The 72,089-nt window shown below is 37.8% G+C and overlaps 1 protein-coding gene across 2 annotated transcripts; it reads right to left on the reverse strand.

Moving 5' to 3' along the window:
- Positions 1–38,336: 38,336 nt before the first annotated feature.
- On the reverse strand, positions 38,337–56,338 carry LOC140799866 (uncharacterized). 2 transcript variants are annotated; one of them, XR_012111086.1, is made up of 3 exons: positions 54,899–56,332; positions 53,807–53,854; positions 38,337–38,725 (listed from the first exon to the last, which is right to left on the reverse strand). XR_012111086.1 is itself a non-coding variant. In XM_073154372.1 (2 exons), the coding sequence occupies exon 1, from the start codon at positions 56,202–56,204 to the stop codon at positions 54,912–54,914; it is 1,293 nt and encodes a 430-aa protein (XP_073010473.1). In that variant the 5' UTR covers positions 56,205–56,338; the 3' UTR covers positions 38,337–38,725; positions 54,899–54,911. The 2 variants fall into 2 exon arrangements, 1 of the variants encoding a protein (XP_073010473.1); XM_073154372.1 differs by lacking the exon at positions 53,807–53,854 and having other exon boundaries at positions 54,899–56,338.
- Positions 56,339–72,089: the final 15,751 nt, after the last annotated feature.

Consider the following 72,089-nt stretch of genomic DNA (forward strand, 5'->3'; position numbering starts at 1 on the left):
GCGAAATAGAAGGACATGACCCACTCTTGGCACTAGGTAAGTTGTCCTATATAACTAATAACTAAATATGTTAATTAATTACTGCTAAGTTTTTATTTTTAGATTTAATTACACTTAGACGTCCTGAATTATAACTCTTTTCCACACACCTCTTCTAAATTTTTTTTTTCTGTTTGCAAAACATAGACAACTATTGAAAATGTCTCAAACCCCTTTCTCATTAGATTTTTCGTTATTATTTTGTTCATAAGTTCCCATGTGAACAGTATGATATATATATTTATATTTGGGGGGACGAAGATGGAAAAATTTTAGTTTACCAAAATATTATTTCCTTCTCAAGGAGTATTTTAATCCTTCTCAGTTTTTCAACTATGATGTCGGGGTTCTAAGTGCTATTTGTTGGATCGTGGGATTTATTTCAGAAGCCCACATATATAATATTGTTAGTATGCGAGATAATTGTTAATTAATCCACTTATCCTTTTAGTTTCCTACTAACCCGCGTTCATTGAATTTGATCGATTTGAGTTAGTTGCAGTTTTCTAATCTATTGAGAATATTTTTATCTGGTTAAGAAATTCCTACGTATTCGTGATGGGGTAGGATATGATAAAGATAAAGAGTTATGATGATAAGGAGATCAATTTAGCCACTCCTTCACCTATAAATATAGAGGTCATATCACGTTAGTGGTGACACGTATCGGGTCAGATCGGATCGTATTATGAGGCATTGGGCTCAATAGATTGAGCTTATTTATCTTATGTAAGCCCTTATAACAAGTCTAGTTAAGTTATATAAACCACTAAGAAAGTTCAATTAAGTTATGTAAGCCACTAAGGTAAGTTTAATTAAGTTATGTAAGACACTAAGACAAGTTCAATTAAGTCATGTAAGCATCTAAAGCAAGTGCTAGTTCGAGTCGTATAAGCCTTTAAGGCTAAATCCCAGTATGACTTATTGTACCTAACCTCTATATATAGAGGAGCATGGCTTATTTGTTTAATAATCTAAGTATCCAAGCATTGAGAAATTATTTTAGTCTTGAGTTTATCTTAGGAATAAGAGTAAGATAATTTAAGAGTAGAAGTAGGTTAATCATAACTATTTATCTTTCTAGGAGTAGATCTAAGTTAAAAACTCAAATTTTACCTCCAACCCATAATCACCATCATCTTCAGTAGCCATCTTATTCTACGGTCGTCCACCACTACCCTTGGTCGTCCGCCACCCTCCGACAACTGCCGCAACGTCGGATATTTACTATTCTACCCTATTCAAACCTTGCTCTACTATTTTAATTATATCTTTTCATCTAGATACCCGATTGACGTGAAACTAGAGCCATTAGAACCCTATCTCATGAGGCTACCATCATTTTCATAATTTTCTTACGTCCGGATCGGTCCAAATCTAGTTCGTAACATTGGTATTAGAGCCGACCCTTCGACTTTCATCCACTATTCTGATAATATCTTCTAATCTAGCCATCCAACTTGCAAAAAATTAGATTCATTAAAAAACTATTTTCTAGAGCTACAACCGTAGAATAGTTTCAATATGAAATTTTGATCCAACAACCATATCTACCAAAAACTCTCTTGAAAATTCTGTATAAATTTCTGTCCAGAAACTAATTTGAATCGGGTCAAGCCGGTTCGTATCAAGTGGTCATCGCATCCGTTGAGATAAGTGAGAAGGTGGAAGCTTGACAATCCCTCATGTGTGGAGATCCAAGATGTGTAAATGATTACTTTTGCATATGGAGTTAGTATGAATAGACATCCTTATCTACCATGTCGACATGTAAGTCTCAGATTCCGATTAAAGTATTTTATCTAATAATTAGTATCAGAGCAAGATCTTTGAATTCTCAATCTCTTGTAAATAGATTTTGGGATTTCAATCTATATTGTCTAGATACTTAGTTTCTTCAATTCATCCATACAAAAAATTGGATTTCCTTGCGATATAATTTATGCCATTTCCTCCATCTCGTTAGCATAGAGTTATCACAAGCAGGAATTCTTAATTTTATTTCAATCTATTATGTATAGATTAAATTTATTTATTTGGATTCTCCTTTTCTACTACCGTATAGATCTTCTTTGCTTAGAATTGTTACAAAGAATAATTCCTCTATACTGCTTTAGGCAAGATTAATTTTCTTAATCTTAACTTTTCTCTTAAACTAATATTAAAAATCTTAACTTTTTATTCTTGGATTTTTTTTTTCATTCATCCAATCAAGAGACTCGTAAATAAATTCCTATTTTGGGCAAAAGGAGGAGCTTGATCTTCAAAATAGGCTTCAAAATAGGCTCCAAATTAATTTTGAGCAAACTTGATCATAATATATGTATTTTATTATTTTAAATATTATATTATATATTTTTTTATTTTTTAAAATATATTTAAGTGGATTATTATGTACTTTGATACGATAGAGTTTATTTCTGAATTTTATCCTATCATATATTTTTTAAATACATGGATATTTTTATTAATTTATATTTTTAAATTTTGCCTTATTTTAAGCTTGAGTCAAGTCTAAATCAAGCTTAATTTAATTCAAGTTTGATCAAAGTTAAAATTTAGCTTGAATTGATTAAGGCTTAAAATTAGTTATTTATCTACTCGATTACATATTTTTTTTTTTTTATGTTTCGAGATGAGTTTGAATTTGTTCTATTTGTCTTTTGACCCATGACATAATAGCTTTATGGATTTTAATGCATTATTAAGTTAATTATTGATTATGTAATTAAATTAATGCATGTGCACATGGACTGTTTTATAGATTAATTAGACAGTAATATTGTGTAAAAGAACATGTTACATGTTCTATTTGCACTAAAATATCTTATGCATGTAAATTTTGTTATGATATACTATAAGATATAACATATAAGATTATGTCATCATGCTAAACATGATATTAAAGAAATCATCTAACTTCCGGTATCGTGCATACATAAGGAAATTATTTCAAACATAAAATTTTATTTGTTAATATAAATTATTGGCATTCGTATATTTGATATGATTGTAATTTTGAGTATTGTTTATAATACAAATAACCATATGCATGTATATATAATTTGATAGCTAATGGTGAAAACAAGCATACATAGAGAATTATTTATAAACACAAAGTTACTTGTTTCCATCTAAATTACATGCAATTTTATATGTCAAATAGATTTTAATTTTCCATATCTAGTAAAGATGTAAAATCATTACCATTGCCTCAAGTTGATTTTAATTCATAATTTAAGATTAGCGTGTGGATTAAAATGACTTCAAGTGTCGGAATATATAATTATATCAAATAAGAATGGCATTGATAATTTAGGCTTAGTGTAGAGTATGATACTAGAAGTTTTATATTCTTTGTCCTAAGAAGATTAGGTGATCCAAATGTGTCATTATCTTTAGCTAAAGATTTGGGATTTACTTCTAGTCTTTATAAGTGGAATCATACAACCAAGTTGAGGTTGAGTAGGCTTAATATTGGTTGTAACTCAGTCTCAAAGGAGTATACAATGTCGTCATCTAGCTACTCGCGAAAAATAAAATTTTCTTTTATATATTTGGACTCCATTGGAATGTTTGTTAACACATGACCTAAAATTTTAGAATGAATGAATACATATGTGGCTAATTATAGTTAATAACGATTACTATATTTTCCCTTTCAGCTTTTTCTCCTAATACTAATTGTGATATTCCTAATGTTAATAGCTCAAATTACACTGAACCTAAAGTGACATTAAGAGATCATACAATCAATAGATTCCTTTATTGTGAACTAATTATGGTATATGTTCCATATTACCCTTGGTGGATTGATTCATGAGCAAAATTCTATGTTTCTATAGCTATGCAAGGATTTCTATCCAAAAAGCTCTAACAGAAAGTCAATGATGTATTACATTTGAAAATAGAAAGCGTTCGAATGTGAAATTTGTATGGATATTTAGTCTTATTTTGGACACTACCTTTCATTTAGATCTTGAATTTCTTTTAATATTCCCAAATCTAGGAACCTAATTTCTATTATCAAATTGGACTAAGTTGGTTATTCATTTAATTTCAATAACTATACTTTTACCCTCGGTTTTGATTCCCGACTTGTTAGTTCTAGAATTTTGATTGATGACCTTTGTAGATTGCATCTTACCCTGCATAGAAATGCTAAGCGTAGAAGAAAAAAAAGAGACTATGATAAAGAAGGCTACGACATATAATGCAGTAATTAATCAAAGAGAGAATTTCACATTCTCTCGACTTCTCTGATTTTGAGACATGTATGGACTGCATAAAGGGAAAGCAGCTCAGAGCCTTTTAAAAAAGTATGAAACAGAGTAATAGAATATGACAATTGATTCATACAAATATTTATGATTTATTTTCTCATTGTATAAGTGGAGAAAGATATTTCATCACATTTACTGATTGACTACTCCAAATATAGTTACATGTATTTGCTCTCTGGAAAACTAGAGGCTATTTATTAGAGCCTTTAATGTTTTCAAAGAGAGTGCTAAAAACCAACTAGATTAGAGGATAATGGACATAGTCAAAAGTATGATAAGTAATTGTTCACTTCTTTTGTATTTATAGAGCGAATCCTTAAAAGACTGCTATTTATTTGTTAAATAGGATTCCTTCTAAGACTGTACCTAAAACTCCTTATGTGTTATGGACAGGATGGAAACCTAGTTTTGAATTATTTTCACACATGGGAGTATCTCGCAGAGGCTAAATTGTATAGTCTACATATGAAGTTGGACCCTAGGACAGGAAGTGCATATTTTATTGAATATTTAGAGAAATCCAAATGGTATGTATTTTATTATTCTTCACCCATGATCCAAATTGCAGAAACTGATATAGCTATATCTATTGAGAATGACTTAGATAGTAGGAATATTGAATCTCGAAATATAACTTATTTAGAAAATTTTAGAATAAATAGTACCTTTTGATAATTTAATAGTTTCACATATAGATATTCAACTCCTAATACATGAATAACTTGTCTTAGCTAATTCTGATCAAGAAGTTACTGATCTGACTCCCCTTAATTTGCATGAAGATGCAATGACATTTAGAGATCATGTAGTCATTTATCCAACTTCTAGTCACGACGAAGGTCAAATGATATTAAGAAGATCTTCAAGAGACAAGGCCTGCTATATCAAGTGAATACTTAGTGTATCTACATGAGGGCCGCAAATTAGAAGATCCCTTAACTTTTTCACAAGCCATGAATAGTAGAAATTTCTATGAGTGGTATAATGTCATGTTAGAAGAGATGAATTCTATGCAAAAGAACAATGTCTTGAAACTTGTTGAATTGCCTGAAGATGTTAAACCCATAGGATGCAAATGGTCTATAAGACTAGAAGAGACTTTAAAGGTAATATAGAGAGACATAAAACCAAACTTGTAGCAAAAGTATTCACTCAAATAGAAGGTATTATATACAATGAGACCATCTCTCTAATATCTCAAAAGGACTCATTTAGAATAATCATGACATTAGTAGATCATTTTGACTTAGAGCTATGCCTGATGGATGTAAAAATAGCTTTTCTCAATAGTGATCTTGATAAAGAAATTTATATGAATCAACATAAAGGGTTCTCACATAAAGATAAAAAAACATATAGTATGCAAATTAAAAAAATCGATATGAACTTAAACAAGCATTCTTGACAATGGTATCTCATGACCTTTGGTTTAAAAATATTGTTGATCAATATATACAGTTAAAAGGTCAGTGGGATTTGATTCATAATTTTAGTTTTGTATGTTGATAGTAAAAATTGGCTTTTACATGGCGCCAAATTATTTCTTGATAAGAACTTTGAGATAAAAGGATATGGGTGAAACCTCCTATATCACAAGCATAGAGATTCATAGAGACAAGTCTAAGCATATATGCTTGGTCTATCTCAGTAGACTTACATCTCTGTGGATCAAAGTCAAGTATTATGTTGTTAAAGAGAGGATAAATAAAGATTACATGCCAATTTTTCTCGATGATACTTGCAGACTCTATGACTAAAGGGCTAGCACCTGGGTTATATAACAAACATGTCGGGAACATAGGTTTGATTTTAGATTGGTATATTTGATGTGATATTTAGATATTGACATCATATTTCAGTTTTATTGTTAAATATACCATTAATTATATTTCTTTTATGTATTCATTAAAGTCTCCTCACAAGCAATAAAGTAAATGCAAAAAAGAAAAGAAAAAGAAAGACATTATGATTGATAGCCTTTTTTTTAATAGACATAGAGATAATGTCTACTAATGAGCATAAGATATAAATGCTCATACAATGACATCACATAAAGATACTTAAAGATACTTAGCCTAGATAGATTAGTGATAACTAATTATGAAAGGAACTACGAAAATGAACTGCAGTATGAGTGTTATAGTTCTTACCATTGGTTTATCTAAGTTGAGTTAAAAGAATTTGGCTCATGGTTTTCTAAAATTGTGCATGTATTCTATTTTTAAAATAAATGAGGTTCAATGAATAAAGTTTATCTTTAAATATATGTATACAAAATCGATATTAATATTTTAAAAATTTACACAATGTGTGATTATAGGCCAAGTGGGAGAATCTTGGACATGGATATTCTTTTTGTTGTGAGACAAGTGAGATTTATTTGAGAAACTAACATATATAATATTTTTAATTAAATGATTCTCATCTGGTTGTTACGAACCGGCCTAATTCGATCTGCAACGGTTCTGAAACTTAGATCCTAGTTTAATAGCCCTCCAATGACATGATGGATGCTAGGGTTAGATCTTGGTGTGAAGGGGGAGAAGTTGTTATGGAAGAGGGAGGTGAGAGGCTGGAAGAAGCCGACCAAAGACTTGGGCGATGGAAGAAGGGAGGTGGGAGAGGGCCCCAATGGCTAGAATCAAGAGAGAAGGAGATGAGGCTAAAGCTAATTTATTATGGACCAGATCTGGAACGATCCGTCTGTAGAATGATTATAAAAATTTAGGTGGAGGTAGACTCGTGATTAGGGTTCTAATGGCTCTAGTTTCACGTAAATCGAAGATCAGGATGAAAAGAAAAAAAAATAAAATAGTGGAGATAGGTCAGAGAGAGCAGAACAATAATTTTCGACATTGTGGTGGTCGTCGGAGGGTGGCGGACAGCCAAGGGTGGTGGTAGACGGCCATATTATAGGGTGGCTGCTGGAGGTAGGAGGTGGCTAAGGTTTGGATGCTTGAATGGGATCTACGGTTATGATTTACTCTTATAAAAATAAAGACAATATAACGGCTAATGAAAAAAAGATAAGGACAAGAATTATAATTATCAATACATGTCCACTCCTATTTATAGGAGTAAAAATCTATGGCGGATCAGATCCACATGCGGATTATCCGATTTATTTGAAATTTAAACAACAAGATAAAGCTACCTAACTAACTAAATCAGCCTTTTTATCTTTCTCAGATTAATCCTTCATTTCATCATAGATATATTCTGATTTTGAAGAAGTATTGAATACCAAAGTTGTAGATATGGAGGTTAGTGATCTTATCCCCTAGTTTAATATAATTCGGACATCTATAGAATATTCTGCGAATATTTTCCCGAAACGAGCTGGATTTAGCTAATTAAATAAAATCCTAACCTTCTAACTAAACCAAATAAGCAAATAAGATAACTAGACTCAATCCATTGAGTCTAATCTCCCCTTGATGTGATCCGATCTGACCTGATTCGCATCACAATTTCAATCTAGATAAAATCTCAATTAGGGTTTCCTCTACATATATATAGAGGCTCACCCTAAGAACTCCATAATGAACAAAAAATATACCCCTAACAACCCTAACAATCCCTAACTTAATCCACACTTTTGCCGCAGTGCATTCGAACGCGCCCAATTGCATTCGAATACAGAATTTTCGTTCTTTGTCGATGCAAACGTGATGTAGGCATTCGAATGTCCGCGTTCAAACGCGCCCGTTTCCGTTCGAACACACTAATTTCGTTCTTTGTCGATGAGAATGTGATGTAGGCATTCGAACAACCCCGTTCGAACGCAGTCCTTGCGTTCGAACGTACCCTAGCAAATATAGATTTTTATAGATTCTACTTACTCAACTAGATAAATAGGCTCATTCCCATGAACCCAATGTCACCCATAGAGCCAATATGGATCGAATCGTATCACTCCACCACGCTTCCATGCACCTTGCCCTCAAGGTGTTAGCTTCGGGTAACGGTCCATGAAGTCAGCTTCCGGTATCCATGTCGCCTCCTCCACTGGGCGTCCTTGCTACTCCACCAAAATCTCAGTCATCCACTCGTCCTAAACTCGAGTGCGTCGGCGAGCTAGGATCCGAACTGGAGTAGGGGTACTTGGTTTAGATTTAGACACTTCGGCCTCCATCATCGTTGGTCTGGGTGGAACACCTCCGATGGGCTCGGTAGGGGGAACTCGAGCCTTGAGATTTGAAACATGAAATACTCGGTGTATCCACGCCTCCACTTGTAAGTCAAGGCGATGGGCTACTGATCCAATCCTCTCGATTACCTCGTATGGTCCATAAAATTTTGGAGCTAACTTCTGATTGAGAATTGGTCTAACCGAGCTTTGCCGATATGGTTAGAGCTTGATGAAGACCCAATCTGTAACGCCCCCGCCCGGCACAAGCACGTCTACGCCCATGTGCCTACACGGCACGCGTGGCGCACGCGACAGGACGGGCGAGGCCCGTCACGCATAGATACACTCCTGTGCACATACAATCATGATATCATAAAATACTACATGCTAATATATCCATGCTCACATAATCCAACACTAAATAAATCATACTATCAACCCAATAAACATGTTAACATATGAATATGCAAGTCCACAATAATATACACTCGACCACTACATAATCTGACAGACCCACACAAGCCCACGACAAACTATTAAGATACAACTAAATAACTGATAAACGAGTGCACTATAATTTGACATGTATTATACAAATCATCGTCTGATATAATAAAATATAAATATAACAAACAATGATACAACTCAATATCGGGTTAAACTATTTTCTATACCATTTCACGTCTATAGCTCACCTCATCTTTGCTCTAAAATATCTCATTAGGATATCTCAAGTCGGTATCACGTACCATAATATCTATGGAGGTTAGAAAATAAATAAAGAGAGTTATGAGCAAAAGGCTCAGTGAATAGACTTTACTCCGAATCAATGATGCCAAACAGAGAGTAAATCATGTACTGGATAATATGAATTAAAAAGAGTATCATGTCATGAATGAGTATATGAATTTATCCTCAATAATATATAAATAAAAAGTAGATAATATGTCATAATTGATAAAAGTATATAATCCTTGACAATGAGTAAACAGATTTCCCTATTATACTATCATCACAACTCTCTCTCAAATATGACACATGATGCATGCCAACCATGACCATGCTATGATATCAAATGCAACCATATATGATGTATATTGACCACTCGATAATCAGGTAATCTGATGATAATGAAATCATATGCATTTCTCAACGTCTTAGTTATCAATGTCAGCTCTATATGTCATCATTATACTATACCACTATGCGTGGTCAACACTCGTACCCAGTCTCAACGTCATGCCCGAAGGCTCAGAGTATACTCTGCCATCCGCAAAAAGTATCTCAAATATAACCATACCTTGCCATCCGCTAAGGATATCGACATCCGTCCAGATTGGGCAGCCTTCTAGTTGATAGAAATCTCGCGAGGATAACTCGCCACATATGCCCTAACGAACGACATGTGTTTGAATGTCTGATGTGCAACAGACTAACGACCTTAGACATAAGGCCAACAGAATCGCGACTATGTCGAGCGATCAATCATCCACCAAGCGCGTCCTAACCCTCGCGCCCACTCGGGTATCCTCACGCTTTCTATCAACTATCCTATCAATCATATTTTATTCTTTCTTTCAAAATAACAGATTATATGCATATATCCAGTACGATAACAAGTCAATACATAATAGGAATTTAGATGGAACAGGAATCAAGAGAAAAATGATACAATATAGTCTCCAACCATGTAGTCAACACATGCATACTCATGTTAATCTATTACAAACATACTCATGATAGAGATCATCTCGACATAAAACCATAATAGTATAATCATCTTCAATCATCTCTATATATCACCAATGTACTCATATTCCTGATCAGCCTAATCAAATGCATGATAAAATATGCTCGACTGAAATCATCTCTAAATAAAGTCATATAATCATGTTGGAGGCCAAAATATGCATATACATAATTATATAATATATCCTGATTTAAAAAAGGTGTCTAGGGGATAAGACAACTCACATCTGATCAGAAGACCCGAGCCACGTATCTCTCATATTAGTTAATCAAACGTCAACTCATCGATAGGGTCTACGGGGTCTCAAATAAAGGGGTTCGGAATATGAAAATATTTAAGTAGCATGAAGTTAGTCGTTTATCTAATTAGAATTAATTCAAGTAAAATATAACAGTTTTTTAGGTTTAGAATCACTTCTTTTTATTTTTGATTACATAATTAGATCTACATTATAGGTACGATTCAAACGCTATAATTATATTATTATCATAAAATGCTAGTTATAACATAAGGAGAAATGTTTGTTTCTTTTTATTTAAAATATTCTAAATATGTAATTATAACATAAAAGCTAAATAATTATAAATAAGATATATGTATAGACAAGATCTATTTTATGATAAATTTTATAATTCTTACTCTATTTTGATTAATCAGAAGTTATATAGTATTTCCTTAATTATGCAAAATAATTAATTAATTAATAAGACTATTATCTTATTCTACACACGATAGTATATAATAAATTGTTAAGATTACTTAAAATGCATATATTATGAATATCAGTACATAAGTCTAATAATTATAATAGAAATAAATATAAATATTACCTATATAATAGAAATATAAATACATAATTAAATAAATATAAGTATTACCTATATTTATGCATAATAGTTTATAACCTAGTTAATCATTAATTATACTAATTATAATTAATAATCATCATGTTGAAGAATATACATTATTATTAAAATAATTAATGTGTAAATAAGTTATCTACATTAATTAAGAAAGCAATACCTAACTAAATAAATAAACAAAATTAAAATAAAACAAAAAAAAAAAATAAATAATGCCACCAATGCTTTGCTACAGTGTTAGGCCGAGCCCAGCACTGTGCAGAAAGAGGAGGAGGAGAGCTAAGGGAGAAGAAAGGAGAAAGGAAGAAGAAATAAGAAGAAGAAGAGGAGGAAGAGAAGAAAGAGAGAAGGTGAGGGAGGGGGGTTGCGGACCCGGGTCGGCAGGGAGAGCACCGGCCGCTGGTGGCCATCCAGCGGCCATCTTCTCGCCGGTGGCTCGGCTCTTGCGAGCCTAAGCCCATGGGCAAGAGAAAGAGAGCTAGATAAAGAGAGAGAGAGAGAGAGAGAGAGAGAGAGAGAGAGAGAGAGAGAGAGAGAGAGAGAGAGAGGGAAAGAGAGAAACTTACCCCGATGGCGGCAGGCTGGCGGCAGCACGAGGTAAAAAAGAGAGAAAGTTTGAGAGAGAGAGAGTTTGAGGGAAGTAGGAGAGAGAGAGAGAGAGACCGAAAGAGAGAGTGGGGAGACAAGAAAGATAGAGAGAGAGGCAGTGGGGAGGGAGGCTCTGGCGGCGGCGGTGGGGCCCACTACGCCAGCTGGATTGGCCAGGTTGGCTGGGCCGGCAGTTGGGGCATGTGGCGCCCTCCCTCCTACCACTGCATGGCACGAAGCCGGCCACACTGTGGTCGGCCATGTCGTGCCGTGCAATAGATTTTTTTTAAGGTTGGGTTGTTACACAATCCCTAATCGAGAAGGACCTTTCTTTGTGCCTCTAGTCGTAAACTTGCTTTATCTTATTTTGGCCAGTCGCTAAGTGTATTTTGAGTCTCCTCAACACCTCATCATAGTCTCTCAAAACAATATCTACCTCGGTTTGCTATGTTTAGGCTGATGGCAAGTATGTCTGCAAGGTAGGAGGCGGTTGTCCATAAACGGCCTCAAACAGAGTCATGCCAATTATAATAACCCAATAAATAAATAAATAAATAAATAAAATAATAATAATAACCCAGAGAAAAAAAAATAATAATGTATTTACATATAAAAAAAAGAGACAAAAAGAAAGAAAAAAATAAAAATAAAATTTTTGGTGTTGCATGGTAGCCGCGCCAGCTTCCTACGGCGGCCCGGCCAACCGTAAAAACAACCGCCGGCCCAACCAACCAAGTCGGGCCAGCTGCCTACGGCGGGCCCCGCCGCCCTTCCCCTTCTTACCGCCTCTCTCTCTCCCTTCTCTTTCGTCTCTCGCTCTCACTTACTCTCTCTCTCTCTCTCTCTCTCTCGTCAACATCGGCCTACTGCCGCCATCGCTGCCACCACCGCCGCACCCCCCCTCATCCCTCTCTCTCTCCCTCTTTATAGGTCTCTCTCCAACTCTCTCTAACTCTCTCTCACTCTCTCTCTTACCCTCCTCTCTCTCTCTCAACCACCTCTCTCTCTCTTCCTCTCTTTCTCTTATCGATGCCGGCCTACCGTTGTCGTCGTCGTCACCGTCGCCGTCGCCGCCGCTACCGCCGAGGTGAGCCTCCATCTCTTCCCTTTTCTTCTTCTTCTTCTTCTTCTTCTTCTTCTTCTTCTTCTTCTTCTTCTTCTTCTTCTTCTTCTTCTTCTTCTTCTTCTTCTTCTTCTTCTTCTTCTTCTTCCTGTCTTCATTTTACCTTCTCTGGCAATAAAAGACATGTCTAAATCACTTATGTTATTTAGTTAATCTAAATTAGATTTTTAGTTTAATTTTTCAAGAATAGATATATTTAGTAACATTGTTATTAGATAAGTGTAATCAGTGTAATTTTAGTTAATTATAATTATAAATATTTGTACATAAATATATTTTCAACTTCATATATTTTTATTAGATCAATATATGTCTTTATAATTAGGTATATATATATACGTACAACTTATTATACATTATTATGTATGTAATATACTAGTAGGCTTACTTAATGTTTATATTACATGATTAAGTAAAGATTATTTTATATGCAACTCTTAATTTGTTTAGTAAGGGTAGTAGTGACAAAATAATTAAAGTATAATTATATAATATTATATAATATAGGTGCTTGTATTTTAAATTATATTATTGTACATGTAGCTTTTTTACATTTAGTTTTTCATCAAAAGAGATTGACTATTATATACTTAATATATAATTAGCAAACTATGGTTTTATAAATAAATCTCCAATTAGAATAATAACATATTAATATTATTATAATTAAATATATGATATAGATTAAATTATTTAATAAAAACAAAAGAAGAAATTTTAAACCTAATAGATCATCATATGTTACACAAACGGATCCCAATTGGATAAATAACTAACTTTACATTACTTAAACATTTTCAGATTCCAACCCCCTTATTTGAGACCCCGTGGACCTTGCTAGCGATGAGTGTTACTCGGTTAATTGGCGAATATAAGGGATACGTAGTTTGCGTCTTCTGATCAAGGTGAGTAGTCTTATCCCCTCGACGTCTTTCTTAAATTAGGTTATATTATATATTATGTACATGCATGTTTTGGCCTCCAGCATGATTATATGACTTTATCTAGAGATTATTACAGTCGAGCATATTTTTATCATGCATAGAATTATGCTGATTTTGGATATGAGTATGATGATGATAAATAGAGATGATTAGAGATAATTGTATTGTTATGACTTTGTGTCGGAGTGATTTCTAGTATGAGTGTGCATGTGATAGACTAGCAGGAGTATGCATGTGTTAGATACATGGTTGGAGTCGGCATTGCATTATTTTTTTTCTTGATTCCTATTCCACCTAAATTCTTATTATGCATTGACTCATTATCGTACTGGATATATGCATGTGATTTGATATTTAAAAAGAAAACATTAAATGTGATTGATAGGATAGTTGATAGAAAGCGTGAGGATACCCGAGTAGGCACCAGAGTTAGGGGTGCCTAGAGTGATGATTATGGTTGTTGATATGCGATATCTCGTGGCCCATGTCCGAGGTCAGTTGAGTCTCTACGCACAGAAAATCAGACACATGTCGTTCGCTAGGACATATGTGGCGAGTTATCCTCACGAAGTTTTTATCAACTATATGGGTACCCGGTCTGGATGGATGTTGATACCCTAGCGGGTGGCAGAGTATGATTATATTTGAGATACTCTTGCGGGTCGCGGAGTATGCTTTGAGCCTTCGGACATGATATTGAGACCGGGTACTAGGTGTTGACTATGCACAATGGTCTAGTATGATGATATTATACCGAAATGTTGGTGATAATTGTGATGTTGAGAAATGTATATAATTTCATTATCATCTGGTTACTTGATTATCGAGTGATCAATATACATCATATATGATTGCATTTGATATCACAGCATGGTCATGATCGACATGCATCATGTGTCATATTTGAGAGAGAGTTGTGATGATAGTATAACATGAAAATCTATTTACTCATTGTCGAGGATTATATATTTTTATCAGTTATGATATATTATCTACTTTTTATTTATATATTATTGAGAATACATTCATATACTCATTCATGACATGATGCTCTTGCTGATTCATATTCTCCAGTACATGATTTACTTTTTGTTTGTCATCACTGATTCGGGGTAAGGTCTATTCACTAAGCCTTTTGCTCATGACTCTCTTTATTTCTTTCTTTTTAACTCCCAGAGATATTATGGTACGTGATACCGCCTTGAGATACCTTGATGAGATATTTTAGAGCAAAGATGAGGTAAGCTATAGATGCGAGATGGTATAGATGATAGTTTATATAGAAATTGAGTTGTACTAGTATTTGATATTTGTACTATTTTGTATTAGACGATGATCTGTATGATACAGGTCAAATCATGGTGTACTCTTGTATTAGTTGTTTTAGTTGTATCTTGATGGTTTGTTGTGGCCTGTGTGGATCTTACTAGATTATGTAGTGGTTTAATGTATATTATTGTGGACTGGGATATTCATATGTTAACAGGTTTATTTGGTTAATAGTATGATTTATCTAATAATGGATTATGTGATCATGGATAGGTTAGCATGTTTTATTTGGTGATGTCAAAATTATATGTGCACATGAGAGTATTTGTGCGTGACGGGCCCCGTCCGACTTGTCACGTGCGCTGCGCGTGCCGTGTGGGCGCGTGGGCATGCACGTGCCCGTGTCGGGCGGGGACATTACACCAATGGCCGAACAAAAAAGCTGTATTGTACGATCATTCCGCCCACAAAATACCTCAAATACTACTCTAAGCGACGGTTCAGCACTTCGGATTGCTCGTTCGTTTGTGGATGATAGGCTAAACTCATTCGTTAGGTAGTCCCTTGGAGTGCAAAGAATTCCTGCCAAAATTGACTCACAAATATAGGATCACGATCTGAAACAATTGATTTTGGCATACCATGCATCTTGGCCACGTCGTGCACATAGACCTCAGCCACCCTTTTCGCCGTGTAAGGATGCGCTAAGGTTTAAAAATGTGCATACTTGCTGAGGCGATCTACCACCACCAATATAACAAAATATCCCTTGGCCTTGGATAGGCTATCAATGAAATGCATGGCGACATCCTCCCAAACCTTGGTCGGAATGAGAAATGGTTGAAGCAATCCAGCATGTTTGGCCGACTCCGTCTTTGTCCTTTGGCACACTTCACAAGCCTTCACATAGGCCTGCACATCCTTCTTCATCCCATCCTATATGCAACTCTGACTCAACCTTTTGTAGTGGCGCATCAACTCCAAGCGCAATTGATGGTCAGTTGGAACAATGATCTTCCCCTTGTCTAACAAGAGTCCGTCCCTCATCAACACCCCTTATTTACAATTAGGATCTGTAGCAAAGTCGTCCATCATCTTCTTAGATTCTGGATCATTCTTGCAGACCTCCCGCAACTATTGGAAAAAGAGAAAAATCGGTGCTCAAATGGCTGCCAACTCGACTGGGTTCGGGCATCTGGATAAGGCGTCGGCGGTGCTATTTTTAGTCTCCCTTTTGTACACGATCTCATAGTCATATCCGAGTAGCTTAGACACCCACTTTTGTTAGGCTGGTGTGTGGATGCACTGCCTAAGAAAATATAGTAAACTCCTTTGATTCGTGCGGATCATAAAGTGCCGCCCGATGAGTTAAGGCCACCATTTGGTGATAGTATGGATGATGGCGAGCATCTCTCTTTCATAGGTTGATAGCAGTTATGAACGCTCGGAAAGAGCCTTGCTCATGTAGGCTACAGGCCTTCCTTCTTGCATTAAAACTGCCCCCACATTGACTCGAGATGCATCGTACTCAATGGTGAACGGTTTGGTAAAATCTGCTAAGGCAAGGACCAAGGCTAAGATCATTGCCTTCTTCAAGGCTTCAAATGCTTTCCTGAATTTGTCCGTCCATGAGAATGTCCCCTTTCATAGCAAGGCCATGAGGGGAGCTGCCACCTTATCGTAGTTCGCTACAAACCGGTGATAGTAGCCGGTTAAACCAAGGAAACCACATAGTTCCTTGGTAGTCTTTGGCAACGGCCAATCCACCATGCTTTGGATCTTCTTAGGGTCTGCTTCCACTCCATCTTTTGATATGATGTGACCCAGGTAGTCGACCTTTTGCTGCCTCTATGAACACTTAGAGTCCTTATCCTTTAGCTCGTGCTGTCAAAGTAGTCCAAGAACCGTCCTAAGATGTTCCAAATGTTCCTCCCATGTGCGACTGTATACCAATATATCATCAAAGAATATCAGCACATATTGCCTTAGGTGAGGCCTAAAGATATCATTCACTCTGGAAAGGTGCTCAGGTGTTGGTAAGACCAAAAGGCATGACCAAGAACTCATAGTGTCCATCATGAGTTCTAAACGTCGTCTTGTGCACGTCGGATGGCTCGACTCTGATTTGATGGAATCCATCCCTCAAATCCAACTTTGAAAAATAACATGCACCAGCTAGTTTATCCAAGAACTCTTCAATCACTAGAATGGGGTACCGATCAGTCCACATAGAACCGTCATGACCCGTCCTTCTTCCGCACAAGTAAGACCGGTGAAGAATAAGAGCCTTTACTTGGCCTTATCACCCCGCTGGACAACATCTCCTGGATCATCTTTGATATAGCCTCCTTTTGGATGAATGGGTATCGGTATGGCCTCACATTGGCTGGACCCGCCCATGGCAACATCTCGATGCGATAGTCTTGCGCTCTAGGTGGTGGCAGTCCATGGGGTTGCTGGAACACATCTTTGAATTCCTGCAAAACAACCTTTAAGTCAGCGGGTAAGAGTGTTGAATCCTCCATGTTTTGGGTCCCCTCGATGAGTTGTATGAGGAACCCGTGGCACCCGGGTTTTGGCAACCCTTTTAGGGATTGTAGTGCTCCAAAAGGTTCCTTGTTTGATGCTGCCGTTAATTGGATCAGGTTGCCTTCGTATCTAAACTCCATCGCCATGGTGGTGAAATTGAAGGTGATCGGTCTAAGATTCTGTAGCCATTGCACCCTAAGCACCATGTCGGCCCCTCAAAGAGCCAACAAGTAGAAGTCAATTCAGAAGGTGTGGCCTTGAATTTGCAGCTGTACCTTGCGGCATATTCCCTCAGTCCTCAACACGGTGCCGTCTCCGATGATCACATCAAAGCCATTAGAAGGCTCTAATTCTAAACCCAACCGCCTAACCATCCGTAGATCCACAAAGTTGTGGGTGGTTCCTGAGTCAATAAGAATTAGCACTTTTTTCTTCTTAATCATACCTTCGACCCGAAGGGTTTTCGGAGTCGACTCGCCGGCAATCGAATGGAGGGAGAGTTCGGCTTGAACTTCTAGCGAGTTGTCTTCCTCGGTGTGATTCATTTTTTCCACTTGCTGCTCTTCAAGATCTTCAATAGGATCTTTCTCAATCATCTCTTCCATGAGCATGATGGCTGCAGGCTGTTTGGCACATTTGTGGCTTGGTGTGAAGCGCTCGTCATAATAGAAGCATAAGCCCTTCGAACGCCAATCTTCAACCTCTGCTGGTGTGAGGCGTCGCCCTGTCACCCTTGGCTATCCCCGAGAGTTGGGGCCTGTACGTGGAGGGTTTGGCCGATTAAGGTTTGGCCTAGCCCACCCTAAACGTGCCATTCCTGAAACCAACATTTGGTGTTAACATGTGGGTCCGCAATTCTCCAATTGGGGCGGTGAGTAGCCTTCAATTCTTTTATCTTTTCTTCCATTATTTGAACCGCTGAGAAGGCCTCTAGTAAAGATGTAGGCCGGGTAGCCTTGACTTCCGCTTGGATATCACTACGAAGCCCGGAGATGAAAGTACTTTTAAGGGCCAAGTCCGACCACCCATGTACTCTATTGCTGATCCTTTCAAACTCCTCTTGGTAGGCTCTTACAGAAGTCTTTTCGGTTTGCTTTGTCAAGGTGGATTGGAAGTCTTCATAGTTCGATAGTCCAAAACACACACAAAGCGCATCAGCGAACTCCTCCCAAGCGATGAAGGGACGAGCTCGATGTGTTGCTTGATACCACCTCACCGCTACATCTTCAAGGTGGAATGAGGCCAATAACACCTTTTGATGATTAGGTGTCCCTTGATATGTGAAGAATTGTTCCACTCTATAAATCCAATCCAACGGGTCCCCACCTCTGAATTTAGGGAAATCGATTTGAACGGTGCGGGGTTGTAGCATTTGGTCGCGCCCGTTCTCACATCCTCGACAAAGAAGCTCTTGTTGTTGGGCCCTTGGCTGATGAGGGAGTTCCTCCCACTCATCCCAAGGCTCCTCCTTTGGATGTGGGGCCATAGGTTCCCTCGGATAAAAGGGAGGTAAGTCGATGCGGTGCCTGTGTGGCTCGTCACGTTGTCTCCATGGTGCCTCTAGGAGCAGTCCTCGTCGGTTCCCCTCTCTAGGTAAGGGGGATTCTTCATGTCTTCGATGACGCTAAGTGTACGCCTCGAAGGGTATTCATTCCTATCCGCTAGGGTGGCTTTGATCTCCAACATTGTTTGTGCCATGAGCGTTAGGGTTTGCGCTAGATCAGGCGGGCTTTCTATTCGTCCTCGAGAACTCTAGGGGGAAGGAGATCTTGACATAGCCATGCGGTCAGTCTCCACGCCTTAATCACTGACTTGCTTAGCAGTCTTGATCTTGTTGTAGCCATAGTGGTCCAAGGAAGGTTGGCTCTGATACCAGTTGTTACGAACCGGCCTAGTTCGATCCACAACGGTTCTAAAACTCGTCAGTAGTAATCGCATCTGCCATCATCTGAGATAGGTGAGAGGGAGGAAGCTCGACAATCCCTAGTGTGTGGAGATCCAAGACGTGAAGATAATCACTTTCGCATAAAGAGTTAGTGTAGATCGACATCCTATCAACCATAGGGACAGGTAAATTTTATCTATTACCAATGTCCTCATTTTTATTAGGACTCATCATTTTACTCATCGTCAGTAGCATTTAAAACAACTCACTAAAGTCAGCACTATACTTTTTCCTTTGTCATAAAGTGAATTTGTAGGTGGGGATCTGAAAAAAAAAGCCTATTTCTTCGGTAAAGGTTAGGCAGATAAATTCATAATTATATAGTCTTCCCTGTGGGACCACAACTACTAGGATAAGTATTAAATGACTACTTCAACCTTCTCTTGTCTGGTTTAAATTAGGGTCTCATATAGTCTTATGTCTAGCATAATATGAACATTCTTAAAACCATGTAGGAGCTTTTTATGAATAGACCTACCTTTTTGATAGTATTAATTGGTGTATATTAAATTTTATAGAGCAAATTATATTTTACCCCCTTGCAATCTGGCCTAAATTTTAATCCACCCTTGTAGTTCAAACTTGAACAATGTAAGTTGTCAAGATATAATTGCAATAGTTAGAATTTTTTTGGTTGCCACTTAAAACTAATACTAGCATATTGGTGCCAATTTTTTCTATTATAAGTAAGTTGCTAAATGATCTGAGGTATTGTTAGATAAATACTTTATCGGGATCAGAGACTTGAACGTGACGATATGGTAGATAGGATGTTAATTCATACTCTCCTTAGGTTTAAGTAGTCGTATTCATATCTTGGATTGTTTTCTTCCTCTTATTTGCCTCATCTGATCCGACACCATTGATAATATATGAGTTATCGGTGGGATCAAAGAGAAACCAACAATAAGATTTTTCACGTACGTAGTTGCTTTCACAATTAGTTATCACTAATCAGTCTAAGTATCTTTATGTGTTCTTTAATGATCATTTACTTTAATGATCATTTAATAATCTTTATATCTATTATAAGGCTATCAATTTATAACATTATTGCCCATTATGACACTTTAATCAACACAAAAATATTAAAAAGAAAATTATATATATATATATATAACTGAAATAAAATGTCAATAATAATAAGATATCATATTAGATATCTCCCACCCATACGAAATCAAACCCTAACTGCTAGCCCCTTGGTCATATAATTTGCAAGCATCATTGTAGTACTGATGTGAATAATAGAAAAATAGCCTTATTTATCCTCTTCTTAACAGCATAATTATTAACCTTGACATATCTTAGACTCTTATATCTTCTTGTTGTTAGCAAAAGTGATAAAATTCTTCAATGACAACAACATAAGCATGTAAAATATCCTTCATGTCTATCATTTCAATCATATTATTTAATCACTATGATTCACTGAGTTTATCACCTTTTTAGTACACAAATTACATGTATTAAGGTGGTAACATGATTTTTGTTTATACACTGTTAATTTTGGATGAAAAATCTAATAGTTGTAACTTAGTCAAAAGTTTTTAAAGATATAAAACAAAGTTTTAATCCTAATTAGAATAAAATATTTTTATTCCTACTTACTAGATCTTCCGAAATAGAAAAATAAAAAATAAATTAGGGCAGCTGTAGGGGAGCTGGCATTTAGGGGGGCAGCGGTGGGTTTGGACGGTGGGGGGGGGCTGGGAATAGTTAGTGGAGGTGGGGGGGACTTTATTGCAATTATCCATAGCCAGAATGTGTGCCATTTTTCTTTTTTTAATATTCGCGTCAACATATTTTAATCTTGTTGCAAAAAACTACCTCACTGATTTATCGTAGAAATAGTTGTTTCTCATGAACAGCATTTAATGGTTAAGATGCTCAAGGGTATAATAGGAATGCAAAAAATTAAAAAATATTATCGGTTCAATAGATAAATTATTTATTTAAAAAAAATATTAACTTGTACATTATTTCTTAAAAATTATATTATCTTTAACAATTTATCAAGTAAAAGATATATATATCCTTAACTAAGAGTAACATGTATATATATGTAGTGATATCTTTTTATAATTAACTTGATGAAAGTTTAATTAAATTTTATCTCTTTAATTATTTTTATTAATTATATATATATATATATATATCTCATTAGTTTAAGATTAATTTAAACTACAGAGAGAGAATTATATTTAAATTATATCTCCTATAATTAAGAAATAATTATATCTATCACAATCATATTTAAGAGAGAGAAATCTTAACAGAAAAAAATAACGTGTAATTCAAAAGTTAAGCGCACGCAATTAAATCTTCTTAACTAATATGCCACTCTTTTTACGTAATGTAGTGTTGGAATCAATACCGGATTGGTACCGGATACGAAAACTAGCTATTATAATCGTTATATTAAGATTATAAATTTTGAAAGAATATTGAAGTATTTGCTATTTTTTATTATATAATGTGGTTTTGAAATCGGTAATATAGCTGATAAATTAAGATCATAAATTTTGGAGGGATATTGAAGTATTATGCGGTGAATAAAAAAATTTGGGCGGTGCCTGCTCAGGTTGTCTTTATTGTAGTAATAAAAGGGTGCGTGTGACCACTACCGTAGGTGGAGTCAGCGACAGCAAGCAAGGAAGCAAGCAAGCAGGAGGACAAGTACAATGGCCGGCCATCTTCTTCACATTATTGCGGAAGGTATGCATTAACAACGAATTCGAGCGACTTCTACATCCTTGTACGTAAGACTACGTCGTCGTGTGGTTATCATATGCTAACTTTAATGAATCTTTTTAGGGTTCCTCGATCATGAAGTGAAGTACTCCCCAAATGTTTGTAATCATCTGGACTTCCAAGTTCTAACTATTTCTTTATTTATTTTTTTATTCTTTTCCATTTGATTTGCACCAAAGACATACCTTACTTTTGGAAGACAGTCCCACTTTGAGTTTTCTTTGAAACATGGGGGCTTTTTTTTGTCATTTTTTTTTCTTTCTAAATTGTCCTCAGCCTATATAAAAAAAGAAAGAAAGTTGTACACCTCATTTACCAACATGGCTGATATTATATAACAATATAAAATTTTCTTCCTCTTTGTTCAGCGAAAGGAAAAAAAATATATAGTAACTATGCAATATATTTGAAGTTATTATTCTTGTAGTTTATAGTTATAACTTTTATAGTTTGCAGTTATTGAACGTAATTTATAGTTATTATTCTTTTTAGTTCATAGTTACTCAACGTGATTTGTAGTTTGGAATCGTTGCTCTTGTGTTTAACAGTCATTTCTTTCATAGTTATTACTCTTTATAATTCATAATTATCATTCATATAGTGTTACTAATTATTATTATTTATAGTTTGTAGCTATTATTTTTGTAGTTTGTAGTTATTGAATGTAATTCATAGTTATTAAATGTAATTCATAGATACTTTGCGTTATTATGTAAATATATGTGAGGGATATTTAATACCTTCCTCTTACGTGATAGAATAGTACGAAAATAAGTTGGACCATGTTACACTGGATATTCTCTCTTTTCATCCCAAAATAATGGTAGCTTTTTATTCACAGCTCAATGAGTTTGAACTTTGAGACCTTAATCTAGTTCAATAACTAAATCATAAATTATTTTTACTAATCTAGATCAGTGCCCACTCCCCAAATAAATACTAATATATAAAATTTAAAATTATTTCAAATTTTATTCATGACATGAGCCCATAAACGGCTTACATGCGCGCTAAGCCTATTTGCGGGCTTACTTACATGCATAAACCCTCAAAAGTGGCTCATATGCATGCTAAGCCTGTTTGCGAGCATACATGTTTAAGCCAGCTAGCAAATAGAGCATATAAGCCTATAATTAAATAATTTAAAATTTTATTATTGCTAAAATAATGATATTTTTAAATTTTATCATCAAAGTCAAATGGTATTTTGGTCCATTAATTTTATATATTATTTATTTCCCTACAAATTAATATATTTTTTTACATCACATCAAAAGTAGTAATTATATTTTAGCATAGTTCACAATCAAACACCATATTTTCTTGAACTAGTTCAAAAGATTTAAATCAAAAGTAAGAAATGAGACTAGCTAGTCTAGTTCAGAGTATAGCCTCAAATCAAACAAGGCTAAAAGTTAGGCCTTTCTAGGTGCATTTGCAAGCCTATAGCTTTCTTGTCCAACTGTCCCGGCTGGCATCTTCTAGGAAGGTTCATCTTGATCTAAAGAGATGGAAGAAAAAGCTAGGGAGAATCGCATTTCAGCCCCATCAGCAAGTTCTTGCGGCGTCCCATTCCCCTGCTAGCTTATCTTATTAAGGAGACCACTTGACAGTTCGTCAAAGAAAGCCTATAGGAACCCTAGTGGTCATAGGCATGGAGGTAGGGTTTCTTACCTTCAAGCTCCCATTTGAAGACGACATGCTAAATATCTTAGCTAGAGGCCCTAGGATCAATGGTCTTACACTAAATTTCTCCCATGCCGACCAAACTTTTAGCCACTCATTAAAAAGATAAAGTCAACCACGGTATTGGTCAAATTCTTAGGTATTCCAAGAGATTATTAGTCTCACAACCTCCTCCTTGATGTTGCCTCTGACATTAGGTATCTGACTAAAGTTGGCGCCAACACTTTGGCTAGGACCAAATAGGTTGACCCTACGGGAGATAGATCTTGCTGGCCCTCTCAAACAATCCACATAGGTTGGCCCTACGGGAGATAAGCTATTCTAGGTAGTGGTCTACGAGAACTCGTTGGTGGTTTGCTTTCCATGTGGTCACATTGTTGAAATATGGACAAGTACTTGTCCTTGGTTCCTACTAGTGCTACTTGTCTAAGCTTGTGTTGCCTCATGGAGACCTATTCCTTCCCGACAATATTAAGCCTCATGAGCCTCCTCCTAATTCTTTTGCCTTGGGGATTAAGGTCCCAAAACATGGCCATAAGAGACTTAATACAAGTGTTGCTACTTTAGGTTGTTCCAATATTGATGTTTTTTTAAGACAAATCTAAGCCAGGGCCTAAAGAAGTAGGTTAGGGTTGGTGCCCTCGAGCTAATGAAGGCTGATGGTGAGGTGCTTATTGGTGTGGTAGTGTCTTTTGCTAGCATTCTCCCTCCCTCCGGTAAGGTTACTTTCTCTATCAGTCAATCTTCCCTTCGACCTTAGGCATAGAATACGTCAAGTATACCTCTCTGACGTGTGGCAAGGCCAACATCAATTCATGCAAATCTCGAGCTTCTCTTCTACTTTACCTCGGGGCTTGCCCATTGCCGTCTCGAGATCCTCTAGCTGCAGCACCTCGAACTCAATATTGTCGCTTCGACTACTATGGCATTGGAGGGAGTTAATGTTGCCCATGTGATCCATGCTGATATGGCTAGTGTTGATAAAGCCACCACTTCCTATTATAATCCCACTATCTTGTTATACCTTCTCATATCCCTAACTTGATGGTGATTGACTCGGTTACTCCTTTGTTGTCTCATGAGATATCTAATCTTAATGTTTTCTAATATGAATCATAGTCAAAATTGAGCCGAATTAGAAATTAGTCTAAGCCCCTAAATTATAGAAAACTATAATTTACCCAATTTTGAAAAAAAAAATCATACAATATTCATACTATATCCAAAAATATGAAATCAAGAGGATTAGATGATATCATGATCTATGTTTTTTATATTTAGATATTCTTCGAATTCAAACTCTATTTTAGTTGGAACGGTGTTCATTCTAAAAGGACATATGGTGACTAGTATAGATAAATTTAATTATTTGTTACTATTTGGCTTTATGACTCTTTAATTTATTTTCTATAAGTAGGGTCTTATAACTTATATCTTGGGTATGCTTATCTTCCTTAATCTCTCATTCTCTCTCTAGCTCTCTATCTTAGTAAGCCCAATGCTTATCTTCATCGCGATGGTTCTCTTTCTAGCCACGCATAACTATACTAGAGCCATTCCCATATTTAACCATCATCTATTTCAACACTGGCTAATTCATCTACTACCTGCCATATCTCAAACCTTAGATCATCACATCGCCTAGCTATGTCTTTCCATAACCTTCTCTTTAGTTCACCTCATGATATACAATCCATAAAAATCTCAACTCAAGTCCCATCTATAATAGACCACTAGATCAGCTTCACCAAGCTCTCCTTTCTATGTGGGTGCACACCCAAGAAAATCAGCATATATTGCTTCCAAAAACTTGCAAGTAGCTCACTCGCTACTTGGCACACCCATCCTAATCGATGCATACCATATCTAGACAATAACTAGAATCACGTTTGCTTTCTAGGGCCAATTCGATTATGATCATTCACAGGGTTGCATCATTTTAACTCCTATAATCTATTCTATTATAGCCATTTCACCTCCTAGGTCATCTGATGACTCTTTGATTATTAACCAGGTTATGCTGTTTCTTCCACCCCTTTTCAAGTTGTGCAAACTATTTTGGTCCTTATGTTGATCAATCTGAAACTAATATCCCTGTCCCTTGATCAATCCTTAGTGACTGACAATTCCCTTCTTACCTCACCTCTACCTAAAATCTCATTTTCTCTTGTTCAACCTAACTCCTTGCCTCCTTAGTCTCACAGGATTGGCTTCTATCCTCGCTTTGTTCTAACTTTTGTAGTCCTCCATCTTTTTATTTCTCCTCATCTCTTCAACTTCCCTCCTCAATCCCTCTCATGAATAAATGGTTTGATTAGCCTTTGAAATTATTATTCTGGCTCACTAGAGAGCCATAGATGACATTGATATTTTGGAGCTCGATCCTACTCCCAACCCTTTGTTAGGCTCTTTCAAGCAAAAGAAGCTTCTAAAAGATCTCTCCTTTATGAAGGTTGATGCCATCCTCATTCCACATAATCATAAGAGTCTAAATAATAACAAGGTGCTTCCAACGTCCAAAGTAATTCCTATACCTTGATAGAGGTAGATTCCTCCTCTGAAATAGTGAAATAATGCATCTTTATCCTATAATTGCAAAGGCATAGGCAAGGAGAGTCATACATCTCTCTGCAATCTCTTTCATTATCAAAACCCCGATATCTTACGATATCGAGAAACTCACACTAACGTTGCTAAATGTTGGAATGTGTTTCATTGGTTCAGTCGACTTTGGGGTAGTGCCTTCATTTAGGCTCTTGAGCTAAGGGTGGTATTTTGATCTACTGGATTATAGCAAATTTTAAGATTTCTATCATCCACTCCTCTCCCCAGGTGATGCATAGTATCATCCCTAAAACTGGTAAGAGCCCTTGGATGTTCTATATGCTAGTACTCATGCTTTAGATAGAATTGTTTGTGGCATGAAATGAGCTTTACTGATACCATCTCTTTCTCATAGTTCTTGATTGGTGATTATAACTATGTACTAAACTTGGATGATAAACTAGGTTTGTTCAGTACTTCTTAAATTTCTCCATACATGCTTTTCGTTATTTACCTAGTGTAATAATAAGCATGGCACCTTTTGGTTTCTTATCAAACTAGATTAGGTTCTTCTTAACAATAATTTCCTTGCTTTGTTTGTACATTGTATTGTGACAAATTATCTCATATTGTCTCCGATCACTATCTTTTAGCCCCCATTTACTTGTGAATAAGGGTGGAATAGGCATAATTATTCTAATTTTTAATACCAGAAGAAGAGAGCTAATACTAGTATAAGTTATTCTAATATCTAATTTAATACTAGTATAAGTTATTCTAATATCTAATTTAATACTAGTATAATTACATTTGATGTGACATGAAGTTGATATTAAAGTTTTGAGGAATAATAAAACTGTATTGGGAATTAGTGATGTTTTAAACCAAATGATGAAAATACCCTTCTGTATATCTTAAAGTAGTAGTAGCATATAGTATTTTTCTAAAATAATATTAGGTTTTCTTATAAATACGACCTAATGCTTCATATATCTGCATTAAGAGTAAATGCAGACTTATAAATGCATAGCAGTGCGTGGCAGTGCATGATAGTGTGTAGTAGTGTGTGGCAGTACGTGATAATGAGAAAAATATGGCAATACATTGCAATGTGCAATAATATGCTATAGTGTGTGATAACGTAGTGGCTATGTAGTGCATAGCGATGCGTGGTAATGCACTGTAGTGCGTGATAATGTAGTACGTGACAATGCGTTGTAGTGCATGGTAATACAGATATTTATGTGACATAATTGTTACCAAAAAGAAGGGAGAGAGAAGAGAGAGAAAGAATCTCAACTATAGCTGAGGTGTTGTGTAATCAAGTGATGTCTAATTTAAAAATAATATAGTAGTTTTGATTATTATTTAATTATTTTAAAATTTGTATAGAATAAGATGAGAGAAAATGATGAATTACTATACCAGAATAAGATAAGATATTATTTAGTTACTACACTAGAATAAGGAGTCTTATTTTAGAATAAGCTTATTCTTACTCTACAAGTAAACGAGAGCTTAATTATTTATGTTGGTAATTATGATAGAAGAGAAGAGTTTTGTTTAGGTTTAAATGGTTCTAGCTTGAATATCCAGATGTTAGGGAGATAGTTCCCAACATTTGGGCTACAAGTTTAGACCAAAACCAGGACTCGCCCCATTTTACTACTCATAGTGTAACGCCCCCGCCCAGCATAGGCACGTGCGGCTCACGCAACAGGACGGGCGAGGCCCGTCACACATAGATATACTCCTGTGCACATACAATCATGACATCATCAAATACTACCTGCTAACATATGATCACATAATCCAATACTAAATAAATTATACTATCAACTAAATAAACCTATTAACATATGAATATCTAAGTCCATAATAATATACACTAGACCGCTACATAATCTGGCAAGACTCACACAGGCCATGACAAACCATCAAGATATAACAAAATAACTGATACACGAGTACACTATAATCTGACATGTATTATGCAAATCATTGTCTGACTCAATAAAATACAAATATAACAAACAACGATACAACTTAATTTTTATACAAATTATTATCTACATTGTCTCACACCTATGGCTCACCTCATCAATCTAAAATATCTTCTAGGGATATCTCAAGTCTCTATCACGTACCACATATCTGTGGGGGTTAGAAAAGAAATAAAGAAAATCATGAGCAAAAGGCTTAGTGAATAAACCCCAAATTAGTGATGCTAAACAGAGAGTAAATTATGTATTGAATAATATGAATCAAAAAGAGCATCATGTCATGAATGAGTATATGAATGTATCCTCAATAATATACAAATAAAAAGTAGATAACATGTCATAACTCATAAAAGTATATAATCCTCGACAATGAAATAAATAGATCCCCATGTCATACTATCATCATAACTCTCTCTAAAATATGACACATGACAAATGATGCGTGCCGACCATGACCATACTATTGTACCAAATACAACAATATATGATGTATATTGACCATTCGATAATCAGGTGATCAGATGATAATGAAATCATATGCATTTCTCAACATCTCAGTCATTAATGTTAGCTCTATATGTTATAATCATACTAGACCACTATGCACAGTCGACACCCGGTACCTGATCTCAACATCATGTCCGAAGGCTCAGAGCATACTCTGCCACCCGCAAATAGTATCTCAAATATAACCATACCCCATCACCCGCTAGGGTATCAACAACCATCTAGACCGGGCACCCTCCTAGCTGATAGAAACTCGTGAGGATAACTTGCCACATATGCCCTGGCGAACGGTATGTGTCTAAATGTCTGCTGCGCACATAGGCTAACGACTTTAGACGTAAGGCCAATAGGATCGCGACTATATCAAGCGATCAATCATCTCCAGGCACGCCCTAAACCTCACGCCCACTCGGGGTAGGGACTCGGTCGTTGCTGACTAGCCAGCGGCCGGCCTCTCATCGGCAGCTCAGTTTCGGTGAACCCGAGAGAGTGAGAGAGAGAGAGAGAGAGAGAGAGAGAGAGAGAGAGAGAAAGAAAGAAAGAGAAGGGATGAGAGGAGAGAGGAAAAGAAGCTCATCTTGGCCACTGTGGTAACGGTGGCAACAGCGGCAGTTCGGCGACGGTAATAGTGGGAGAGAGAGAAAGAGAGTTTGAGAGAGAGAGAGACCAAAAGAGAGAGAGAGAGAGGCGGTGGGGGCAGGCCGCCGCGGGGGCGGGGCCCACCGTGCCAACTGATCCGGCCAAATCGGCCGGGCCAGTGGCTGGGGCGTGTGGTGCCCTCCCCTCCTACCACTGCATGGCACGAGAATCAAAGTTGCTTAGATAGATTAAAAGTAAATCTTACTTATGTTAAAGATCAAATTTATATTCTTGAGTTGAGAGAATCTTATAGTATTTTGTTTGCTGATGATACAACTCAGTTATCTATTTTACATAAGAAGTGTGTGGTTTTTCTTAGACAAATTAGTTTAAAATAGTAAAGTAAGTCTCATGATTAATGGATACCTGATGGTGATGATAACATTGTGGCTTTTCATTTATCTTCTAAAATATGTGGTCAAAAGAATTTCATTGCTTCTATTCTCGGGCTAATTGTGAGGTTGTATCGGATACTCATAACATTGGGCTTTAGTTTATTAATTTCTACAAGAAGCTTTTGCATAAGGATGTTGGGGATGCCCTATCCCAAATAACTAGCTTTCTCCCTAGCCTAAGGGTTGTCTATGATGATGACTATACTAAGATTCTTAGTGAGGCAAGGTGAAAAGAGACCTTGAGGTTGATCCTTTCAAAGATAAAAAATAAAAAAATAAAAAAAAACCATTGGCCTGTTGGGTTTCAAGCTGTACTTCCAAAATACATTCCCTCCCGTTCGGTTGGACTCAAACTTTTATCACCCTCATTTCTAAGCGTGCGAATTTGGCTAAGGTTGTCGATTACATGCCTATTTCTAACTGTATTGTTGTATATTGGGTTTTGGCTAAGCTCCTAGCTAATAGGATTAAGCACGTCTTGACAGGTATCATTAATCTTGAGCAAAATTGGTAGTGAAATCCATGGCCATATTGCTCAATAGATAGTGCCCTCTATTTATTGTTCCTCATGTAAGAATCGGTTTAACGGTTAAAATTGAACTTAAGAAAGCCTATAATTGGGTTAACGAGGAGGTTATTACTGGAGTTATGCTTAGATTGAATTTTCGTCCATTTTTTCATATTTGAATTTCAAACTGCATTTCTACTACAAGATTTGCTTTTAACGTGAATGGCGAATCTTCTCAATGGTTTGTTGATATTCATCAAAATGATATCATACCTATTAAAGTTAAGGATAATTATCAGGTTTCCTATTGAATGTATGCTAATGATTTATTTATTGTTATTCATGCAAATGTTTTATCTTGTAATGCTCTAATGCATATTTTTGAAACATATTACAAAGTTATAAATATGCGTATAAATATGGATAAGTCTAATGCTTTTTCCCCACAATTTTTCCTCCATAATAAGGCATACATTTTAAATGCTCTGCATATGAGTACTTTAGGGCTAAGATTTCTCATAATTGTTTTCTTATTGAATATCATGACTTTTTTTGGCTAAAGTAGAGGATGTGTTAGCAAGGGAGTATTACTCTAATTAATTATGTCATAAATTGTTGCATTTGTTTTCTTTTCTATGGATCGCTATGGTTGTGATTGATCGAATTTTAAAAGGCTTCAAAACTTTTATGGACTAGAGAAATGGAGATCCAAGGGTTATGCTTAGTGGCTTGAGATATTGTCACCCTCCCTAAAACCACGCCACATATGACTATTAGAGAAGACCCTTTTTTTATTATTATTTATAAGCCCGAAGACTAGATATGGACAGAATAAAAAGTTAATTCTCCTTAAATACAAATGCACTTAGGTTTCACCAAGCTTTAACTAATATAGTAAGCTGTCTAATTTAGGCTTCAAGCTATGTGCGTCACCGAACATGCTCTAAGTCGTCGCGTTACTAAGTTACTTCTCCAAGCCAACTGCACCACTGAGTAAAAGGTAATAATAGGTCCACCAACGTGTGGTTGAATCCTTGGCTTAACTTATATTCCCTTGGATAAATGGCATATATTTATTAATGCCAACTAATGTTTCTAAAAGAGAGGATCTCTAACTTATTTATAAATCATGTCTAGAATGAAAATAAAATTGTTGGCATATTTGGGCGTGCACTTTGTGAAAGCATCTTCTCTATCAACCTCCCTTTTTGCTACGGTTGATGACCTTTGGGTCCGGCTACCTCATTCTTCTTGGAAGCTTTATTGATATAGGCTACCCATAAGATGTTGTAGAAATATTAGCATTGGTAGGACTCAAATAAGATTAGATCTGGGTATCCCTAATATTCTTTGCTGCACTTCATGCTCATTTGTTCATTAGTTCAACTATTTCTTGCCCTAATTATGGGATCTTTTCTTTGGGATTTGTCCAGCAAAACAATTCCCTTGATTGGCACTGTGCACTAGTTAATCTAGAAGTGAATCTACGACCTAATTTTTAATGGCTTACACAATAGCTTCTCTAAGACTTGGGAACTTGCCCTTTGCCTTTACTAATGAACTTAGATGGATCAATTGATGTGGTATAACTAGCCCTAATACTAAATTGATGCGACTCACTACTAAGCTCTAATACTAATTGTTAAGGGCCGATTATCTCTGATACCAATTGATGTAGATTGACTTAGGGGTATCGACCTCTAATACCCATTGATGCGATTACTTATATAGGTTAACGGTAGGGTGGAGGTGATAATGAAGTGGACGTCTAGTTGATGGAGGTAGCTCGACAGTAGATAGTGGTTGTGGTTTCGGTAGACAAATAAAGATGGTTAAGACAAATAAAGATGAATAGAAAGAAGTTAGAGATGAAAGAGATGGGTTGGGCGAAGAGAAATGGAGAGAGCTAAAATCCTTTGATTCTATGATTTAATTCAATATTCCAATGAGATTTATTTGATTTAATTCAATTTTGTTGGAAACCAATGTTTTAGTTTGCCTTCAAACTATGTTGGAAGCTTAATTAAGTTTTCTGATTGATATAGAAATCTATCTATCAAGCTATGTAGGTGTAAATAAGAGGACTCTATTTGTACCTAATAAAAGGAGTGAACTTTTCTTCTAATATAGTCAAAATACAGTGTGCTATTTGTGACTCTCTCTTAAAACTATAAATATAATCTAATATTCACCATCTTTCCATTATACTAACAATTTTCCATGAGAAGATCCCTAGCCCAAGACTGAAACTTCTACATCAGTATAGTTTGACGCTATTCGATGTAATTATTATAATTATTGTAGGAGATAGTTACACTAACATCCTTTGAATTGTTGCTCATTTTTATTGTGTGTACCTATTCAACCCCTAAACTATACAAAACTTTTCCTCCCTATGATGATGTTAATGAAAATTTTGAATTGTTGATCTATGAAATATTCACATATTATATTATCTTTTGACAAAAATTTCAACAAATAACTAATTAAAGAGATATTTTAGAGATTTTTGAGGGTCAATGTGCATATGAACAACAGTTCATGGGTTCTAAGTGTAATTATTTCTTAATGTAACTAATTAATCAAAAAAATTTCACTATTTTTGTTCAGTCTCTGAAGGTTGGGGCATAAGGCCTATTTATTTTTCTTCTGAAACATACCTAAAGCCTTTTCTTATATATATATATATATATATATATATTGAATATACACAGAATACATAAAACCATTTTAGTTATTTATTGAAGTTGGATTGGCCTTTGATTAATTTTTTTAGCTTACTAGGTATAAGTGCAAACTCAGCTGGTAATTATATAATAGGAGGGAAGTAAATCCGAGTTTTTGACCTCTCAAATATTTATTTTACTAGACATTGTCTAGTATATTTTTAAATTTAAATACGAAACTAATTGTGTTTAAATTTAAATACGAAACTAATTGTGCCATTCCACATACACCAAATAGGCTATAAAATATGCAGTTCTCGGAAGCCAACCAGAGCAGGTGTAGTAGCTTCATGAAAAGATAATGAGAGTCCATTGACCACGGAGCCTTGCCAAAGTAGTGGGGGGACTCAGTGAGCAGATTCGAGTGCTGATAAGAATAAAAAATAGTTTCAATAACTCAAACTATATATAAGAAGAATAGCAGTACTTTCAACTACTATATATACATACAGATAGATTTTCTTCTTTAGCTGACAAATGTGAGGCCCCCACCAAAGTACTGGACAAAAGGTGCATCCTCTTCCTTTTAGAACCAACCACATGGCCCTTCATCCCACTATCTGGTTGCTTTACATCATTGTACCTAATTTCCATTCTACTGTGACTCTCTCAAATTAACCAACCAGTTGGCACATCACAATTCACACCATGAGGGCCACCCCTTACATTCATTGTTAGTTTTGAACAGAGAAAAATAATGGTTACATATAGATTTACAACTGCAAAGTGGTTAATTGATACAAATGAATGTTTAAGAAGAAGGGTGAAAATGCGTCGGATTAACTCTGATCCGACTCGTTATCCCACCCGATTCAAATCGGATTTGGATAAAAATTTATATCCGATTCAGATATGAATTTAGATACAGGTAGAATTTTCTTTTAAAAAATTTGGATACAGATTTAGATACGAGTCGGATATAATTTTCGGATTCGAATATGGATAACTGAAATCTGTTTACCCACATATTTTTTTGAATGCTTTATAATTTATAATTTGCTTATTTAAATAGTTAATATCATTATTGTTACTAATGATGTGTTGTTATATATTATTTGTAGAGATGAATTTTCTATTTTTCTATTTATATGTATTTGACATATAAAAAGTTTATTGTTTTTGAAACTCTTAATATTTTTGTATTAAGTATGTCTAAATAAAATATCATAATTTATTTAAAATTCGATCAACATTCGTTTAAGATTTGATTATCTATCCAAAAATTATTTGTATCTATTTAGTTAGGATATGATTTTAAATTTTGCTACCGTCCAATATCTATATCTGAATCTGTATCTGAACTAAAAATATAGATCCAGATGTGAGTTGAGCACTATCCAGTCCGTATTCGATCCGTTTTTAGCCCTATTAAGAAGAGGCTTCTGATTTTAGTATATAAGTATAGACGGTAAAATATATTAGTGATATAACACTACACAATAATAAAATATATTAGTGGTGTTATAACACTACACAAAATATGGGATATACTAGTAATCAGCAAATGCCACTTTGTATTAATACCGGCATTTAGTTGAATGTTGCCTAAAGCTATGTCATTAGGGCTGTCAATTTAAACGAGCAGCTTGGGCGCGACTCGGTAGAAGCTCAAGTCCAACTCGGCTCAGTTAGAGATGAGAGAAGCCCGAGACACCAAAATTGGCTCGAAATTAATACGAGTTGAGCCTGAGCTGGTCGGCTTGCTTAACCTCGGCTTGATAGGCTCGGTATTAAAGGGGTGAGAAAAACCCTAATCCTTAAATCCCATTTCCACATCCTTGCCTCCTCCTCCACTATGGCGTGCCAGTGCCGCCTTCTTCTCCTTCGCCAAGCCGCCGCTGCTGTCGCCATGCCGCCTCCTCCTCCTTCGGCAATGGCAAGTCGCCGTGATGCCGATAAATTTTTGGTGGATCAAGGTGGATCAACACCTCCTCCATGCAGCTCTCCTGCAGGTCCCCCAGTGTCGTTACACAGGCTTCGATCTTCTTCTTCATCTTTGGCTTAGCTTGGGCTCGATTTGGCTTGGTCTAGCTTGATCCAGCTCAACTTGAATGAGGCTTGATAATAGGCTCATTTTAGGCTTGAGCTCAGCTCAAGTTGAGCTAAGCCGAGCTTGAGCCCAATTTTAAGGCTTGAAATTAATTTCAAGTCAAGCCTGAGCTGGAGCCGACTCGCTCAAGCTCAGCTCATTTATACCCCTATATGTCATAACACAAGTTTAATTATAATAAAACTTTGTTCCAAATCAAGTCAAGACTTAGCTGAGTTGAGTTGACTCGACTCTATGAGGTTTCGAGTAGACTTATCAATAAACCCGAAAAGCTTATAACTCGATTAAACTCGGCAAGTCAGAGTTGAATTAGTTGATGAGTTATGTTTGGTAATATTTTTACTTAATTGTTCACACCATATATCTGTGACATTATATGATGGATGATTTATGCTATGTAAAATAAAGAGTGTATTTAATTACCCATTTCATCATATAACAATAAACTCTAGAAGAAAGCCAGCGGATGAGAGCTACATTATTTTGATGATTTCAAACAAATTAAAATAATAATTATTAATTGAGAAATTTTTCTCTTTTAATACAAAAGCTAAATGGGATTTTTTGTATAAGGATTCCAATCCTTTAATGCTCTAAGATATAATTATCATAAAGATATTTAACCCTAAAATACCAAATGTAAGAACAAGAAACTTCAGATCTCCTCCTTTGAGAGTAAAGATTTGATTTCTTGTTCCACTAGGTTTAAGGTTGGCCTCAACAATCTCGATTTCATTCTCGTAGTGAGACTCTCCAAACGGGCAAGGAGGGAGTCAAATGAGAGCCAACATAAGAGGAGGTCATGCCACTTTTATTAGGCTAGCTTCAAAGAGGAGATCGAGAGGGCTGAGTGGGAATAGGCCCTCTAAGGGGAGACAATGGGAGCTTTGATTCAAGCTAAGTTGTCAATGACCGACTACAACCCAAACGGATTAAAAGAGAGAAAAGTGGGGTTCGATAGGTTGCGCCCCAACATAAAAGGGTCTGCATGAGAATTGGAGGGAACAAATAAACTAGAACTAAGGGGAATAAGGGTAACCTGTGTAGACCCGAGTATGAGATAGTTTGTAATAGTGGTTATGGTAGAAAATCTGAAGTAGCAATAGAAACAATGTCATCATGGAATAGTAACAATAAACACCAACAACCAAAAGGGTCTTTGTTTACGTAGCCATCAAAGAGAGGAGACTGGGACTTATCAAGGTTTGGGTAATGAGTAGATCCAATTGCCCTACCATTACCATACTACAGTTCTTCAAGGAACATGTTGAATTGCTTGAGTTAGATGTCTATATCCCAGATTGAGTCAAGAGCAACAATAGTGATGGGATCTATAGGAGTGGTAACGACATCCTACCTATAAACAAGAAGGATGGGCATAGGAACAATTGAATCGAACAAAATAGGAGAAAGTTGTGACAAAACTGGTGGAGGCAAGGCCAATGGCAATTGTTGTGCTTAATGGTCCCAATGGGCTTAGATGGATGAGAACTTCACAGTCCATCTTCTTCTTCATGAAGTCTCCAAGGACCTATACCACTTGGACCAAATGGCCTCACGATTCACCAGAGGAGGGGATAACACTCTAGACACAGTTGGTCATCAGGATGTTGATTTGGTGCTTCAAACCATTAGCTATAATTTAGACACGCTGAAGGATACTTGTGATAGCCTCACTGGAAATAATTGCTTGAAATTGGGTCATGTCAGAATTCTAGTAATTAGTTGAGCTAAGGACGTTAAGGACTTTGAACAAGCTAAGGATCTCTTGCGCCCTTTCTCTTCAGTAGTCAAGGAGAGGTTGAAGAGAGTGATCTAAGTGTAGTAGGAGAGAGAGACCTTACAGGTGCCTTAGTCAACCGACCAAGGTTTGAGGATAAAGCCCCTCCCAAGCACAGGGAACTTACCTCTAAGGTCAATTTCGTATATTAACTCACGTGAGGGGAAGGGGATGATAATTCTCCCATTCCTTATTTTCTTTACATACCAATGTCATTTGGGGGGTTGGAGACCGAGTTGGAGGGGTGAGTGGGGCTCCTCGTTGCCATAAGCCATTACATGTTTGTGGTGCTCTTTCAAAAAAAGCTTTTATACCTAAGAAAAAGTAGTGATTGGTCAAGAGCGACGTCTTTTATATATTTGACATGGATTTGCCTTAATGTTGGAAACCATACTAAAAGCAGCGAACTGGATGCATGATGTCCCGCACAGTAGAAACACCTATCAATAAGAGTAGAGTAGACAGGGGATTGGAGAGGAAGCGGTATGTAGTAAGGCTAATCCTACTTAACGCACTTCTCTAAAGAATGCTAGCCAAATTGAAGCTACACAAGACAATAAATGTGGGCTCTTATATATAAGCAACTCTTTGAAAGAAGGGGAGAAAGTGGAGGAAGTGGAGGGGGGGAATCGTGGTCATCAAATGGGGTGGCACTTTAGGAATTGATGATATAGCAAGGGAGTGAATCCGCAAGCCAACGGGTGGATGCTAAGGTATCCCCACATGAGACGAACACCAATTAGGTTTTGTGAAGCCTTTCATCTTCTCTAAGAAACTACCAACAAGTCGTCAAGGATCGATTGGCCCACTAGGGCTTATTTTGGCGTGCCTGCTAGGGCCTTGTTTAGCACTGAACCTCTCAAAATAAAGGGTGACTGCCATGTGAGCCTTTCCTCGGAGCTACCCGCCTTAAGTGGGATTGCTCTTCCTAGAATTGCCACCTAGCCATCCCAAGGTTCTCTTTCACTTGCATTCTTTAGAGCTTCTAATCCATTTCAAGAAAAAAAAATTGTACCTATCTATAAGATAACAAAAATCATTTTCACCTTTGCTGCTTTATTTTTTATTTTGTTTTTGGTTTATATATTTTTTTTTGTTTCTTTTATAGAAGTGGTGGTGCAACCATCTTGCATTGATAAGTTATCTTCATTGCTGAATAGACAGGAGTGTTCTAATACTCAATCATTAGCTAGTTATACAAATATGTGCATACATGCATCCCTTTATTCCTTGGCTCCCCTCCCCCAACCTCTACTTTACCACCTGTCAGCTGCAGCAATTCTTCTTATTACTGTGCTTCTTCATTTCATATCTATATAGGTCGATGCAAGTTAGGATTGTGATATGCTTACATGTTTTGTTTATTCACCGTAACATGCCCTATAAATTCGTACAACGAATAACTATGTTATGTAGTAAAAAAAATCTTGTTTCTGTATCATATCCTAAAAGTTCCTCATTCCCTGTACACAAACAGCATTATCTGTTTGTGTACAGGGATGGCTAAACGAGTGAGCAGAGCAAACAGCATTATCTGTAAACCAACTGGTAGCCCTTGAAATCCACACACAAACTCTGCGATCATTAGCTCAACCTAACCATTCTTAATTATCGCCCATTGATTGAAGGCACCACAAGAGAAAAAACTGCATTTTGAATGACAAAGCCCTGCAACAATGAGAAATATATAGCCTGTGTTAGATTTTGCTTCAAACTATAGTACAAAAAGCTCAACAATCTTTGACCTGAGGACAAGTAGAGAAAGATGAAGGTACTGTTCTAAAGGTACCATCGACCAAATAAAGTGCTATAAATCAATAAATGGAAAAGAAATATGAACTGACATGGCAGAAAACAGTTTTAAGCAATGCTTTTCTCAGAAGACAGCTTTAAGCCATGTTGTGAAGCGGAAATAGTTTAGATATCATATCTCAGCCACGGGAAATTACTTCTTAATAAGGACAAAGGCAACTTCTTAATGTAGTATGATTCAATTAGTTCAGTACTAATGCAAATTTCCTTTAAAAAAACAATATGAGGATTCAGAATGAAAGGTACTAGATGCAAGCAGATACTGCTAGTATGTATAGGTAAAGAGGCCTCCTTTCCACATCACTAGGAACAAATCACTCTAGCAACTAAATTCTTGGATAATGTTTGCCTCTTTTTTCCCTGTGCAAGAATGTAGAGAAAGAAATCACAAGAGAAAAAGGCTACAAACACAACCATAATTACAACATAAGAGTATACATGGTTCACCCAACACCAACTTACTATGTACACATGAACGAACAAAAAGAACAAGAAATACAATGGGTATACAACATTCCGGAAAGAATTCTCTCTCTTCACCATCTTGAGCACTCTTATACACGACTCGCTTAAGTCAAATAAATCTAAACTAACATAACTCATCCTGTAGGATTATTGAATCAATCCAAATAAGTACATTGTTTAATTGGATCAATTCTATTGGATGAATTCTATGAAGCACGGGTACAATAGGAAAGGGATACGATAGATCCTTTAAAAAAACAGGATACAAATACAGCGAGGATATGTTAATAAATATATTTGCATTCTATCGTCAATCAATACAATATATGGTATTTAAGAAATGCATATCATTCCATCCACAATAAGGATAGAACAAAGAGCGTGAAGTGAAGAGATAATGAATCATAGGTTCGAGGATGAACAGTGGAGTCACAAATAAAAGGTCTTTCCGTCGTGGAAAACTGGATGACTGAACTGATCCAGTTTTCCACTTGGTCAAAAGGATCACTTGGTCAAAAGGATACCAAGATGACCTCTTGGGCTTAAAGCAGCGTCGAGGTTGCTTGATTGACTTATCCTCTGGTCTGAATAAGTTTATGGAGAATGCTACCAAATGTCGCAAAAAGATTAGAGTTAGGACAAAATAAAACAAGAAGAGTCGTTGATACTAAATTGATCGTTCCTTTTCTTCTTCAACTTGCTTGTCCCCGCCCTCACTGTCGCCATCGATGAATACGATAGATTCAAAATCTGATTCATCAAGTGAGAGCTCTGTAATTTCTGATACACTCACTTTATTGAATAAATCAAATGCAACTTCTCCAAGATCCCACATCTTGGTCTCTCCTTTTCATGTATCCAATGATTTCCTAGAGAGAAGGCAAAGATTAGGCAAAGATTACTATGCACAAACATAGATCTTCTGCTCATTGTAGGGCATCTTATTTCTTTTCACTGAATGCATGAATAAGTGCTCCAATTCCTCTCACTAGATGAAGATGAGCAAAGTTGTTCAATTAACTGGAGCGACAACTTTTGAAGAATTAGTGCACAAATACCATGGATAACCCACCACTTTTTAATTCAAGAGCTTCCCTACCTTCAATGGATCTCCTGATTTTCATCTCTCAGTAGATTCTTCTCTCCAAATTTGGAAACCTTTTTAAACATTTATTTCCCATAAAAATGATCTTTAAGTCCTTGTGCATTAGAGTGCAGTTTGAATTTTATCCAATCCAAGAACTGTTATAGTACCTAGTAAGACAAACGCCCAAATAAGTTACGTAAAAGAAATCAGGGATATTGTGAAATGAGCTCTGGCGAAGCTGAAGGCGACGGTAAGAAGCCCCCAGCCCCAGCTGGGGGAGAAGACGTCCACCTCAGAAGAGCAACGGCATCCAAACCAGCCAAAGAAAAGGAAGAACAACTGCCCCCAGGAACCGAGCAAATGCACCCCAAGTCCTGGGCCTCTGTAGCAGCCAGCAACAGGCGGCCAAAGGACAATGTAGGGAGGATTCCGGCCGAAATACTTGCCAAACTCAAGCAGCAAACGACTGACTGTGTCATTGTCGACCCAGAGGTGCTGGCAAGGTGCAGGGAAAAGTGGAAGCGAACCCTCTTTGGGAGGTTCCTGGGTAGAGGACTCCCTCTAGAGAGACTCAAAAGCATTCTAGCGAGACTATGGCAAGGCATATCAGGATTCTCCGCCTCTGACATGGATAATGGATTCTATGCATTCCGGTTCGACAAGGACGAAGACATGGACTATGTGCTGACAAATGGCCCATGGACGATCACCGGGAAAGTTTTGAAACTGATTCCATGGCAGAACAATTTCAGACCATCCCTAGCAGCGTTCGCTACTGCTCCAACCTGGGTCCAATTCCATAACCTCCCTAAGGAATACTGGGAGTTGGAAGCCCTCATCCAGGTTGCAGCTTACTTTGGAAAACCTCTTGGAGTAGATGAAACAACCATGGACCACACCAGAAGCCATTTCGCTCGAGTATGCATAGAAATCGACCTCTCGCAGCCGTTGAAAACAGCAGTATGGCTTGGCCCAAAAGAGGACGAGCTGGAACAGACGATCATCTACGAGAGCATCCCAGCCATCTGTTACCAGTGTGGAAGAATAGGTCACAAAGAAGAGCTGTGCAAGGAGCCTAGTAAGGAAGAGAAGCCACCAAAGGGGAAAGATCAGGCCCAAGCAGCCAATGAAGAGGTCAATAAGGATGAAGGTATCACTCCAGAAGAAACTGAAGCAGCAGAAGCTAGCTCAGTTTACGGTCCATGGCTAACGGTCCAAAGGAAGGCCAACAGAGGCCGCCAAGCAGAGCCACCAAGAGATAAGGAGGAGGCAGCGCATCCCGCCCAGGCTGCACCCAAACGGCACAACCAATCAAGATTCAAGGGAGATCACGGCGATGGCAAAAGGCAGTACAGTTGGCCACCTAGCCAGCATGCTCCGTCAACCCACCCAAAATACCACCAAGAGGTCAAGAGGAAAGTACCTAACGGCAGCCCGCGAACAAACGGAAAGAGCACAGCCTGGCCGCATACCCGCACGCAGAGCAGCTCGCACCCCAAGGAAGGCGCGATACACCAAGGAGAAGACAAAGGTAAAGCCAAGGTAGGGAGAACAGGCGCCTCACGCCATGGAAGCTCACAAAGAGTGGCGCCCAAGCAAGCCTTCAAAGCCAGGAACGAGCTTGATATTGCACCAAGCACGGAAGCAACTATCGTGGAGGAATCTATACCTGACACGTGGAATGCCCAATTAATAGGAAGCGACAGCAAAGGAGAAGAAGCAGCAGGCTCACATGCAAACGAAGTGACTGCCCAAGCCAATAGAGTAGCCACCATAAATGGGATTGACATTCGCCTTGGCTCAGGCCATGCAGGGGCCGCTCGCTCCGCGTACGTCAAAACCATTAGGAGACAGACGCCTATGCCGAAGTCTACGTCCACTTACCCGCCAGAGATCTACCAAGATGGAATGGCGAGCTTTAGGACCAAGCCAGAACCCTCCAAGGATCCCAGCTCTCAGGCGAGGCATGACGGTTTGGTGTTGACTGTCCGGCAAGCACTCCTACCAGCCCAGCAACATAATGGTGAATGCAGCATGGACGAGGATGAGACCAACATGCAACTGGCCCTGGTGGCCCCGTCCACGGCCACTCACACAAAAGCTGTTTCCATGGAAATGGAGGGCAACGCGGTCGAGCCTGCAGAAGGCATGGAAAGAGCACCTACCTCTAAGAGAGGTAGGTTGCACTAGGACCCCTCACACCTTCAATAGTTTACTTATGAATAAAGCCTTGATATGGAACTGTAGGGGCGCCATGAAAAAAGATGTTTTGGACAGATGTCGAGACCTCAACCGGGAGCACAGGATGGAAATTCTGGTACTACTCGAAACCCATGTGGACTGGGCCAAGGCCGCCACGGTGGCTAAAGCGGTGGGGAGATGCTGGTCTTGGTTCTCCGTGCCTGCGGTTGGAAGCTCTGGTGGGATCATCGTAATGTGGAAGACCAAACTGGGGTGGGTAGATATCCTAGCAACCTCACGCTACGCTGCCCATCTAGTTTTCACATCCCAGATAGGCAACACCGCGCTCATGTTGGTGGTTTATGCAAGCAACAACCTAAGAGAACAGCGATACCTATGGGAAGAGCTCCTCCAGCTTGCCGCCATAAACATCCCTTGGGTGGTGGCAGGTGACTTCAATGCCTACCTCAGCACCAATGAGAAGAAGAGTTGCGGAACGATCGAGCTCGGGCCAAAGGGGAAAGCTTTTGCGGACTTCATCGAAGCAGCCGGTTTATGCGACCTCGGCTTCGAAGGGCTGCCCTACACCTGGTGCAATAACCAGGCAGGGAGCCGGCGCATATGGGTGAGGCTAGACCGGGTGCTGGCAAATATCAGATGGCTAGGCCTGCACCCAATGGCCAGAGTCAGGCACCTCGATCGCTCAGCCTCCGACCATGCCCCACTGCTGCTGTCGACCCCGAGGACAAACCCTCCAAAAGCGTGTCCCTTCCGCTATGAATTGCTCTGGCTCGAATACAAGGAGAGTGAGCAAATAGTGAGGGAAGTGTGGGCTGGCGGAAGCCGAGGCAATCCCATGCACGCCTTCACACACAAGATCTGCCAACTCCAAGCAAAGATGAAACGCTGGAGCCGAATCGCAGTGGGTGACCTTGAAGCCAAGCTAGTTGATGTCTGCCAGGAGTTAGATGAGTCCGAGCGGCTGGATGCCGCCAGAAACCTCCCCGATGAAGGACTCGGCAGGCTCCGCAGCCTCTACAACCTCAAATCTGCCCTCAGTAGGCAGATCAATATAAAATGGCTGTAGAGATCGAGACTCAAATGGGTGCAAGAAGGTGATCGGAACTCCAAATTCTTCCGCCTCATGGCAACGATCCGAAGACAGCGCAATAGGATCTCTGGCATCTTCCAAGACGACGGAAGGTGGGTCCAAACCAAAGAAGAAGTAGAGGAGACCTTCCACGCCTTCTACAGCAAACTCTGGGGCCCGGTACGCAATAACAAAACACAACACCCCAGCTGGCCACCCCTGCCTAGGATATCGCCAGAAGAAGCTGAGAAACTCATCAGCACCGTCTCAGTGGCAGAAATCAAAAAGGCCTTGTGGAACCTCCCCCGAGGCAAAGCACCAGGTCCAGACGAGCTGCAGGTGGAAGTATACATCAAATTCTGGGATTCCATGGGCAGCGGCCTTTGTGAAGCCATAAGTCACTTCTTCCGCCAGGCCTTCATGCCCAACCACTGGGGCAGAACCCTAGTGACCTTGATACCGAAAACTGATAGCCCTACAAGGGTAAAAGACTTCCGTCCAATCTCGTTGTGCAATGTCAGCTACAAGATCATATCTAAAATCTTAGTGGAACGCATGAAAGCCCTCCTTCCTAGGCTTGTCGGGCCGGAGCAAGCGGCATTCATTGCCGGTTGAAGCATCTCAGACAACACTCTCGCAGCCCAGGAAATAGCACACTCGATGCACCACAACAGAAGAGAGTCGCCGTTGCTGATGCTCAAGCTCGACATGGAGAAAGCCTTCGACCGCATCAGCTGGGCTGCGGTGCAACAGACGCTATCAAGAATGGGATTCCCTGAGCAATGGTGCAATTGGATCATGGCATGCGTTACCTCACCGAGGTTCTCTTTCCAGATCAACGGAACGCAGACAAAGTGGCTGCTGCCACACCGCGGCCTTCGGCAGGGCGACCCACTATCGCCATACCTCTTCATTTTGGTCTCCCAAAATCTGACGAGCCTACTCAACAAAAAGACAGCATCTGGCCAGCTTTCCGGGTTCAGAATGGGTGACGTCCAGCTAACCCATATGCTATATGCGGACGATCTACTGGTCACAGCCCAAGCTACGCCCCTCACCGGGTCGGCGATCCTCGACTGCCTAGAGGAGTACTCCCGGCTGACAAACCAGAAGGTCAACCTCGAAAAATCAGAGCTCTTCCTGCCACAATGGATCAAACCTGAAGAGAAGGAAGCAATTTGCAACTCCCTTGGATTAAGACCAGCCTGCATGCCTTTCACCTACCTTGGTGTCCAAATCTCAAGCCAACGCATCAAGGTGAAGGAGCATAGCCACTTAGTCGATCGAGTTGCAAAGAAGCTAGCGGGCTGGAAAAGGGGAGTCCTCTCGATGGCCGGCAGGCTCGCGCTCATCAACGCCACTATGCTGGCGATCCCCACGTACTGGAATGGGCGCAGCACATGGCTGCCGGACTCAGTCCTAGAAGCCATTACCAAGAATGCCCGAGCTTTCCTATGGGAAAACGGCAGCAGACGCGGCATGCACCTCATCGGCTGGATACAAGCAACGAGCCCTAAGGAAGAAGGCGGCCTGGCCATAAGAAAGCTCAAGTTGGCACGTACGGCACTCGCCGGGAAGCTGCTCTTCCAAGTGCTGAATCAGGCAGATAAGCCATGGGTTCGCATCCTAACGACAAAATATGGTGTGCTAAACCCATGGGATCCGAGCACGCCACCCAAGGCCTCCTGGGTATGGCGAGCCCTAACCGGGACTGCCATATCCATGCGAGAAGATTGCCGCAAGTTGGTGGGCAATGGCCGATCAACGCGGGCTGCAATAGACCCATGGGTCTCACCGATACCATGGACCCGGCAACCGCGCTGCATGCACCCCTGTCTGTTGGGCGAGAAGCTGATGGTGAGCGACCTGACCCCGGGGAAAGGCTGGCCAAGTGCAAGACTACTGACCGATGTCGGGTCGGACCTAGCCTTCGAAATCACCATGACCTTAAATATGATGACCACGAGCCCAGATAGATGGATCTGGTGGCCCCACCGGGAAGGCGAGCCACGAGCAAAGTCCATCTACACCTACCTTCAACCCAGCTGCCAGCCTAGATGGAAAGGTTGGCAAGTGTTATGGCAGCTCCCGTTGGCGCCGCGGGTTCATATGTTTGCATGGAAACTCTACTGGGGCAAATTGCCCACCCGGGCCTACCTACATGGGCTTCGAATCGGGCCTGACGAGAATTGTGCCTTGTGTGGCATCCATCCGGAAACGATAGACCACTTATTCTTCTCATGCAGATATGTGCTGGAGGTGTGGGCCTAGCTAGCACATGAACATGATTGGACATCAACTGACGGGTGCCACGTAGGACCAAACTGGCTTTGCCAGGAATGGGATAGCGACGACGCAAAGGACACTGCATGCAAGGCCCTCATCACAGCAACCCTTTGGACGGTGTGGAAACAACGGAATGCTCGGGTATTCCGAGGAGAAAATGACCAGGCGAAAACGGTAGTGCGCAAAGCGGTGCAACTCGCTCGGGACTACGCCAAACCAACCCGGCCAATGCTCAAGCCTACTAGACCAAGGAAAGAATGCAGGATGGTTGGCCCCACCCCCCGCTGGATCAAAGTGAACGTGGATGGCGCCTACTCACCGGGCGACTATCAAGCGGGAGCTGGAGCCGTGCTCAGGTCAGCAGATGGCGCACTCATGCAGGTAGCTTGGGAGCCCACGCCGGGAAACTCGGCATTACTAGCCGAGGGCAGGGCCCTATGGCTCGGGCTAACCCTGGCTAAGGGGCAAAGACCGGTGGAGGTAGAATCAGATTCACTAGAGCTGGTGCGGATCATGAAGGCAGAGCTCGGTTGCTGAGTGCAAATCCTTACTCAGCTCTTACCCAAACTATCGACTCATTCATGTATACAGAGAAGCCAACCGTGCTGCCGACTGGGCGGCCAAACGGGGTAAGACTGCGTCTCAGGCCGTCTTGTTAAGGCCGAATGATCACATTCCCCCCGAATTTTGTAACTGCCTAAATTTTGACGCCTTAACCCCACACGGGAGTTAAGCCAGCTAAATATAGCTCATATTTCAAAAAAAAAAAAAAAAGTTACGTAAAAGAACAAAGCCCAATGGAAACTATGTAAATTTTATTAGAATATTGAATTTATCCCAGATTTGAAGAGTATACTAAACAATAGAGGCGAAGGACTTCTATCCCATCTATTAACAAAACATTGGTGCAAAGCTTAATAAAATGACTCATCATTTTCTTCGTCGCCTTCATGTCTATAAATAGTTGCCTTCACTTTTCCATTAAGTTGATTTTGGTCATTTAGGCATAGAGTTTTTTTTTCTCAGCTTGACCTCATCCATAAATATTATCTAATAAGATGCTAACCATTCACCTTAGGGCAAGATTAGATTCCACACCCATATATTTGCAAGAAATGTACCTTCACTCTGTATTTTTAATATAACAATACAGCATATCAATCAAAATATTTTATGCATTGGAAACTAACATCAAAACAGTTTAACACAAGTCAACAATACAAGATGCTATCAAACTATCAAATTTATTCTAGTGAGGTTATTAACATTCTATGTCAGTATGTTGCAATGCAGAATTCATAAAACATGTTCCTAACATTCTATGCAATCAGCCAACTTCAAGAAGGAAAAAAACCAGTTGTCTTCCTCAACTCAATGAAGGAAAAAAATCAGTTGTAATTAACAGAGCCAACATTAAGCCTTCTTTACAAAATGAGACAACATCCATCCTCGTCGTCTGGCATATAATGAAAATTCTGGCCACGACCAACTAGAAGATATCTCTATTAAATGTAATCCAAGAAGGGTGGGGAGAGCACATTGTGATCCTCATGAACATAATCTTCATACGAAGGTAGATCTCTCATTTTTAATGGTCAATTACATGTCAAAGATTTTGTTGACTAGATTCCTGAGGCGGAGTGCTTTTTTGATTACATAGAGATCAAGGAGGAAAAGAAAGTCAAATTAGTGGCATGCAAGCTAAAGGGAGGAGCTTCCATATGGCGAGATCAACTACAAATGACTCATGTTCGACCAAACAAATCACCACTTAAATATTGGACTCGAGTGAAGCAATTGTTGTATGCCTATTTCATTCCTGCCGACTATGATCAATTGCATTTTCAACAATATCAAAATTATTGACAAGGAAACCATTCCATCGACTCTCTAAATAGAATACCAATAGGGTCGGGGCGAGTTGTGTCAAGTTTAAGCCAACACAAACATGAACATAATACATCTATCAAACAGGTTGGGATATCAATCATGAACATGACCCACTTATTAAATGAATTACATTGGTCATGAACATGTTATCAAGTTGCATATGTTATATGAATTTATATAAGTTATTCGAATTATAACTGGGTTCATTCATGTTAAAAATAGATTTATTCGGGTTATAAACAGTTGTATTCACGCTATAAATGAGTTATAAATGGGTTATTTGGGTTACAATCAAGTTAACATATCATTAAATAGAATATCAGATCATAAACGAGTTATAAATGGTTATAATCGAGCTATTGTATCATAAACAGATTATCAGATCAAAGATTCATTGGTAGGTCATAAACAAATAATTTAAATGGGTTGAGGTACTAAACATGGACATGACTCGTTTATGATTGGGTTAGGTAGGCCAATCTGTTTATAACCCAACCCAATTATATTAAACCAAACATGTTTAAAGCCTTCAAGTTTGTGTTTATTTGTCTCAAATTATTGCCTTGGGTCAAAAGTTGTCACCCTTAATTTTCAGAATTGGATTTGTCTAAGCAAGGATTCTCTTTTATTCAGCACAGCCATAGAGTTTCACTCGAGTTTTTATGAAGAACTCCATAAAACTTGCACTAGTGTCCAAAAAACATAGTGCATGATGTGTACTAATGTCTGAAATCATATTAAATCTCACGAAATTTGTCAACATCATAGGGCAGAACATACCAGGACTTCTTAACCCCATATCATATATGTGAAGATATTTCTATAAATTTTAGTTTAAAGGAAATCTATTATTTTTGTAATTGTAGATTGTGTCTCTAAGTATGGTCACTTTAATCCCATTACTCATCCACATACAGCTCAATCCGTGGCTCAAGTCTTTTTTGTGAAATCTTTAAGTTACATGGTATGCTTTGCACAATAGTTAGTAATGGAGATCTCACTTTTACTACTAAAGAGTTTGATTATTTCAGTTATGCATATCCTCCTAAGATGGATGGACAGACATAGGTGGTCAATCGTACCCTAGCAATGTGTCTTTATTGTTTTACTAGCTCAAAACCCGAGTAGGTCACTTGGTTTCCATGGGTAGTGTATTGTTATAAAACTAGCTATCATACAGCCACAAAAAGGACACCTTTCAAAGTTGTATATGGAAGAAAGACTCCAATATACTTTCCTATGAGCATGGGACTTACTCATGTGGTTTCGATAGACCACCTTTAAAATAATGAGATCAACCTTTACAGGATGTTTGTGAATTATCAGTAGCTCAAGAACGCATAAAATGGTGTATGACAACATCAAGAACAACAATTTGAAATTGGTGGTTACGTTTAATTGTGATGTAAATTTTATCACTAATCTTCGCCAGAATTTTGTTGTAATTTGAAATTATCCCCCCATACTTTGGTACGTATAAAGTGCTAGCCACAGATTGGTAAAGTGGCATATCATTTGGAACCAACATCAAAGTCCAAAATTCATCTTATTTTTCATGTATCCTCTCAATTAAAGAAATAAAATTAATATAATACAGATCCATGAATTGCCTGCTTTGCACTCAACCACCAATAAACTTCATCCTCTCCCACAAGCCATTTTAGATTGTAAACTTTGACATGGACAGCAACCGCTCCATTGGAAAGGACTATTCCCAGCTGATGCAACATGGGAAGAAGCAAAAAAACTAGAGCACATTTTCAGATTTGGACCCTTGAGGACAAGGGCTTTTGCTATGGGGAAAGGAATGTTACATTCACTATGACTTTCTTAACTTCCTTATTTTCAAATTACCTTATGTCCTCTTTCTTAAATAGGTCCCTTATAATCTGTTATATATAAGACATCTATAATGAATGAGGAATCAGGTAGAAATCCCTAAAAGTATCTCATAGGAGATTAGGGTCCCTCCAAAAGAGAATTTATTTTGTTGCAATTCATCATAGATTTCCCTCACAATTTCAACCTATCCTCCTCCTCCACTTTAACCCATCAACCTATAACTCGATCTATTACCAAGGGTACCAACAGTATCCATATACTGATTTCTCAAATCATGTCACCAAAATTGTTCCTTGAATCCATGGTTTTCAATAATTTTGATCTCCTTTGTAGTTCCTCCTATGTTAACCTTTTACTCATCAGTATAATTATCTTATGCCATGACCTTCATCATGTAATTTTTCTTGTGGTCCCATTCTGGTTGCTACCACTCATGTCAATATCTGACTATATTTCATTGATCCATAACCTTTGGTACTGTTCACCTCAATATTTCCCTTCTTTTTCATCCCCAATTTACTAATCTTGTCCATGAACTAAGGTTTGTTGATTAGACTCTTCTGTATTATGCCAATATTGGTGGATTATTTGTACCATCATAGGGCATGTTTGCGATCTACCCCATAGCACAATGTGATTTAAGTATTTAACCGATCACTAATTTCTAGAGTATTTTCCCTCATCATATTATAACGAAATAATAGTCTTCAAATGATCACAAAATTCGTATTTGATGCTGAAACGAAAAATCTGAAGCTTATTAAAATAAAATAGTCGAATATAAATCGTAAGAATAAATTGTTATAATTGTTACAAATGTCGATCAAATAGTATCGTCGAAAGCTATCTGAACGTATCGTCAGCTCTACTGTTCTCGACATGGCAGAAAAGTCAATCACCTGTATCTTGTTGCATATATGTATGAAATTCAAATCACAGTGGTCAGAACTTGGAAAGATCTTTTCAAGATCAACCTAATGGCTAATGGTATCTCCACATGCTTACCATCACTGTAGGGAAATGGTAAAATCCATCAAATGTCCAATATGACATCAAAGGCCGAGGCTTTCTTACTTGGATAGCATGACAGATTATGTTTATCCCATACATTGCAGTATAAAACCATAATTATATGTTCCCTCCCTAGTTAGCCAATTTAATCAGAGTAGGTTCCTTTAGGGAACATGATTAGGTTGAGTCTAGCCTTAGCATAAGGGAATAGGAAACCTTTCATAACCAGATCTCCATTTCTCAGTAAGGGTTCATAATCTAAACATTACTTGATAATTACTATATCCAATGTTCTCTTAGAATATGGGAGATTAACTTTCTTTCCTTTCAAGAACAATCAACAAGCATAGCAAAGATGGTAGTCCTTTTTGTTCTTTCTATTATTTGTGCTTGAAAGATGCAATAAACTTTCTACATTAAAGGCCACCATCCTTTTCTTTCATCTAGGTTTTTTTTATATGTACAGCAACTTTTGGAGCGTCTCTCTTTACATCTATGAGCCAAACTTTTCTAAACAAGGTAAATAACTCTACTCACTAACTAGCCTTGTAGTTTTATACTTTCATGGTACAGGTAGCATATGCCTGATTCCCCTCACTCCATAACAGGGTAATAGCGTTAAACAAATGAAATTCTTAGATGTAACTGCTAGAAACCAGCAAATTCTAGATGGTAAAGGATTTTCATTTGTACATAGTTGTTTAGAACAATGAGCCAATTAATTAACAGATAACTCATCTACTATGTAATTCAGTAGCACTAAACAAAGCATACATTGAATGGAGCTTAACTTGTTAACTGATAAGTTGATCACAACAAAAGAAAAATACCTTGTTAACTGACAACAACACTTATGTATAGATACTAGGATAGCTATTGTCATTCTGTATAACGTACATACTTTTTTTTGAAATGAGATGAGTGAAAATCAATAGTTAGATTCATCAGACTACTTATTCAATTTATAGGACTATATAATCATGCATTTGAAAAACAAAAGAGACTAGTATTTCAAGATTTGTGCAGACTAAAATTCTTGGGCATACACAATTTATTAATGGTTACCTTAACTACATCTTAGATATGACAATTACTACTCAAATACCAAGTAAAGGTTGCTTCCACAGAGTACATAATTCAAGTCAATAATGTCTACAATATCTCAAAGCAAAAGTTTTGTAATATATTCTGACCAAAGGAGGAATCATTAATAATAATGGGTATGTGAGAATCTGAGAATTGATGAAAGGAATGGAGTACTGAATGCGAGTAACCAAAGGAAGAAAGAGGGATGGTACCTAGTTGATCATGCATCCTCCATTGTGGGTTAAAAGAACACTGTCTAGTGTCGACTACTTCCAATAGGTAAATTATAAGAGTGAAATGAACAAATGGATAGAATTCTTATAGGAAATTTTAGTTATTTCACAGAACTCACCAAACTCTGAGCATGAAAGTTTTCAGTAGGAACAAGATCTGATATCAGGTAGTTTGAGGATGAAGTCTAATAACAAATATTCCCCTTACTGTAAGACCGTAAGAATGCACATGTACTTCCTATTTGAAAAAAGAAAACAAGGTCCTCCAAATCCATTGATTACGGCAGGCAAATGAGTCTTAGTTTTATAAAAACTAAAATAGAAATTTCACATAAATGAATTGACATAACTTTTACAAAAGATTCATCCAACGCAAATTGCTGAATGAGTAAAACATAAAGACCGTTAGACCTACCATCAATCAAAGTATCAGACTATTGATCAATTTCTGAGTTTTTCTTACATCAACCAAAAAGGGCTAAAGAGTTCATTAAAATGTGAAAAATGAAAGAACTTAGCTGGAATGAACTTATATATAAGTTATTTATCTTGAATTTAGATAACATCTACTTATTAGATAAAATGAACCTAATATAGAATGCAACCTATGAAGCATGAATACTTTATTTACCCCTCTATACCGATATCCAATACGGTACAGATACGGCCCAATACATATTAGATATGGCTAGAGGAGTATCCGAATTAAGAAAATTAATTTTAATTTTTGATACGGCTCTAATATAGAGGGATATGGCTCCGATACTGTGGGATACAGCTCCTATACATTTCCTGACCATCTAATCTTTATTATACTAATAAGATGATATAAAACATATACTTTATATATACGTACGATTATCCAATCCTTTAGGTTATTTTAAGGCTTTGTTTATTTGATAATGAATTAAACCATTTAAAGATTCAAATTAATTGTAGATTAATAGTTGAAGTAGGTTTTAATATTTCACTAACATTTTGAGTTTCATATCAGTTTCTATTATAATATTATTATAAAGTTTTAGGCATGTAAATACTAAATCGATAGCTTTCTTTCCTTTTATCTTATCATCATTTTTTACCATATGTTATATTGGTTGACAATAGATTAAAAATATATTATTTATTTATTGGTGTATCCATTCCGTATTTGTATCCTACTTTTCAAAATTTATCGTATCTCCGTATTCGTATCTCTGTATTCTGTATTCGTATCCATGCTTCATAGAATGAAACTATATGCCAAAGAGTTTTAATGTCAATGCTTATCTGTTTTGGCTCATGCCAATGATCTTCAATAAAGATAGGTGCTCCAATTTTAAATGCTCCTAGTTGGGTTACCCAAAGTTGGAACATTAAATAAAGCAATATAACGTGAGTCCAATTGAACCAAGGACAACAAATTTCCCATAAATGTTGGTTGTTAACTCAAAACTCAACATATCAGTATTGGTAGACAATGTAATAGTAAATGATAAAATAAATGTACTAAGTATCAGTATCGGTATTGATATACAATGTGTATCGACTCTATTGGCCATATCAATCTTTGTATAAGACAATATTTATTTGATTGTAACAATTTATCGATCTATATCGATTGTTTTAGTATGAGGCTATTTTTAAATTACGTAAACTTATAAAAGAATTTAAATAAATATAGGAAAAATCATACAAATTTAATAAAAATGATAAATTCAATCTACTATCTCAAAGTAGCGAGTTTGTGGAGAAAGTTGGTTGTTGACAAAAAACACTACTTTTACCAGCAATGCTTGCAGCCACCTTCGTAGAGCAGATGTTGTGTAGAGGTCCTACAAAAAAATAGAGAGGAGAAGAAGAAAACTCACATCATTGAGGAACATCTTTAGACTCACCGATCTCCTCTAATTAGTTAGCTCTACGTACAATTTGTTAAACTAACCTATGACCGACCTGGTTCCCTTACGATCAATGGGATTCTAACGTTCGATAAAATCCGTCTTGAATCTAGCCCAACATTTTTTTCATAAAAAAGCATGGCCAATATGGCCTACATATTGGCCAAGACATGGCTCGTATGGCCGAGTATCGGTTGATACCAACGAAACCTACTGAAACTAGTAACCTTTCTAGTTTTGACTGTTGTTTCGGATCGTCATTGGCCAATATTTCAAACCATGCATCTTAACAGTGTTGAATATATTTCTTAGTATCAAATCAAGGATGATTAAGTCTAGTATGAATCTTTTTACAACTCTACTTACAAACCAATATAATAACAAATGATTTAGAAATCACATGGGTCAAAATTGCTTGCATATACGATAAGACCCACATGTTGAGTTGTGCATAAGCTTATAGGTTTGAAATTGTGTAGCTATGTATTTTGGGGCAAATCATGTACAACTATTTACTGGAAAAAAATATAATAATTTCAACAACTCATATGGTAAGTGTTAATATTTGATAGATTGATTGGAAGAGTTGAGGGTAGGCCGATTAGTAGTAAAGATAGACTAGTATCACATTTGACAAGACAAAAAAATAAGCCTTTAAGGAAAGCTTCACTTTATATGATTTGGCTTAGTTTACAATGGGGGAAGCCCACTTTTTATAGGCTCTCTAAGTAGTAACCTACCACTCAAATTAACTAGACAAAAAGCCAAGTGTTTTCTTTTACAAAGAAATTTCCAACCTTGCCTCCTCCCTCTTATGTTTCTTCTTCTGCTTAATGCGTAATAAGGGAAATTTCTCTTGACAAGAGAATGTAATGTGCATTAAAATTTCTACCAATAGAAATACCACTATGTAGGAACATATAGAAATGCAGGAGAATTAAATAACTGAATTAAACATTTATTAGCTATCATTTTTACCTGGTTGTATTGATCAAATGTAGACATCATCCTCCTCATCCTCACTGTCCCAAAGCAGGTCTTCTTCACCAGGTTTTGATGAACGGTCAAAACCATCCTCCTCAAGATCCTCTCGATCAGTACCCTCATTCACCACCTCTTCCTCCGAAAACATGGATATCCTCCTATCAAGAGACCCAGAATTCCTTGCTAGAATTTGATCAACCACATCGTCTAAATCTCTTGTATCACCATCGTCATAGAATTCGCTAACCTTAGTAAATCCCTCCTCTTCCTCCATCTCTTTGTATTCTTTCCTCCTCCACCCATCCTGAATCGTCTCCTCGCCAACTGCCCCGCTCTCCACCCTATCCCAGGGCAACCATATATCCGCCACTTTCCCCAATGCTCTCAGCCCATCCCCAACCACCACTGTCCTCAGCTCCGCCTCCCGTGCTCTCCTCATCATCTCCACGAAATCCGAATCATCCGACACCAACACCATCCAATCTACTCCCCGTGCCATTGAGTGCCGAATCTGGCGCTTCAGCGCCGCGTCCGCTGCCTGCGGCTTATCTTCCACCGTCCGAACGAACACCCCGGCCCGCCTTAGCTCCGAGGCGAGCCCGTACCCGGCCTTCGGGGTCAGCAACTCCCGAGCCGCCTCCTCGTACTTGTGGTTGTTGGAGATGAACCGCTCGCGGTACCGCTGCCGCTTCTTGCCCTTGAGGGATCGCATCCGGGATAGCTTCTTCTGGCGCTCGCGCTCGTGGAGCTGGAGGAAGTGGCGCTTCAGGTCGGGGCGGGTGGAGCAGCGGCGGCCGCAGACGGAGCAGACGTACGGCTCGGAGGGGGCGGCGAGGCCGCGGCGTTCGAGAAGGTCGAGCTGGCGGCGCTCGCGGCGCTGATCGAGGACCCAGCCGGGGAGGTGGGAAAAAGCGTGGCGGTTGGCGTAGGCGGAGATCTCCACGACGCGGCCGAGGAGGGAGGCAGCACGGAAGAGGGATGAGGCGGCGGCGTAGGGCGGACCGCGGGGCGGCTTGTTGTCGAGATCCCACAGGACGACGACGCTCGGGGAGCGGGCCGACCACACCCCGTCGCGGCCGCGGACCATGTCGACTTCCGCCGACACCTCCTGCTGCGGCGGCGGCGCAGGCGAGGTGTGGTGGTCGGCGGCGGCGGAGAGGTAAACGGGGATTGGTGGTTTGAGGGGTAGGATGGGGAATGGGGAGGGGGAGCGGAAGTGTCGGCGGAGGGTGAGGAGAGGAGGGAGGGAGAGGGATGGGGTTTGGGGAGGGAAGTGGATGGCAGTGAGTGGCGTCAGCATGGTGGCCGGAGAATCGCGGTATTGGATTGGATAGGATTGGTTTCGATAACGTCCGAACAGTGGTTATCCCCCCTGTGGTATGACCGGGAAGAAGCGACATTTGATCAAATATGGATTATTTTTGTTCTTCCTCATTAAGATGATTTGCTCTGTGCTTACAAAATAAAAACAGAGTTAAATTTTTTTTAAAAAAAAAAAGAGATAAAAACAGAGAGATTTACCTAAAACTTTTTTAAAAAATAAAACAGCTTTAGAAATATTCTTTAATTAGCTGCCACAATTAACATTATTTATCAGAGTTTCGATCTCTGGATAGGCTTAATCCAAGGCTTGATGTTGTCACGGGCCAAGTCTTTTAAATAGTAATGCGATTCTCTGATTAATCAAATGCAAAGTATACAAAGAATGCCATAAACTTAGAAAATCATGGGTCCATGCAAGTATCTCCGATGCTCTTGGGTCATCCTTTAGTATAGCTCCCTTTCACGAGGACTCTCTTAGTTGAACATAAACTGCCTTAGTTCTCTCTCTTGAATGGTAGCGTTGTAACAACCCAATCCTTAAAAAAAAATTTAGATTAAAATTATTATTATAGAGGTGAAAATGGATCTGGATAGTGCTCAACTCACATTCGGATCCATATTTATAGTCCTGATACGAATATTGGATAGATAACAAAATTTAAAATCATATCCTAACTAAACAGATTCAAATAATTTTTAGATATGAATTTAATAATTTTCAAATAAAGGATCAGATCTTAAACAGATATGGATCGAATCTTAAACGGATATATAGATTCATATCGGATGCAAATCAAATCTTAAATATAATCAATTAATTATTTATATTTGCTCCTTAATCTAAAAAAAATTATATCTAAATTATAGATCTATGCATCTCCGTCAGATATTGACTAGGACTAGCTACTAAAACAAGCTACCTAATAACAAGATACATCCTTTCTAGACCTCCACTTTTCAATATATTATAGCAAGTGTATAACCTACCTTTCAAACATATGATTTGGAAAAATTCTTGGTTCTAAATGTTTTAGAAGATCAATGTGTAGACCCTCAAGGAAAAGAAGGATTAAAAACAAAGAGGTAACACCCAAAACACAACCATGTAGGATTCATAAGATCACAGAATTCAAACACATCAAATCCAACACAATTGAATAAAACATGTATTGAACTAAAGATGTTATCATACTAAAAAATGGCAAACACAAATGCAAAGAAACATGAATGTGAACAACAAGCCCTTTGTTCCCGTCGGTGCTGCACCCGTAATAAGAGCTGAGGATTATCTTTCTTCGCAATTACCTCTGCCATCCTCGCTTGAGCCCACAACAAGCTAGGTTCTTAGAGACATGAGAAGGCTGCCACCTTTGACTCCTACACAAAGAGATTTTGGTCTCAAACCCATCCAAACTCGCTCCTCGACAACCATGGCTCACGAAGAAGTCCTTGGATTTGAACCTAGGGGTGAAAACGGGTCGGATTAATTCCGACCCGACCCGCTATTCGACCCGATTCAGATTAGATTCGGATAAAAAATTTCTATCCGATTCGGATACGGATTCAGATACAGATAGAATTTTTGAAAAAAATTCGGATACGGATTCAGATACGAGTCGGATATATTTTTCGGATTCGAATACGAATATCAGATATCCGTTTACTTGCTTATTTTTTTAAATAATTTACAATTTTTAGTTTGCTTATTTAAATAATAAATATTAATATTGTTACTAATAATACGTTATATATTATTTATAGAGATTAATTTCTCTAATTTTATAAATTTGACATACAAAAAAAATTATTTGTCGTAAAACTCTTAATAATTTTGTATTAATTATATCTAAATAAAATATTATAATTATTTTAAATTCAATCAATATCCGTTTAAGATCCGATCCTCTATCCGAAAATTATCCGTATTCGTTTAGTTAGGATATGATTTTAAAATGTTCTATCCGTCCAATATCCGTATCTGAATCTGTATCCAAACTAAAAATATGAATTCGAATATGGGTTGAGCACTATACGATCCGTATCCGATCTATTTTCACCCCTATCTGAACTAGATTAGGCATCCACTTAAATTGCAATCTTTGTCGTAGCTTAGGAGGCTCTAGTGAATGGTGGATTGCCATCTCCTCCACTAGCATCTCCTCGACGATTAGGCTAACTAGGATTTCTACCGAGACTATCCAAACTAGTCGTCATCGAAAGAGATGAAGAGGATTTGGGGGATAGCATCGACGAAGGGGGCGTTTTGGCAGATGGCAAGGAGGGAAAGAAGGCTACTCTGGAAAGCATCCAAAATATGGACGAGGCGAGACAAAAGAAGGTTGTAATAACCGATATATATATATATATATATATATGACAATAAGGAGATAATGCACTTATCCTTAACCCATATGGAACTCCTATTAGAAAATAGATAAGAAAACTAGACCCATATCTCCTTAGGATTTATTTCTTTATATATATACTATGTAGTGAAAAAAATATAGAGAAGAGAAACCGTAAACTTTAGAGAGAGAGAGAGAGAGAGCGGATTTTGGTGGCCGTAGACTTTGGTGTCGGCAGCAAGGGAGTGCAACAAAGGAAGAAGAAGAAAAAGGGAGAAAGAAGGAAGAAGAAGGAAGTTAAGAAAAAAAGAAACAAAAAAGGGTCTGTTGCTATAATATGATAGTATGCATGGTACTGTAGTAGCAGTTAGGTCAAAAGGAGGGAAGAAAAAGGTTGCTTCGAAAATCGTGACTTTTAAGAAAATTTTAAAAATCAGATTTTGGAATAAGCGTGAGAGGCAAGTTTCTTGCTTATATTTTGTTTTTTTAATCCAGAGAAAACTAGTAGTAATTTTTTTTATTAGATATAATCTATTAAAAGATGCTTGAATATTCATTATCTCTTTTGTTTGTAAATTTTATCGGTTCATTAAAAATAGTGATAATTAGACATTCATGGTTATATTTCATTGGCTCATTAAAAATAATGATAATTAGACATTCATGGTTATATTTTATTGGTTCATTAAAAATAATGATAATTAGACATTCATGATTAAATTTTATTGATTCATGTAAATTTTTAATTACTATTAGTATTCATGATTAAGAATCAGAAATTTATTTTTAGAATAATCTCTTTTGGATAATTAGATAGATTGGATTTTTAGATATTTATCCTATTTTTCTTTCAGCAAATAAGATATAAAGGTTAATCATGCTGTTAGAGTGTTGTATAAGTTTAAAAATTACTTGATTCAAAACGCATTGATATCTATGCATTATTTAATTTATGTATAATGACTCCTTTGATAAAAATGAAAAATCTAGATGTAAATGGTCATGATTTAATTTGGATTGGGTCAGAATGAATTATACTAGTGAAAGAGATATTTTGGGTTTATTTTGAACCCATTTTGATAGATAAGTCTAGGGAAAATATTCTTTGAATGTAACGTTGCAATGTGCTACCAAGTGACTCTAGTGGGATTAGAAAAAGATTCTTGAATTTTCATCCTAATAACTCTAATTTTATTCAACGGCTAGTAGAAAAGTTAGTAAGGTACTGTAGATGTACCTACTATGACCCTAGACGGATAGACTATCTAGAGAAGTCTTAGGCACCATCCCGATGGTGACTAGTAGTACGATGTGGACACGGGTCCGAATACTTATTAAAGAGATAATATGTCATTTTATTAGTTTGTCGGGCATCCAAGATATTAATTTTAATAAATATAAATTATGTTTTTAGAGTGATTTATTCAGAAATGCAAGTTATTGCAATATTCATGATTTATACATTTTGGAAATTTTTTGAAATGTATTTATTTTGAGAAAAATATTATATATGAGTTATGATCCCTTATGCACTATGTTATATTTATCACTTGTTGATTTTTCTATCGTTAGACATATTTATAGATAGGGTGGGATTACTTGCTAAGCGTTGAGCTCATTAAATATTTATATTTTTTTCATGACAAGATCAAAATAAGTTAAAGTTGGACTCTGGAGACTAAGCTCGAAATTGAAATCATCCACATAGGAGTCTATGGTTTAGTTTTAGTTATTTAAATTTTCATTGTGTTAGATTATTAGTTGTTGAACCTTATGAATTATTTAGGCATTATTTTCATTGATTAAAATTTTAATTAAAATATTTGACTTTATTTCAATTATAATAAATTTTATTATCATTGGCTTTATGTCTCTTGAGATAATTTTCTAGCGTTACATGGCATGTCTGTCTCTAAGCAGGGTGTGAGAGTTAATTGGTATCATAGCCTAGATTTTTAAATATAACCAATAGAGTCATGTGGAGGCTGGTCTCAAAGTCCCGAGTACTAAATTACTCAAAGAAAAGAATATAGAGAGAATATATTATTGTTGAGAAAAGAGAGGAAATGTATTATTATATTTATTGCTTGTTTGACTTTTATTCCTTTAGAGATGATGATGTCGTATGGTACGAGATTTTCATAGGACTGTTACTGATATTGCTGCTAATGAAGATTTTGAGCTTGGCTTGAATTCGGCGGATACACCCCCTGCGGATTATGTGTTAGTGGTTCCTAATAGCAATCTGGTACCTATAGCAACTACCCGAAATGAAATTCTTGCAAGTCCTGCCACTAGAGCTGTGCCCGCTGATCAGATACTTCATGTTTTTCAAGCTATAGCACAGACACTTAGTGAGAATGCAGAAGATTTTTGAGTGTCTATAATGCACAGATGAACAAAAAGTCTATTTTTCATCCTATATGTTCGAGGATCGTGCAAAACACTAGTGGTGTTCGGTGAAACGCCAATTTGAAGGTAAGGAAACTGAATTGAATTGGAACAAAATTTTAGAGCTCTTTTATGACAAATATTATCCTTTTACCCTTCACAAGCAGAAGATTGACCGTAGGCAGAAAAAAGTTATTTTTGCTCTACCTGGGCTCTCGGTGACTGGACCAAGAAGCCTCCTGGGCCGTCCATCTTTGTGGACCCCAGGGAGTTTTAGCCTCATCCGACGGTGGATAACCATAGGAAGCTGTAATTTTCTCTTTTAGCCCCTCCCTTTCTTTTCTTTCTTTCCTGAAGATCTTATCTCCGGATCGTGAGATTGGGTTCACAATATATTTAACTCCCGATACTGCACCAATATCTAAAGCCCCATACAAAATGGCACCGACTGAATTGCTAGAGTTGCAGACTCAATTGCAAATATTATTAAACCTAGGTTTTGTTAGGCCTAGTGTATCACCTTGGGGAGCACCAGCTTTATTTATAAAAAAAAAAGATGACTCTTTGCATCTTTGTATTGATTATCGTGAGCTAAACAATGTCACAGTTAAAACATAGATTCTTTACCTTGCGTTGAAGGCTTATTTGATCAATCGCAAGGGGCTCGAATCTTCTCCAAGATTGATTTGAAATCTGTCTACCACCAATTAAAAATGAAGGAGGAAGACATTCCCAAAACAGTGTTTAGGACTTGTTATGGTCACTATGAATTTTTGGTTATACCCTTCCGACTCACTAATACTCTAGTAGCATTCGTGGATTTGATAAATAGAATTTTCAAGCATCAATTAGACAATTATGTTGTTGTATTCATTGATGATATCTTGATCTATTCTAGAAGCAAGGAGGAACATGATAAACATTTGAGGACAGTCCTTCAAACCTTGAGTCTGCAAATGGATAACTTAAATTTCAAGGTCGAATTTGTATTCTTGCTAATGAACAACTGAAGAAAGAGATTTTAGCTGAAGCTCATAGTTCAGGTTTTAATATCCACCTTGAGAGCACAAAGATGTATAGGGATTTGCAAGAGCAGTTTTGGTGGAATGGTATGAAAAGAGATATCATTGAAAACGTCGCTCAATGTCTAACTTGCTAGCAAGTTAAAGTTGAACAACAAAGGCTTGTGAGAAAGTTGCAATCTTTGCCTCTACCAAAGTGGAAAATGGGAAAAGATCACTATGGATTTTATTTCAAGTTTTCCTCGTACCAAATCTAGCAATAATGCAGTAAGGGTAATTGTAGATAGATTGACTAAGTCGGCTCATTTTATTGCTATCAAGATGACTCATTTTCTCAATCGACTGGCCCAGATTTATATAAATGAAATTATTAAGCACAGAACACTAATAACTATTGTATTTGATCGTGATCCCCGTTTTGTATCTAAATTTTGGAAAAGCCTGCAATCAGCTTCGGGAACCCGATTGGATTTCAATTCCGCCTACCATCCAAAAATAGATGGACAATCTAAGAGAACCATTCAAACACTTGAGGATATGTCAAGAGATTGTTCCTTAGAATTGAAAAGTAATTAGGACAATTATTTTGCCATTAATTGAGTTCTATAATAATAATTACCACTCCAGTTTAGACGTGGCTCCATATGAGGCTCTTTATGGTCGTAAGTGTATATCTCCACTTTGTTGGTTCAAAGTTGGTGAGAGATAGTTATTAGGACCAAAATTAGTCCACGATGCTACTCAGAAGATTGCTGCTAGTTAGAGAAATTATTAACTGCTCAGAGTCGCCAAAAATCTTATGCTGATAATAGAAGGAGAATTGGAGTTTGAAGTGGGTGAACAAATATTTTTGAGAGTCTCACCTTGGAAAGAAAGGAGAGCTAAATCCTCATTACATTGAGCCATTCGAAATTATGGATAGAGTTGGACTAGTAGCTTATATGGTGGCCTTACCACCTAAACTAGTAGAAGTACATAATATTTTTATGTGTCTATGTTGCAAATGTATGTACCTAGTTCAGATCATATTATTGAGTATGCACCACTTCAAATATGCGAAGACATGACTTATGAAGAAAAGCCTGTGAAGATTCTAGATACCATGAATAAATCACTTTGTAAGCGCATAGTACCTCTTGTGAAGGTTCAATGGAAAAATCATTCAATTGAAGAAGCTACATGGGAACTCGAGGAAGAAATACAAGAGAAATACCTAGCATTATTTAGTTGATGGTTATGGTATGATTTAGTGAATTAATACAATATTTTCTTTATTGCTCATAGTTAAATAACTTTGGTATTTTACTAGAATGACATAATATTTATCTACTTCATATTAGTAGCTTTAACTATGATTGTGCAAATTTCAAGAACGAAACTTCTTTTAAGGGAGATAGAATATAATAACAAAAAAAAGATATAAATAAATAAATAAATAAATATAATGACGATAAGGAGATAATGCACTTATCCTTAACTCGTATCGGACTCCTATAAGGAAATAGAAAAGAAAACTAAATCCGTATCTCTTTAGGATTTATTTCTTTATATATATACTAGGTAGTGAAAAAAATATAGAGTAGAGAAACCCTAAACTTTAGAGAGAGAGAGAGGGCGGATTTCGATGGTGGTGGACTTCAGCAATGGTGAACTTTGTCATCGGTAGCAAGGGAGTGTGACAAAGGAAGAAGAAGAAGGAGGAGGAGGAGGAGAAGGAAGTTAAAAAAAAAAGAAGGGTCTACTGCTATAGTAAGCACGGTAATGTAGCAGCAGCAGTAAAGGTCAAAAAGAGGGAGGAAAAAGACTGCTTTGAGAACCGTGAATTTTAAGAAAATTTTGAAAATTAGATTTTGCCTCTTTTGTTTTATTAATCTATTAGATATAATATTTTGTTTTATTAATCTATTAGATATAATATGTTAAAATATGCTTGAATATTTTATTATATCTTTTTTATGTAAATTTTATTGGTTCATTAAAAACAGTGATAATTAGACATTCATGGTTATATTGTATTGATTCATTAAAAATACTGATAATTAGACATTCATGATTAAATTTATTGGTCCATTAAAAATAGTTTTAGATATTTACCCTGTTTTGTTTTCAGCGAATAAGATATAAAGATTAATCATGCTATTAGAGTGTTTTATAAGTTTAAAAATTATTTGATTCAAAAAGCATTGATATCTATGCATTATTTAATATATGTATAATGAATTTTTTTCATAAAAATTAAGAATCTAGTTGTAAATGATATGAATTGATTTGGATTAACTCAATATGAATTATACTGGTCAAAGAGATATTAGGAACCTATTTTGAGAGATAAGTCTAAGGAAAAGATTCTTAGAATGTAATGTTACGATGTACTACCAAGTGACTCTTGTGGGATTAGGGAAAATACTTTTGGATTTTCGTCCTGGTGACTCTATTCTTACTAAACGACTAGTGTAAAAGTCAGTAAGGCACTATAGAGATACCTAATATGACCTTAGACGGATTGACTATTGATAGGTCTACGGAACGATTCCTTCAAGATCTGAATTTATTGTAGGAACCAGTCCGCGCAACCGAGAAAAAATATTCACCAAATATTCTCTTGTAGTCAAAAAATTATGAAACCAAGTGGAATCAATCCATAACTCCCTAATTTATGATTTTTTTTTATTTATGCCCTTCGCAAATTCGAACTGAAACTAGGACAAAATATGATATAGTGTGGATGATGGTGGTGGTGATGGGTGGAGTGGATGTTAGGGTTATGGATGATAATGGAGATGATAGTGGATAGTAGATTTTGTTAAAGGATAAAGACGAAGGGGAAAAAGTGGTCGAGATCCTAAAGAAGAGGGAGGACTCGACAGACGAGGGAGATTAGAAGTTAGGAGAAACTTTGCCAATGCTAGAGGTGGTAGGTTGGTGAAAAGGGGGAAGGGAGATTAGCATAGAGAGAAGATAAAGAGAGAAGATAAAGAGACAAGAAACTAATATTTCAATAGCATAATGAATTTGGCCGCCATCCATACCTTTATAGAGGCTAGCCAACATGCCCTAATAATAATAACTAACCCTAATCCTAGTGAAATCCCGCCGATCGCGTTCTAACGCACAAAAGGCGTTCTCTGTATGTGCGAACACGATGCATGCATTCGAACACGCCTGATCGCGTTCGTTCGCACATTTTGCGTTCTCTATTTTTGCGAACCTGATGTAGGCATTCGCAAGGGCGTTCGAACGTGACCCCTTCCGCATTCAAACGTGACCTACAGGAATTTTATTTTAATGAAAAAATAACTAATGCAATAAGAAAAAACTCTAACAAAGTGTATCTGCCCACCACACTTCCCCCACCTTGCTCTCAAGGTGTAAAGTCGAGGAAACGCTCCAAGATGTCTGTCTCCAAATCCTATTTAGCCTCATCGGATGGCTTGCCAAGCCACTCAATAAGAATCTCTATCTCTAATCTGGTACCATGACGTCGTCGGCGCCTAGCAAGTACGTGAACTGGCTCTACGATCTCTGTCTCCTCCAATGGCTCCGGTAGAGCTGATCCAATGACCTCATGATCTCTAATCTGCTCCCTCAGTAATAAAACATGGAAGACAGGATGCACTTTCAACCCCTCCGACAGCTTCAAATGATATGCAATCGGACTAATATGCTCTAACACCCGAAATGGACCGAAGTAGCGATGTGCTAACTTCTAGTTTTGCATCAGACGTAAGGTCACCTGTCAATACGGTTGCACCCTCACAAACACCCAACTGCTAATGTCGAACTCCTGCTCCCTATGACTGCGATCATAAACTTGCTTCATGCAGTTTTGAGTAAGTTTAAGATAGGCATGTAACCTCCTCAATGTGGCGTCTCTATCCATCAAAGCTAAGTCCACCTCCGTCCGATCTGTAGATGCTATTTGGTCATAAACGCGTAATGTTGGAGTCATACGCCCATAAACCGCCTCAAATGGAGTCATATCAATGCTACTGTGGTAGGCGGTGTTGTAAGACCACTCCACCCACGGTAAGAACTCTAACCATCGTCTCGATATCTCTCCAACAAAGCACCTCAAGTACTGCTCAATGCCTCGATTGACCACCTCGGTTTGGCCGTCCGTCTGTGGATGGTAGGCCGAACTAAAGTTCAATCGAGTCCCTTGCAATCTGAAAATCTCCATCCAAAAGTTGCTCATAAATACACGATCACGATCTGAGACAATCGTGCGTGGCATGCTATGTAACCGAGCAACATCTCTCACAAAAATTTTAGCCACTTACTTGGCTAAAAATGGACGTGATAATGCCGAAAAGTGTGCATAGTTGCTCAACCTATCAATGACCACAAAAATAACTGAATAGCTACATACTAGTAGAAGACCCTCTATGAAATCCATAGAAATTTCTTTCCAAACATAGTCCGGTATAGGTAAAGGCTATAGTAATTCGACCGGTTTCAATGTGGTTGTCTTAGCCCTTTGACAAACTTCGCAAGCACAGACAAAACTTCTCACATCCCGCCTCAATCCTGGCCACGTGCAACTTTGTGATATCCTCCTATAAGTCCTCAGGACACCCTCATGACCAGCCTTTAGAGTTTGGTGAAAGTGCTCCAACAATTTCTGCCGCAATCCATATTTGCGAGCACCCGAATGCATCCATGGTCCAGCAGCAAACCGCCTCGATTCTCTAACTCTGGATGGCACTCCAGATCATCCAACACCTCCTGTAAGAATCTGAAAACATCTGGGTCAGATGTACATAGATACCTCAGCTCATCAAGGAAGGGAAAGGTAGGAGAAGAATATGCTGCGAGCTCGGCGGTATCGGGTTGGCGTGATAGTGCATCCGTCGCTCTATTGTCCGTTCCTTTCTTGTATTATATTTCATAATTATTGGTGACCAATCTCTGCTATGCCGGAGTGTGTATACGCTGTCCCATAAAGTATAGAAGGCTTCTTTGATCAGTTCGGATAATGAATTGCCTACCGATCAAATAAGGCATCTACTTTGTCACCGCATGCAAAATTGCCAATATCTCTCTATCGTAGGTTGATAATTGCTGGGATTTTTGTGAAAAAGCCTTGCTAAGAAAGGCTATGGGACGTCCTCCTTGCATTAGTACAGCTTCTATGCCAACTCCCGACGCATCACATTCCACAACAAACTTTTTGGTGAAGTCCGGTAGAGCTAGAAGGGGCACTGCTCTCATTGCTGTTTTCAGTTTTTCAAAAGCTGTAGTGGCTTCATCTGTCCATCTAAAAGAGTCCTTCAACAAAGAAGTGAGAGGAGCAACTGTGACACCCAACTCTAAACACATTGATACGATTCGGACTTCACCGATGTCGTCTCGAGCATGGATTCACTTTAGGAGTGTTTTTGCTTCATGTTTTAGTGTTTAATTTCCATTAAAATAAGCTTTCTATAAGTCGTGTTCGAACGCGGGTGGAGTGAGTTCGAACGCGGTTTGTGAACGGGGTTGTGAACGTGGAGAAGAGAATGCGTTCGAACGCACTATGAACGCCTGCATCGTGTTCGCAAATACCGACAGGCGCGTTCGATCACGCATTCGAACGCCTGCATCGCGTTCGCAAATCCAGAAGAGCTAATTCGGTGCGTTCGAACGCGGTCGACGAAAATTGTGTTTTAGGGTTAATGTGAGTTGTTGGTTAGCCTATAAAAGGATGTGTAGGGCAACCAAAATTATTATTGATTATTGAGATTGAGTTTTGCCTTGCCTCCTTCGTCTTCTTCGCTCCCGTTCTCTCAATCCCCGGCGACGCCGCTTCTAACCTCCCTCGTCCGGCTAATCACCCTAGTCCCTTAGGGGTGGCCCTCTTCTCTCCCTTCGTCCAATCTATCCCACACTTGCCCTAATTCTTCCATCAACCACAACCCTTCCACCATCACTTTTCACCGGTGCCACCACATTAACTCCGGTCCACCTTCAACCACTATTACCTAGGATCACGTGCCTCCATCCACGGATCCAAAACAGACCATCTGACCTTTGTCCATAAATTGGACGATATCTCGAGATCCCCACATCCGATTCGCCTGCAACTAGATTTGTTGGAAAGCTCTTTTCTGGGGCTACAACATATCAAAGTTTCACGTCGATCCAACGGCGGAATATTTTGGGATCTTATTTCAAAGTTCCGTGCCAGATCTAGTCCAGATCAAGAATTGGAAGAGATCGACCCTTCACCAAAAAGGCGAGATCGTATCAAGCTGGTATCAAAGCTCCATAGCCAGAGGCGTGAACGTATCACACATGCATGGCACGAGCCCACACGGCACGTGCGTAGCACCTGACCATTTGGTTAGATACTAACAATCAAATAAACCTGTAGCAATATCATAATTTTATCCACAACCTCTAAATTAAGAATAACTTGTCTAACTGTCAACAGCATACAAATAACCCTACATGGGCCATACACAGGCCACAACACATTATCAAGAGCTTTTCACAACTATATATACACAACAGTAGTATATACATAATTATACAAGTACAATGTCACATGCTAAAAATATAAGACAAGGATACAGATACACTTTGGAGGATGTTCACTAGTACATCGGATAAGATAAATTATCTGGCATATAACACTAACCCCACTCTACTCCACACTCACTGACAAACCTCTAAGGGAGTATCCTGCTCCTCTCGTTCACCTGGGTTTTTGGAAAGGAGAAAATAAGAGAGTCATGAGCTAAAGGCTCAGTGAATTAGTGATGCCAAACAGAGAGTAAATCAAGTACTGGACCAATATGAATCGAAAGAGTATCATGTCATGAATGAGTAAATGAATGTGTCCTCAATAATACATAAATGAAATATAGATAACATGTCATAACTGATAAGAATACATAGTCCTCGACAATGAATAAATAGGTCACCACGTCATATGATCATCATAACTCTCTCTCAAATATGATATATGATGCATGCCGACCATGACAATGCTATGATATCAAATGCAATCATATGTGATGTATATTGACCACTCAATAATCAGGTATGTCAGATAATAATGAAATCATATGTATTTCTCAATATCACGATCATCACTGACATCTCGGTATAATATCATCATACTAGACCGTTGTGCACAATCAATACCCGGTACCCGGTCTCAACATCATGTCCAAAGGCTCAGAGCATACTTCGCCACTCACAAGAGTATCTCTAATATAACCATACCCCGCCACCCGCTAGGGTATCAACATCCATCCAAACCGGGCACCCACATAGTTGATAGAAACCTCGTGAGGATAACTCGCCACATATGCCCTGGCGAACGGCATGTGTCCAAATGTCTGCTGCGCACATAGACTAACGATCTCAGACGTAAGGCCAATAGGATCGCGACTATTTCGAGCGATCAATCATCTCTAGGCACGCCCTGACCCTCGCGCCCACTCGGGTATCCTCACGCTTTCTATCAACTATCCTATCAATCACATTTCATGCTTTCCTTCTAAACGACAGAGCAAATGTAATAAGTCAATGCATAACAGGAATTTAGGTAGAATATGAATCAAGAGAAAATGATGCAATGTAGTCTCCAACTGTATTGTCAACACATGTATACTCATGCTAATCTATTACATGCATACTCATGCTACAGATCAACTCAGTAAACAATCATAACAGTAGAATCATCTCTAATCATCTCTAATCATCTATATATATATCACCAATGCACTCATATCCCAAATCAGCATAATCAAATGCATGATAAAATATGCTCGACTATAATCATCTCTAGATAAAATCATATAATCATGCTGGAGGCCAAAACATGCATGTACATAAATATATAATATAACCTAATTTGAGAAAGACGTCTAAGGGATAAGACTACTCACACCACTGCAAATACCAAACCACCAATCGTTCACGCTGCTACGATAGCGATCAAACCTCAATAGCTAGGTCCATAGGGTCTTGAACAGGGGGGTCGGGATCTGAAATTATTTATAACAAACATGTTAGTTTTTTTTATTAATTAAAATTAACCTGACAAAAGGATAGTTTCTAGTTGTAATTATGTAGTCTTCAATTCTATATTTGTTTTTGTTATTTATTAATCATAATTATATTATTTAATAGTGTATTTAAAATATATTTTATCTGTCTACTATTCTCTTTGATAATTAAGAAAATAAGAATTAAGTTAGTGCAATTAATTATGTAAGAATATACGTACAAAACCCTAATAATTTCTATTACCTACTTAGGATTAAAATAGTAATTTATATTGCAGGTATTTTGCTAAACATGATATAATTAGAACTATATACTAACTATGATATAATTATATTTAAATTTTTTCTTTTTTATTTTTATTTTTTATTTTTTTTAACTTGGGCTTGGGTTATTACATTTTCCTCCCTCTTATAAAAATTTCGACATCGAAATTTACATACCTCTAAACAATTCTGGATATTTGGATCGTATCTCATCTTCACGTTCCCAAGAAGCCTCTTCTACTGCATGGTTCCTCAACAGAATTTTTACTAAATGTATAACTTTTGTTCTTAGTACTTTATCTCTTCTAGCAAGGACTTTCACAGGCTGCTCTTCATATGATAAATTTTGCTGCAACTGAACTGGTTCATAATGAATCACATGTGAAGGATCGATATATATATTTCCTTAGTACTGACACGTGGAACACATTATGAATTTGTGCTAAATCAGGGGGTAAAGCTACTCTATAAGCTACAGGCCCCACTCGTCCAAGAATCTCATAAGGCCCCACTCGTCCAAGAATCTCATAAGGTCCTATATACCTAGGACTTAACTTTCCTTTCTTTCCAAAGCGAAACACACCCTTCCAAGGTGATACTCTTAAGAATACTTTGTCCCCAACATGAAACTCCAAATCACGCCTCCTATTATCAGCATAACTTTTCTGTCTACTTTGTGCCACCTTCATATGTTCTCTAATTGTCTTTATCTTCTCAACTGTAGCTTGCACTCGTATTAAGTTTTCAACCTTTTTTTCTCTAACTTCTTCCCAATCGATTGGTGATGCATTTCCTGCCATATAATGCTTCATACGGAGGCATACCAATACTAGCATGATAGCTGTTATTATAAGCAAACTCTATCAAGGGTAAATATTTGTCCCAGCCCAATCCAAAATCAATTACACATGCTCTCAACATATCCTCTAATGATTGAATAGTACGCTCAGATTGACCATCTGTCTGAGGATGATAAGCTGTACTAAACTGTAATTTTATTCCAAAAGAGTGATGAAACTGCTTCCAAAATCTAGACACAAAACGAGGATCTCTATCTCAAGTGATACTAACAGAATTTCCATGGTGAGCAAAAATTTCATCTCTAAACAAGATAGCTAACTTTTCCATTGAATCGTAGTACTAACTGCAAAAAATGTGCTAATTTGGTTAATCTATCAATAATCACCCAAATTGCATTCTTCCCTTTCTGTGTCTTTGGTAATCCTGTCACAAAATCCATATTAATGTGTTCCCATTTCCATTCAGGAATCTGCAAAGGTTGTTGTGCGCCTGCAGGCCTTTGGTGCTCAATCTTGACTTGCTGACAAGTTAAACACTTAGCCACAAATTCCCCAATATTTCTTTTCATTTCTTCCCAAGAATTTCTTCTGTAACTCATGATACATTTTTGTTCCCTCGGGGTGCATAGCATAAGCAGAACTATGAGCCTCATTTAAAATTTTATTTCTAAGTCCTTCACAATTAGGAACATATAATCTGCCTCTAAAACGCAATATCCCGGTAGAGTCTATAGAGAAATCTGATTTACTGGAATTCTGTACTTGTTTCACAATTTGCATAGCCTTAATATCAGTCTTCTGAGATGCACTAATTCTATCTTTCAATGTAGGTTTGATAGTAAATTGTGCAAGTAAACCAACTCCACCACCCTTGGCCATAATTGGAACTTCTAGCCTTTGCAGATCCTTAAGTATCATAGTTTGTTGGGTAATTAAAAATGCTAGACTCCCAGCTGACTTCCTACTTAAGGCATCTGCAACAACATTTGCTTTACCTGGATGATAATTTATGGTACAATCATAATCCTTCACTAATTCCAACC

The sequence above is a fragment of the Typha latifolia genome, chromosome 13 (assembly GCF_019914945.1).
Source record: "Typha latifolia isolate L0001 chromosome 13, TyphaL0001v2, whole genome shotgun sequence".
Classification (NCBI taxonomy): Eukaryota; Viridiplantae; Streptophyta; class Magnoliopsida; order Poales; family Typhaceae; genus Typha; species Typha latifolia.

Bases quoted from the DNA above. Each gene is read 5' to 3' on its own strand.
- LOC140799866 (XM_073154372.1), bottom strand. From the start codon at position 56,204: ATGCTGACGCCACTCACTGCCATCCACTTCCCTCCCCAAACCCCATCC.